Here is a 52,412-nt window from a genome sequence, read left to right as displayed (position 1 = left end):
TTAGGGAGGAAGACGCCATTAGTAAGGAGTGGAAAGGAGAGCAAGGAAAATAAGTGTGAGAATGGTATGGGTTCAGAGTCGACAACAATGAAGCATGGGAAATATTGGACAAGTGAGTGGGTTAAAACGCGAGGAGAAGGGGTTTTAAAACTTGCCATCCAAAAGTTACCCAATCAGCCTAAATAAGTCAAATAGACGTAAGACATTCACTTGATTGTTTTGAGACTTATGTGGATTTAAAGCCTTTGTTTTAAAAGCATAAGAGATCCTGAAAACACAACATGGAGAGTCTCCTTCAAGAGTAAATGTTAGGAGGGAAACATAGTTCAAGTACTCAGCTTGGCTTTGAAAATGGTTAGTTGGCTTCGAAGCCAATTTTCAAACACTTAACTTAGCTTTGAAAACAGGTGGTTGGCTTCGAAGCCAGTTTTATACCTTAAATTCAAACATAGTTGAGATTTGTTCACTTCAGGAATCCTGGAGGTATGCTTTCAAACTTTCCAACAAAGGAAATTTCCTTCGAAGGGATCTTGGTAGTGACCTATGATTAAAATATGGTTCTCGTCTATTCTTTCAGCATAAATAAGTACTATGGAACCAGTTCTTGGTTAAGTAATATAGAAAGACCAAGGGCCAAAGGACTTATCTTGCACTTTTGCTTAAATAAGACCATTCGAAGGCGAAAGTGGTCATTCTAAAGAGAAATTTCATGTTTCGAAACACCTAAGCCAAGCCTCGAAGCAAAATTGGTTAGTTCAAAGCTGTTATTACATAGATTATTAACCATACGATTGGAGTGTGAAAACCCAAGGCAAATATGAACACTCCTTTGAGAAATTCCATGCTTCGAAGTACTTAAAACTAGACATCAAAGCAAGTTGGTTGCTTCGAAGCTGTTATTCATAGATTACATAGACAGAATGAGGAATAAAGCCATATTCACTATGCAATCAATCATATAATTAGAATATAAAACCAGATCATGATAGAGGAGATTTGAAGAACTCAGTTTTATTGATATACAATATGTACATTAGGAAAACCTACTTGGTTACATTCTCAATTTCATAAAAATACGGAATAGACAAAGTCACAAGATCATGAAATTTTGTCCAGCAAAATTCAATAAATACATATTCTTTTTCTAACCTATCTTCTATCCTATCTAAATTTGGTTTATCTAACTGATGAGCCCTTAGTTGGAAGAAGAGATGCTGGGCCTTCATTTCAAATTCTGTTTGTTTCAGAGCCTTCTCTTATTCATCCATTCCTCATTCTTCGTGTGCATCGCCCATAATAGCATCTTCTCCACACTCTGAATCTTGGTTCTTAAAGTCTTCATATTCTTCAAAAAGATTCTCTGCTTCATACTAAATTTGAATACGAGCAGCAAAGGTGTTCTCCAACAACTCACTGGTAATAGAAGCGTTTGTGTGCCAGTTGAGTAGAAGAGGAAGTTGATCCAAGAAAGTACGAAGCTCTGCCTAGGCTATAGGGTTAAGGATGTGGCTTTGAGAGATAATATCACAGGACCACAATAAGTTCTTGTGAGGAATGTCATCTCGAAGGACCTCAAAGTGTAAATGGAGAAAGCGGCAAGCGGAGTCTGGACTCTATACTGTTAGTAAGCAGTAGAAAGAACTGGGGCTTGGTAGGGAGCAAAATGATGGCTCTCGAAGAGGGTGAGTTTCAGTTCTTCAGCCCAGTTAGGATTGGAGGGTAGGGAAGGAGCAGTTGGGTCCTCCCCAAATAAAGATGGGAACTCAGGCTTGTTCACACATTCTAGCCAATTAGAGGAGCAGAGTTTTGTTTTTTTGGTTAGGAGTGCAAGACTGATCCCCAAGGCCTAAACAGGATGTGGAGTCCTTCGCACTATTCTGGACGGCAAGGTGGAAGTATGCCATGCCGAAAGCAAGTTATCTTCAAAGTTGCGAAGACAGTCGAGATGGATGTATGGATATTTTACAGAACTGCACATGGAGGGATAAATTGCAGTGGGATCATCAAATTTAGGAAATCGATGATGAATTTGATCCCTTATTTGAGGTTGAGTGGGTGTGGGCCAAGTGTCCCAGCCAGTATTTCCAAAGACGATGAAGCAGCTTCAACCTATAAAGAGAGTTTTAGAGTAGATGAAGAGCTTCCAAGGTCTATTTGTGCAAGTGCTTGGTGTGGACGCGCCCCGCGTGGGCTTTATGCTTTTCCACAGTTCGGACTCATTTGTCACGATTCTTAATCTGACCTTGCGAAGTGCAATGCAAGACTAATAAATCACCAAAGAGTCCAAATCCGGCAAATCGTTTTGAAAAACTGATTTTAGAAATAAGTGCTAAACATGGACTGCTTTGCCAGATACAGAGTCGCCACCTAAATATTTATTATGGGAGAATTTAGGAAACCCTAACTCGTACCTAAGGCCATGTGTCCGTCATCACCAAAGTTGTCTCGGCTCGAGAACTTGGGTACGATTGAGGAAGGTCAGCTATGAGCACCCCTGCTCGCCCGATTCGAAGATCGGCCTGTACTAAGCATGATATTTTGTTTTGAAAATACATGTGTTCTTATTCTGATTAATTAGCTAGAATTTACTATGTGATGCGCACAACACACAAGTATAGACTAGATCGCCTAATTTGGAACAAAGCATCGCATATCCGTTTGTTTAGAAAATAGTTTGAGGTTTGCTACTCATGAGTAGGCTAAAACGCGAATTTCCATGAATTGTTCCAATTCAAGCAATCCAACCTTCACCTACAGGCATTCAGGCAGTTATATCATATAAGCAATTAGCCTCATGGCAAGCATACTATCATGTTAACACTTACACACGTGCAAGATGCTAAAGCATAAACACTCACAGTGTACTTCGAGCCAAAACAAGAACATGTTAGTAATCAAATGTATGATCCAAGTGCATGTTAAAATGGCTAATGCATCGCAGGCAAAATGCAACTAGAATAGGCTCAGCTAATCTAAGGATGGCATGTGAAATGCAACCACTCGATACATGTATTCAAGTTGGAATTGAAACACTATGCAGTTAGCATGATGCGTCGAGCCCAGTGCATGCAATACAGATGAATGAATGCAAACATGCATAGCATAAGGTATGCTAAATCAAATATGCCCTAAAACTAACCATCATAAGCGGTAAAATGAAAGGGAGAAAGAAGTAGGGGTTGGAAGACATGCATCACACACACGCACGATTATGACACAATTGCGCCCTCTCGAGGGAGGGACCGAATAAATAATACAAATCAACTAACTAATCAACTAACAAGCTAATTAATTAATTACACAAACAAATCGAAATAAATAACCAGTCTAAGTTATTAAAACGTTGAAACGGCCTCGAGACGGGGATGCATGCATGCTTGTACAGCTTCGCTCAGAAATCCATCGCCATACTCATGCTGCCTCTGTTTACACTGATCTGTACTTTTGAAAACTTCACAAATCCCAAAGAAGCTTCAGAATCACTCCCCGAGCACTGTGGGATGTCACTGGCTGAAATTCAAGGCCACCGGCCAAGAGGAACTGGTCACCGACCATTTGTGGGGATATCGGCTAGAAATTAATGGCCGGCCGGCACTGAAGATAGTCGACCGACCATCTCTTCCTGTAGAATCCTGTTTTGCTGCAGTAAAGGACAGACAGAATATGGCAATACATTTTCAAAGCAATGTTTGCACCACCACCCTCCTTATCGTGTTTGAGACTCAAAGGAGTATGGTTCTCGACCCTCGGGCCATCAATCACGCATTTCAATGCATGGTGGCCCAAGGTGCCAAGTGTGCATTTTAATGTCAAATGAAAGGCACACAAAACACATAAAGGACCCTAACCTCTATCATGGTTTATCAAGAGGCAAGGGAATGCACACTCAATGCGATGCAACTAGGGCTGCAAACGAGCCGAGCCGAGCTTTAGTATGGAAAATGGCACAGCACTCCGAGCATAAGACGATTCATTTTGAAAATCGAGAAATGAATTCTCAATCGGGTATTGAGCCTACGACTGAACACAGCAAAAAAAGACTCAACAACGGAAAACAAAAGGTATACAACCTAAAGACAAACACAGACACTTGAAATGACTCAAGACCAGAATCGAGACAAACAAAAACAAAAGACACGACACTCGGACGTGTTACAAAGGCGAGAGGCCTCTCAATTTGCGAGGAGCCAGTTTCTCTGGGTATTGTTTCCCACTCTTTCTCATTTGTGATTCTCACATCACTCTGGCACTCAATCTCTGTTTTTCTTGAAAAAGCCATTTTCTCACTTTTTCTCAACGCACATCTCTCTATTCTTCAGTTTCTCAATTTTTTATCCCTCTCCTGGGTGGTTTGATGGATAAACAAAGAGTTGTGGGTTCATGCCCAACATTATCAGCTCGCGACTATTTCTCTCGGTGACGTCTAGTCGGTGCCACGGATAAGGGAGTGGAGTATCTTGATCCATTCTAATTCGTGCTTCGCGCTGGGCTTGACACCTCGCTGCTCAGAGGATACGAGAGATTTCGCCCCTTCTCTGTTAGCTTCCGTTGTGCCCTTCTCTGGCAGGTAGAGTGCCCTTTCTGGCAAATAGAGTGCCCTTTCTAGCGAGTATGTTGACAACGGGGGAAAGACAGAACACCTGACTTAACTGTGCCCCTAGTTTATCATTCTGACCATTTTTTGTTTTGGTTTTCTATTAAAACAATTTTGACCAATATGAAAGTTAGATTAACCTGCTCGTTCAACTTTCTGATTTAAAATCATGCAAGTTAGATTGTGAGCACTGAAAATTTTCCTTTTTGGGTCCAAGAAAATGGTCCGATTTTGGAAAAATGGAATAATTTTCGAGAGAATTAGTCATCCTTAGTAAAAAATTCTCAAAAACTATTTTTGCAAACGGCCACTGCTTAATGAACACATAACCTACTCTCAAGATGCGCAACCTCGAATCGGAAGCAATGGAAAATTGCCCCCTTGTCTGAAGGACACTGCATGGCAACGGAAAGTTGCCCCTTGTTTGAATATCACCGCAGCACACTGCATGGCAACAGAAAGTTGCCCCTTGTTTGAATATCACCGCAGCACACTACATGGCAACGGAAAGTTGCCCCTTGTTTGGATAGCACCGCAGCGCTTTGTAATCAGCCTTCAGAGTGACGATCACAACCGAACTCTCGGACATAGATGATCAAAACCATTGCATGGACACAGTCGATTCGGAAGTGTTTGTGGCTGGACTTCAAAATGAAGTTGCCTACGTATCCCAAACATGGGAATCAAGCCTTACGTAGTTCCGGGGTAAGGTACACTAGGGTATTAACCTCTCCTTTTACGCTCTAACTTTTGCCAAGGCCGCCCTTCTAGGTTTTCAACCTTGCGAGCTTTGTTCTTCTTTTCTTTTCATTTCTTTTCATTTTCTTTTCTTCAATCTTTTCAAGATTTTTTTATTTCTTTTTCTTCATTCATTTTTTTTTTGCATTTTTTTTTATCTAACTTTTGCCTGGGTCGCCCTTCCAGGTTTCGGCCCAGCGAGCCTCTCAAGGGTAAAAGTGTAGCTTTGTCCATGTCAAATGGTTTTGAGATCTCGAAGCCATCTAAATCCAGGAGAGCAGCTGTTGTTTGCTGATGATGTCGGAGTCCATCCAATGGGGGGCTGAATTTGCCCCTAGTTGTTGTGGATAGGAACTCGTTGTTCTCTGGTAGTATTTTCTTCTTTCCTCTCTTCTGGGATTTGGCATTCTTGCCGATCTTCGTCTTGGACTCTTCGAGTGCATTATCTGATGTCTTTTGCCCCTTGTTCAAGAGGTGCTTCTGATCTGGCCATACAAGCCTCACATTGCGGTTGACCGTTGATCATTCTGAATGCAAGTCCAATTGTTTGAAAGCAAAAGGGGGTCGAGTCTCGAGGCTGAGAGCGATTTTAAGCCGTACGATCTCAAGAGTGATCCCACACAGGTCTTCGCAGGACCGCGCAAAACATTTTTTAAAAAAATTTAAGAAAACGACTAATCGCTCGTGCTGAAGACAGTGTAGAACCAATCTGGATCAAGCCAGGATCCTTCTCAGTACTCACGTTAACAAACATGATCTCATTCATCAAAGGCTTAGCATGCCTCTCTTTCTCTCAAGTTGAACAAATTTTACAAATCCCGAGGAATTCCTTCCTCTTCGTTTTCATCACACTATTCAAAAATTTTAAAAACTTAGGTCAATGCAATGACTTCAAGGTACAGAAGAGCAGGTGAAGTGTACTGCCGTTTCATTCTAAACTTGCTGGCACAACAGGCTCAAAGTAGCAATAGGCACAAAAACATGATAGTCACAGCTGTTTCGTTCAAACTTCCTGATTGTAACTGGCTCCACAGCAGAGACAGACTCAGAAGAAAGCAAAAGGTCAAACATAAAACAAGCAAATGATGTCCGAGGTAACACCCCCGGGATCACCCGACTTCTATATAACAGGACTGACTCGATACAACAAAATAGACCTGACTGACATAGTACAAAAAGACTGACTATATACAAGACAACAAAACTGACTGAATACCCAAGTCAGAAAACACAAAACTAGCATTCGCAAATGTTCAAAAATAGTGCGTGCCATACGCCACATCTGAAGTAAACTGGACGCCACCCGCAGGTGGACCTACCCCTGATCACATACTTGTATTATCCTCGAAATCCACCAATCCAATGCTGACAAACTTTGCTGAGCTCGGCGGGAGGATGATTTCACTGTCAATCAAATCTTGCACTTCGTGACGAAGGCGGAAGCAATTGTCAGTGCTGTGACCGGTTTGCTGGTGGTACGCGCAGTACTGAGTAGCATCATATGAGAGAGGGAGGTTACTTGGGAGAGGTCGAGGTTCAAGGGGTTTAAGATGCCCCTTTTCAGCCAGGATTTGAAGTGCCTTAGACAAAGGTATGTAGAGGGCATGGAAGACTCTACGACCTCGGGCAAATACTTCGAAGTCTGCGGACTTTTACTGGATGCACTAGCAAAGGGATCGGCAGGTGCTGCCTTGGCTCTCTGATCTTTTCCGGGCGTAGGGTTAGGATTGGCAGGAACAGTTCCGGTGCGACGGTCCTTATCCCGATTTTCCCTCTGGCTTGAACTACTCTCGGTCTGAGTGGGGAAGATGTCATCCACAGTCTTAGCCAAAACCGTGAGTACTTGTTGCTTATTCAACCCCTCAGCTTTTAGAGCCTCAACAGCTTGCTGAAGTTGTTCGTGGGGATCAGCGTCCACCTTCATCTTGTTCTTTCCACTAGCCTCAGCTTGGTGGGAGGTTTGGGTTATTGCTTCAGTGCGAAGCCCCATTGTCGTCGATTCGTCATTGTCGGAGTTTGAGACAGCGTCCGGTTGGCTGAGCTCAATTACAATTCGCCCCAGTAACGGGGGCTCCTGCGACATGAAGTTCCCGGCATACGATGTGATTGGTGGTGAAGCCGACATTCCATAGGCGAGATCAGCCACAGATCTTTGAAGATCGCCAATCATTCCCATCAACTCAAACGTGGTGGGCTCATGAGTTTGAAACAACTGGGGCGTCCAGATCGGGTGCGCGACAGGCGACCTAGGCGGATGCAGTATTTCAACATTGGTCTCATCCTGCAAGACGATTCCTTGGTCCAATGCGGCTGCCATAACCATAATTTCCTCTAAATTTTGTGTCATCATAAGTTTGCTGAACTGAACGGAGATGATGTAACCTGGTGACTGACGGAGCAGGTGAATCGGTAAGCCTTGACTGGTCTTGCCTCAACAAAAGAGAACGCTGGCTGCTCCAAACTGAATCTCTGAACTTAAAAAGAAAGTAGGCAACATCTTAGCCCAATTCTACTAGAACAGACATAAGTTTATCTGAATAACGACATTCGACCACTGATCACTGTTCCCCAAAATTACTGCCCCAAATCTGAATCTGATATCCACAGATATAACTGATTCTCAAAATACCGATACTGGTACCCCCAAGCCTGATACCCAAACTTGCAAACTGATATGTGTATTCCCTGTAGAGGTCAACTCTAAAGCACATAACAAATAAGTGAGAGTAAAAACACCCCTATGGAGGGGTAGTGTTTCCCTGTCCTATTTTGTCAGGAGCTAGAGGTTCACTATGCACGCAGCGGTTTTAAACAACCTACAATCGGGTGAGCAACCTGTCTTAGTTTGGAATGGTCACTATAGATTCCGAATATGCACTAGGTCGAATGGTCAAAAAGGGTGCCCTGGTGAAAATCGGGGTTTGTATTCCCATCATGGCAGAGCCCGTAACTGGTCAGCCTTGTGACACGCTTCCCAAAACGAGCCTCCGACAAACCGTTCAGGAATAGCAGATAGCAAACACAGTGTCCTAGGCGCACCAATGCAAATGCAATGCAAAGAAACACATAAGTGTAATCAAAATAAGATATCATGAGTTCGAGTCAAGTTCTCTAACTTTCCCAGCGGAGTTGCCAGAAACTGTGGACGCGCCCCGCGTGGGCTTTATGCTTTTCCACAGTTCAGACTCATTTGTCACTGTTCTTAATCTGACCTTGCAAAGTGCAATGCAAGATTGATAAATCACCAAAGAGTCCAAATCTGGCAAATCATTTTGAAAAACTGATTTAAGAAAGAAGTGCCAAACATGGACTGCTTTGCCAGATATAGAGTCGCCACCTAAATATTTATTTTGGGAGAATTTAGGAAACCCTGACTTGTGCCTAAGGCCATGTGTCTGTCATCACCAAAGTTGCCTTGGCTTGGGAACTTGGGTACGATTGGGGAAGGTTAACTATGAACACTCCCGCTCGCCCGATTTGAAGATCGGCCTGTACTAAGCATGATATTTTGTTTTGAAAACACATGTGTTCTTATTCCGGTTAATTAGTTAGAATTTATTATGTGATGCGCACAACACACAAGTATAGACTAGATCGCCTAATTTGGAACAAAGCATCGCATATCCGTTTGTTTAGAAAATGGTTTGAGGTTTGCTACTCGCGAGTAGGCTAAAACACGGATTTTCATGAATTGTTCCAATTCAAGCAATCCAACCTTCACCCACTGGCATTCATGTAGTTATATCATATAAGCAATTAGCCTCATGGCAAGCATACTGTCATGTTAACACTTACACACATGCAAGATGCTAAAGCATAAACACTCACAGTGTACTCCGAGCCAAAACAAGAACGTGTTAGTAATCAAATGTATGATCCAAGTCCATGTTAAGATGACTAATGCATCGCAGGCAAAATGCAACTAGAATAGGCTCGGCTAATCTAAGGATGGCATGTGAAATGCAACCACTCGATACACGTATTCAAGTTGGAATTGAAACACTATGCAGTTAGCATGATGCGCCGAGCCCGGTGCATGCAATACAGATGAATGAATGCAAACATGCATAGCATAAGGTATGCTAAATCAAATATGTCCTAAAACTAACCATCATTAGCGGTTAAATAAAAGGGAGAAAGAAGTGTGGATTGGAAGACATGCATCACATACACGCACGCTTATTACACAATTGCGCCCTCTCAAGGGAGGGTCCAAATAAATAATACAAATCAACTAACTAATCAACTAACAAGCTAATTAATTAATTACACAAACAAATCGAAATAAATAACCAGTCTAAGTTACTAAAACGCTGAAACAGCCTCGAGAAGAGGGATGCATGCATGCTTGTACGGCTTTGCTCGGAAATCCATCGCCATACTCATGCTGCCTCTATTTACACTGATCTGTACTTCTGAAAACATCACAAATCCCAAAGAAGCTTTAGAATCACTCCCTGAGCACTGTGGGATGTCACTGGTTGAAATTCAAGGCCACCGGCCAAGAGGAACTGGTCACCGACCATTTGTGGGGATATCGGCTAGAAATTAATGGCCGGCCGGCACTGAAGATGGTCAACCGACCATCTCTTCCTGTAGAATCCTGTTTTGCTGCAGTAAAGGACAGACAGAATATGGCAATACATTTTCAAAGCAATGTTTGCACCACCACCCTCCTTATCGTGTTTGAGACTCAAAGGAGTATGGTTCTCGACCCTCGGGCCATCAATCACGCATTTCAATGCATGGTGGCCCAAGGTGCCAAGTGTGCATTTTAATGTCAAATGAAATGCACACAAAACACATAAAGGACCCTAACCTCTATCATGGTTTATCAAGAGGCAAGGGAATGCACACTCAATGCGATGCAACTTAAGCATGCAAGCAAGCACGCAAAGAAACCAAGCATGTAACAACATATGAGGCAAGCATGCAACTAATATGCAATAGGCATACAACCTAAACATGTAAACTAGTATTGCATGCAACAAAATGCAATGGGGTTAGCATGCAACAACGTGTAATATACTAAGTATGCAACAAGCATGTTATGGACCAAGTACACAACAAGGCACAATTGAACTAGCACTCTACAAAATGCGATTCATCAAGTATGTAACAAGTATATGACAACATACAAGGCAAGCATGCAACAACATGCGGGGATGAACTTAAACCAAAATGGACAGCTCTCGAATAGGTCCAAATCAGCGGCCAAAAATGGTGAAAACAAGGCTCCAAAGCTCATGCAAACATGCACAATGCAATGGCCCATCACTTTAAGCACAAAAGGGGAACCTTTAAGCACACTTAAAAGGAATGAAAAGCATGCAAATGTGACAACATTGCATGCTCTGAAATGAAGCTAAGAGTGATGCCAAATCACATAAACAAGTCAAACATGACATGCTCAAGATTGAGGCCTAAAACTAGTCGAGGGACTTGAACCAAAACTACACAAAACAAAGAGCATTTGGCAAGTATGACCCAAAACAGTCCTAAATCATGGCAAAGTAAGCCTAAAACATGCAATGACCAAAGCCGAAGCAAGCTAAAACAAAAGGACAAAATTATGAGGCATGTAAGGCCATCAAAGAGGTGTTACACTACACCTAATACAACCAAACATGGCACGATTTAAGCAAGTCAAAACAGAGTTAGGACATGTCAAAATGAGCCCAAGAACCCACTTAGATGGCATCCCAATGACCTACGCATGATGGCATACACAATGACACTTTCATGAGGCATAAAACACAAACTCTTTAAGACATTAAAGGAGTGATAAGTGTAAGTTTATAAGCATGAAATATGGACTGAAATAACATTCTAGGTGATGCCAAACCACTGAAATGATCCACATAGAGCATGCTAGCAACTTAGACACTCAAAGCTAACAAGCTAGATTGCATGGTGGCTATACAAAACAATACAAGCACGACTAAAATAATGAAAAACAGAGCTTAAGCATGCTACAACAAGGCTAAAAGATTCATAGAGTTGAGCCAAAATCATGCTAGAAACACATGTTACAACATGATGCATGTTAAGGCCAAATCATGGGATTACAAGACAAGTGTATGAAGCATACATGGTATGTCTAAACCAACTTAAAACAGAGGTGTATCATGGCAAAACAAAGCCTAATACATGCTGAAATGAAGCTAAAACAAACTAAACACATATGCTACCACATAAGCCATTTATGTAAGCATTAAAGACAGCAAGGAGAGGGGATGACCCTCTCCTTTTTAGGACCTCAAAACCACCTCTCCACCACTAAAAATCCTCTAGATTTCAGTGGTAGAGAGGTCATGCAAAGACCAAAACAATGGCCAAAAGGTATGGCCTAAAACAAGGCCTAACAAGGCCTTGGAGGGGGGAGACAATCCCAAACCTCAAAGTGACCTTAAACAAAGTTCTAAAACACACAAAATCAGAACTTTTATTAGTTATAGTCAAAGCTTAAAACAATAAGCAAGATAGACTAAAAGCTTGTGCAAAAATGGGGAATAAAGAAGGTAGGTTCTCACCTTTGAAGAACCTCTTCAAGAACACCACTCCAGCACCTTCCTTGGATCAAAACCAGCCCAAGAACCCTAACAACAACTCTTTAGAGCCTTAACAACCCAAGGATGGTGTAACACTAGGTGTTCTAGTGCAAACATAAGACAAAAACTCACTTTTGGGCACAAAATAGGATCAAACAAGAAAGTATAGATACAAAACTATATCTCACTCTCTAACCCTAATTTTTTTGAACCCTGGAGGAGGGAGGAGGGGCTCCCTCTTTATAGAGGCTCAAATCCTCAAGCTTCCAAGAGAAGCTAAACAAGAGGCAAATCCTTCCATACACGTGTATGGAGGGAAATAATTGTACGTGCCAGCTGTGCCAGCTGGCACTAAATATCTGCATAAAGTAGATGAATAGGGGTCGGCCAGCAGAAATGGCTGATTGACCAACAAAAATGGCCGGCCGACCAAAAACATTGCCGACCGACCAAACAAGTTGGTCAGTAGCAATAAAACAGGGCCAGTGGCCTCAAGCCAAGGCCGGTGAGGTGTGGGGATGGCCAACAAGCCATTCTCTGCCCTCAGAAGCAAAAACACAAGTGTTTGGTATACAACCAAGCACAAGACAAATAAGTCAAGAGGTCTTGAGGCAAGGCGCGCGATCGAAACCTCTGAGAACTCAAGACGAACACGAATATGGATGATCACCAAGTGTTCAAACGATAACGTCCAAGTCTTTGAGGACGGTCAAAAATGGGGTGTCTACACTTGGTCTAGAGGTTCATATGGTGCAAAAGATTCCATAACTTGTATAAATGGGGCGGATAAATATGGCCAATAAATGCATGAAGGTTCTTCTGAGGTCGGTCATCATTGTCACATGCCTCCTCGTATGTTCGATCATTGTAAGAGCAGGTTTGATTGGCCATTAGAGATGTATCAGTCTCTTTGTATTTTGCAGACAATGGAGGGAATGTTCAAAGCACAAATGTAACACCCCAAAAATGCAATTAATACAATTCATAAGTAGGCCCGGCCCTGGCCATAGGCCCATAAGGCCATGGCTTAGAGCCCCTCAAAATAGGCCCAAAAAAGGGCCCCCTCCTATTATAATTTAATGTAATATATTAGGTATGTTTTAAGTCCAAAAAAATTAAAAAAGACCCAAACTAACTTAAAATAAATTGACCCATTAAAAAATTGAAAGGCCCAACAATTTGACAGCAGCCTAATAAAGCAGCAGTTTGAAAGGCCCAATAGTTAATCCAATTCCTAATTCCTAACCATTAATAGCCAATAGTTAAGGGCCAACAGATAAGGCCCAACAATTTGAAGGCCACTTCCAATCTAATTTCTAACTTTAACTTCTCTTAATCCAATTTTCCTTACAGTTTATTTGCTTCTAAAAATGCAAGAAGAGCGAGGATCAAGTGATACTTATTAGTTGTTGTAATGTAATGCTAAGTATTTTTTGTGATTTTAATACAAATCTTTTGTCTTTTACCTTAAATTTTTTTTTCCTATTCAATGAAAAAAAAAATGTGAAGGCCCCCAGAAATTTATTAGTTGATTATCGGCTTTGGACCCAAAAAATCTCATGGCTAGGCCTGCTCATAAGAGACGTAAGTATAATAGAATTGGTATACTTTCATTCATCGGAGTTCGTATTACAAAAGATAACACATGCAATATACATTCATAAATGTTCATTCTGAATCTATAGCATATAATACCAGTTAATAATCAACAAAATAAATGCCTTATAGGCTTACACCTTTTCAAGACATTGCTTGGTTAGAGCAAAAGGAAGAGTCTAACTCAACACAACTTAGCCCTTGGCTATACAAAATAAATAAAATAAAAGGAAGCACTCCCTCTAAGTCTCCCCAAACTACTGTCTCAACGGAGGCATGTCTCCAATACCTGAAAATGGTTCCCAAATAGGGTGAGCCAAAACTCAGTAGAAACATACTAACACAATATGTGAGAATTAACAAGATAGAAGTATGATGCACATGTTCATTGTCTTATGACAAAATCTTTATAACTCCTTCCAAAACCATGTTATACTAAACTCGCATCTCAATTTATTCATTTTGGTTCAAGAGATACATCCACTGCATTTAATCCATCACCAGAAGTTACATCTCACAAGTTTCCAACAGATAAAAAAAATCATCATACAAATACATTCACTTCTATTTGCCATTTTACGGAAATTTCGTCCGCGGGAATCAGCATCCATGTATACAAATGGTTTTCGGGACTTTTACCTTGGATACACAGGCCAACTTAGTTCAATGTAGTCCATCCCATTTTTTCTCCTCAAAATATGGAGTGCATCCTCTTTCTCCTCCCAAATATCATACATAGACAATGTATATCATTCATAATCATATTCATAATCATATTTAATGATTATGGAGTGCATCCTCTTTCTCCTCCCAAATATCATACATAGACAATGTATATCATTCATAATCATATTTAATGATTATGGAGTGCATCCTCTTTCTCCTCCCAAATGTCATCCTCTTTCTCCTCCCAAATAATCATATTTAACGGATTAGTTTCAATTCGCCTAATCCACATGCAATGTCTATAGCAATCATGACTATCCTCCACCGATAGCCCAAAGCAGATATTTCTAAATAGATATATAATCTCTATAATACATAAATCATCAAATTTCCATAGGTGAGTAATTAAACAAATCCAACAACACCATTTATGTATACATCCTCACAATTTCACATTTTTCATACCAATTTCATTATTTATACAAAATACTTATTCAAGACATTTTACGACAAAGCTCCCCATTTTTCAAATATTAACCCAAAGGCCAAAATTAACTATTTTAACACAAGATGACCTCATAACCAAATCCCGTAATCATTTATATAACACCCGCACAGAAACTCCTTTTTTCCAACTTGAACCCAAATCCTAGGTTTGCTCAAAACACACCCAAATCTCACCATCTTCATATAACAACCTGTAACCAAGTTAAAGCTCATAATAAAGTGTAAAGAGTCCTTACCTCAAGTGTAGAAGCCCATACGAGAAGTGGAGAAACCTCAAAGATGTCCAAACTCTACTTTATTTGGATCAAATAGAAGCCCCCGGAATGCTCTATCTTTTTATCAAGGAGAGTAGGTTAGAGAGATCCTTAGATCTAGGTGTATTTATAGAGAGAAGTCGAATTTTATAGGGAGAGAGAAAGCTGGTCTAGGGTTTTTGAGTGAAAAGAGATCAAAAAGTGATGTAAAAATATGCTGCTGCTATAACAACCCCGACCCATGAGTAGCGCTAATCCATGCTTAAGTATGCCTAACAAGTAATTAAGAAGAAATCCTGAGTTAATTACATGTGCATTGCATTATTTTGTGTTTATATCTGTTTAACATAGAAAGATCTGTTCATTTTTTTATTCGGTTTGCGAATTGAAGGCTTTATCGCCATCTAATTTAGAAATTGACTTGATATATGTGTTATTTGAAATTTTTAGAAATTTATGGTAAGTTCAATTTGAAATTGATTCGGAATCAAATAATTAGAATAAAATAATTCCAATTGATTAGTCTAAGCTTGAATTAATTAAGCTCCACTAATTAGCCTATATAAGGCCACTACCAAGCCCAAGACTTCCTTTATCTTCATCCATTTTGAGCTCAAACGTGTAGAAGAAGGAGAATAGAGAGATTGAAGCCAAACATTTAAGGAAGAAGAGAATTAAAAATGAATTACGGGAGATTGAAGGAAATTAAAGAAGTTTAGCTCCAAAACTAGCTAACTCAAGACTTGAGATAGGAAATTTAACCCTTTAATTATGAAATTGAATTATTTAGTGCAAGAATTCAAGGGAATTAGAGGTTTGAGCATGAGAATTAAATTAAGAATGAAAAATGAAAAAGTAATTCATGTATGCATGCATAATTCATGCATTTTGAGTTTAAATTCTAAGAATTCCCTCATGCATGTCTTGAATTCACCCTAATTTCGGGAAATCATCAAGTTTCTTGTTGTTTTGTAGCATTTGATCATGTTTTGAGAAGATTAAGCTCAAAGGAATTCATGCATGTCATGTTCATGAAACATTCATAAATTTTAAGTTGAATTTTTGCACAATTGGAAAACTATTGAGCCATGATTTCTTGAAAGGATCCTTAATTCATGGTGTTTTATAAGTTTCTCAATGTTTCCTCAAGTTTTGGCCCAGAAAAATTGAGCTTTGATGCTTTAAGATTGAGTTTTGAAGCTTGGAAGCAATTTTGGAAATTCCAGAATTCTGCTTCCATGCTCGAGTGACAGATTCCACGCTCGAGCGACCACTCTATGTCTCACACTTCCGTTCGAACGACCAAAGGCTGGCTCGAGCGTGAAATGCATGCTCCTAGAAGTTCTTATGTTTTGCAGCACGCTCGAGCGACAAAAGGTGCGCTCGAGCGAGGGTATGTCTCTCACGCTCGAGCAAGTGTTAAGCGGGCGTCGAGCGAGAAAAACAAGCAACCAGACCGCTCAAGTGAAGGAAGTTGCGCTCAAGCGGACCATCACATTTTGCATGTCTGCTCGAGCAAGGAAAGCCACGCTCGAGTGTAGACCCTGTTTCCAGCAAGTTTTGAAAAATGTTTTTAAATACATTTTTGAATCCTCATTCCATCCTAGGCATTCCTAGGCCAAGATTAAAACACTATAATGAGGATAAGGGCTAGAAACACACTAAGGAAAAATGAAATAAGTTACATATAATCCGAGCGTGTGTTTCAATGTATATATCTGTCATGTTATGTAGGTCACGCACCTCAAGTTAAGTAAATTGTCTACTCTACTCATCTATTTGGAGCCGCCGGTTATCTATGAGTAATAACTTAGTAAAGCTATGTTCAAGTTAAATTTATTTCTGTATATGGAATAAGATATGTTCTATGAAATGCTATGTTTTGTACTATGAATGATTGTCTAACTCTGATAAATATTTGTGGTATTTATGCTGTGATTCAAGTGTGCTATCTGTACCCGGACCGGAGGTTCCTTAATGGAATGGCAAGTTATCTGTACTCGACCGGAGGTTCCTTTATAGGACTAACAAGTTACCTGTACCCAATCCGGAGGTTCCTTTATGGAACTAACAAGTTATCTGTACCCGGTTGAAGGTTCCTTAATGGAATTGACAAGTTATCCGTACTAAGTCCGAAGGTTCCTTTATGGAACAGGCAAGTTATCCGTACCCGGCCGGAGGTTCCTCTATGGAACTGACAAGTATGATCTATGATGTTCTGTGTATACTCTGTTAGCGCTAACGGATGAACTATGAATGATAAAGCATGTTTCTTGAATTCTGCATACGCATTGAATGAGAACACGAATATGAATTGGTTCTATGTACGGACTTAATTATGGGGCATCATTCATTTAACCCTTTACTATGTTATTATTCACTGGGCTCCCGCTCATTATTTATATTACGTATGTAGGTGATCAAGCACGTGACCAGGCCCAGAGTTAAGGACCTGGAGTTTCGGTCTTGATAGCCAACCGCCATGCCTTCCAAGGAGGTTCCAGTTTGAGTCAAGCCTCGTGGCTGTGTTTTGGGGATGTATAAATTTTTGTTCCTTTTGATTTACGAACAAGTTTTCTGTTGTGTATACATGAAGTGACTTAATTGCTACATTTTGTTTTGATCACACTTGTGGTTATGAAAGTTCAAAGTTATCAATCTCATGTATGTCTTCACAGCTCGTTGGACTATGTATATTTCATGTATTTGCTTTCGTAGCCCCTATTTATATGCTATTATGTTAAGAGGCCTTCGGTAACCCAAGGATTACTGATCGATTACGAAACTAAACCTATAGGGGCGGGTTTGGGTCGTGACAACTGCGAACTGATATACGCGAGGCTCGCTCAAGTGTAAGAGTTGTTGCTCGAGCGACCAGACACAATAAGTCGCCTCGCTCGAGCGCAAAATACAAACTTCCTGAAGTTTTATAGACAGAAGATCGTTGCCCGAGCGCAAGAGTCCTCGCTCGAGCGAACAATAACACCCTCCCAGTATCTCTGCAGGCCTGCAAAAATACTGGGAGACCACAAAGTTCACTCGAGCGCAAGAAGCTTCACTCGAGCAAAGAAGCCAAAATCTGGGCAACAACAATTTAGACTAACTAGCAACCAATCTGTTCCAAACACGCCCAAGACATCCCAATACTCAAACTCAAAGGGTGAAAGGAGGAAAAAGACATGAATGACAATATTAAACCACGAGACTTGAGTCCGGAATACAACAAAGGTTGGGTCAAAACCAGAATCGCTATAATCTCCCCTCTTAAGGAATTTCGTCCCCAAAATTACAAATCATATTTCAAAACCATGTTTTAACCAACTTCCACAATGATTACAAATCAATTTTCAACACCATGACCCATCTACCAATCATTCAATCCCATCACATGATGAACAAGTTCGCAATATACATCTCAACATATATTTCCAGTATACATCTCCTGTAGCTTTAACCTATTTCAATATATATATAGATATTTCATATTTTCAAAACATATTTAATGTTCTTGATAATTTCACATTTCCAAAACTTAAATAACATATACAATTTTCATATTAAGCCTGCGTTTCCAAAACATATTCAACATATACAATGTTCTCATACTTCAACACATATACAATGCTTTTATATTTCATTAACATAATCAAAATCTCAAGATATGTTTAAACACCAACAAATAAGTCCAAATGTTTCTCTCGGACTTCTAATTCACGCTCCCAAGTTGCTTCATCAACCCCGTGATGTTTTCACAAAATCTTAACTAAGGGAATTGTCTTGCCTTGCAAGACTTGGTCCCGAGTGTCCAAGATTCTCACCGGTCTCTCCTCATACGAGGCATCCTCATCTACCTCTAAGTCAGTCCAATCCAACACATGCGATGGATCCGGCTCATACTTCCAAAGCATACTAATATGAAACACATTATGAACCCTGGAAAGCTATGGCGGCAACGCCAAACGGTAAGAACCTCTCTGACTCGCTCAAGGATCTCAAAAGGCCCAATGAATCAAGGGGACAACTTCTCACTCTTCACAAATCACATCAGACCCGAACTAGGTGATATCTTCAAAAAGACATGATCTCCCACCTTAAAAAACAAAGGTCTCCTCCTATGGTCAGCATAGCTTTTTTGACGACTATGAGCTGTAACTAACCTTTTACAGATAAGTGCCACTTTCTCCGTCGTTTCTCGAACCAACTCTGGGCCTAACAAAGGTGCATCACCCACCTTGACCCAACACACAGGGGACTTACATGGTCAGCCATACAAGGCCTCAAATGGTGTCATGCCAATACTCGATTGGAAACTGTTATTATAGGAAAACTCCACTAAGGGCAAATGCCTCTCCCACGAACCCTTGAAGTCAAAGACACAACCTCGAAACATATCCTTAAGGATCTGAATGGTACACTAGGACTGCCCGTCAGTATGAGGGTAGTACGCAGTGCTGAAGAGAAATCTAGTACCCAAGGCACTCTGCAAGCTCTGCCACAACCGAGCTGTGAAACACGGATCTCTATCCAATATAATTGTCACAGGGACCCCGTGCAACCTCACTATGTCCCTGATATACAGGTCAGCAAGATAGTCTACCGAATCACTCACGCGCATAGGTATGAAGTGCGCAGACTTGGTTAACTGGTCAATTACTACCCAAATAGCATCACTACCCTGTTGAGTCCTCGGAAGGTCCACAACAAAATCCATCGTGGCATGCTCCCACTTCCACTTGACTATAGGCAAGGGTTGCAACAAGTCCGCTAGCCTCTGATGCTTGGCCTTCACGTGTTGACAAGTAAGGCACTTCGACACAAACATGGCCACAGCATTCTTCATACCTTTCCACCAAAACTGGCGACTCAGGTCATGATACATCTTTGTGCCTCCCGGATGCACCGGAAGTGTGAATGGTGAAACTTTGGGAGTACTTCCTCTCGGCAAGGCTCCGATACGAATAAACGGTTACGGTATCTCACACTTAGGTCAAGATACACATTTAAGCCTCTTTCTACCTTCCCATTAGAGATCTTCTTCCATAGGGATTTTGTCTCTAGGCCACCCTTTTGTGCTTCTATCACTAGGCTCACAAGTGTGGGCTGCGCAACCACCGAAAAAAAAGCAGCAGACTCAACAGACTTGCCAAGATGCAAGTTAAACTCCCCAATAGCACCCAACATCTCTCATTCTCAGATGGCAATACAAGCTATGTTGCCAATAGATTTCCTACTCAATGCATCGGCCACAAGATTGGCCTTCCCCGGATAATAATGCAACTCGAAGTCATAATCTTTCATCCACCTCCTCTGTCTCAAATTCAAGTCCTTCTGTGTAAATAGATATTTCAGATTCTTGTGATAAAAAAATACTTCAAATTTCTCACCATACAAATAGTGCCTCCAAATCTTTAAGGCAAAGATCACCGCTGCTAACTCTAGGTCGTGAGTAGGATAGTTCTTCTCATGCATTTTCAGCTGCCACGAGCCATAGGCTACTACATTCTCCTCTTGTATCAAAACACAGCCCAAGCCATCCCGTGAGGGATCACAATACACTAAATAACCCAAACCCCTCACCGGAATAATCAAAACTGGAGCAGTAGTCAGTCTAACTTTAAGTTCTTGGAATGATTTCTCACAAGTCTCACTCCACATGAATTTGATCCCTTTCCTTATCAGTCTAGTCAATGGCGAGGCTAGTCTAGAGAAGTCTTTCATAAATCGACGATAATACCCGGCTAACCCTAAGAAACTACAGATCTCAAATGCATTCTTAGGTTGTGCCCAATCTTGCACCGACTCTATCTTGTATGAATCTACCGTCACCCCTTCCCCAAATACCACATGGGCTAGGAACTTAACTTCTCTCAGCCATAATTCACACTTCCCAAACTTAGTATACAGCTTGTGGGCTCTAAGTAACTCAAGTACTAACCGCAAGTGTTCCTCGTGTTCCTTCTCAGAGGGTGAGTAGATGAGGATGTCATCCACAAAGACGATTACAAAATGGTCTAGGAACTCACAAAAAATCCGATTCATCAAATCCATAAACACGGCCTGTGAATTTGTTAGCTCAAAGGGCATCACTAGAAACTCATAATGGTCATACCGCATACGGAATGCTGTCTTCGGGATGTCCTCCTCCCTCACTCTCAACTGGTGACAACCCGATCTCAAGTCTATCTTAGAGAAGCAACAAAACCCTTCAATTGATCAAACAGATCATCTATACGAAGCATTAGATACTTGTTCTTGACATTTACCTAGTTCAACTTCTCGTAATCTATATAAAATTGCAAAGCACCATTTTTCTTTTTGGCAAAAAGAGCACCACAGGTGCTCTCCACGATGAAGCACTAGGGCGGATAAAATCCTTATCTAACAATTCCTGGAGTTGAATCTTCAACTCGCTCAATTTGGCAAGAGCAAATCTATACGGTGCCATGGATATCGATGCCATACCAGACACTAAGTCAATAGAGAACTCTATCTCTTGGTGGGGTGGTAAACTGGTAAGATCCTCCGAAAAAACATTCGAGTATTCACAAACTATCCTGGGCAACTTAACCCGGACTTCATCACACTCATTGTCCAAAAAGTTGGCGAAAAGGCAACTAAGTTCACTCCGCCCACGTAGGTCATATACTGGTGATAAGACTCTACTAACCCGGTCTCCTAAGAAATGAAAACAATCACCACTCAAGGTACATACAGTAACCCTATGACGGTAGCAATCTATAATAGCCCGATATGAAGACAACCAATCCATACCCAAAATAACATCAAAGCTAGATATATCAATCAACACAAATGAAAAAGGAAGTCGCAACCCCGTCACTCCTGCTTCAAAATAACTTCACCACCAATAGGTGATTCTACAAAAATAAGAGATGCTAACTGCGCCAACTCCAACCCCAAAATCGATGCAAATGCAGATGAAATAAATGAATGGGATGCACTTGTATTAATTAACACATTGGCAATTGAATTGCAAAACAAGAAGGTACCTCTCACTACAGAAGGCGCTGGTACAAGATTTGGCGTTGTAACAACATATACATGCCCAGTAGGCCTCTGATCCACCTACTCACCCCTAGGAGCATAGGACTGATGCACTGATTGAGCCAAAAAGGCTCCTTGATTGGCCCCCGAGGCCTGTGCTGACTGTGTTGGCTAGTGGCTCTGTGTGTATCTCAAATCAGACGCACCAGGTGTGCCACGCAACCGTGGGCAAAATCTTTTCATATGCCCCGCCTGTCCACACTTATAACAAGGGAGCGGCTGGCCTCTCCCTTGACAATGATGTTCGCTACCCTCCTCCTCTCTACGAGCAAGCTGGAGACTTGTGGCCCAACTGACCAGATTTGAAACAAATGATGTCTCCCTAACCACCTCTTCCAAACCCTGAACTCGGTACTGGAAAAGTGGACCTTGACTAAGCTCCCTAGGATGATTGAGGGTTAGAACCCCTCTGTCTCTTACTATCTCCCTGGACATCCTGACTCCTCTTGGAGTCCCTTATCCTCTCCTCCTTCAACTGCATTATGGTCTCAAGATGAGCTGCCGCCTCCACAAGGCATCCAAAATCCCTAATCATCGAACCGGCCACTTTAAACATTAACCCAGTCCTCAACCTCTTCTCAAACTCCAAGCAACGACGTTCCTCAGTCGCCACAAGCTCAGGTGCGAATCTCGACAAACTGGTGAATATGGCCTCAAACTCAGCTACTGGTGTATTCAATTGCACAAACTTAGAGAACCGGTCTCTTAACTTCTCCCTAACAGTAGGAGGCAAAAACTTATCCTGGAAGGCATCGACAAAAGCCTCCCAAGTCCCTCTAATGTGCCCTAGTGCATACTTTCATCATCGATCCGCGTCTCCCTTCAGTTGGAATGATGCCAAGGTCACTCTCAAACCCCTGTCTTTGATGCCGAGCATCTCAAACGTCTTCACCATCTGCTCTAACCACTCATCCGCTTTCCGTGGCTCCTTAGGATCACCCAAAAACTCGTTTGGATTCGATCGGAAAAACTCTCTCTTCAGAAAAGATTGCCCTACTTCAGCTACTTGGGCCTAGACCTGATTCTCAGCCCTGAGAATGTCCATGGAATCCCTCAATGCCCTAGCCATTTTGCGGACTAAGGCACCCATAGCCTGCTGACCAATTGGTTCGGCCACATTGGCCTAACCAACACCCTCTTCCTGTGTCGGAATATCGTCCGATATCGGCATCTTCTGCTGTCTAAGCCTACCACGCCTACCACCGCGTCCATGTCCTGACATCCTAATAAAAGTAACAAAAGAAATTAGCACATTTACACATGTGCCGAAGTTAACTCGCATGCATCCTAATACGATAGATAACAATAATTCACTCAATGTAAGCATGTATTCACATAAACACATACGAATTTCATTTTCGGACAATGACCATCCCGTGGCATTGCCAGAGTTCCGGTTAGAAACAGTAGTGGTCAAGTGCTCTTCTGACAAGACTTCTAGAAACCCGTGGACTCAATCAACATTCTAAAAATTTAATCCCATACTCATATAATCACATAAGCATGTAAACGTCACTCATAATCTCAAGGTAAAACCCAATTGTGGTCAAAACCACTTCCCACGAGCCAAGGTATTCAAACCTAGTTCGCTCTAATACCAAGTTGTAACGCCCCAAAAATGCAATTAATCCAACTCATAAGAGAAGTGAGTATAATAGAATTGGTATGCTTTCATTCATCAGAGTTCGTGTTACAAAAGATAACACATGCAATATACATTCATAAATGTTCATCTTGAATCTATAGCATGTAATGCCAGTTAATAATCAACAAAATAAATGCCCTACGAGCTTACATCTTCCCAAGACATTGCTTGGTTACAGCAAAAAGAAGAGTCTAACTCAACACAACTTAGCCCTTGGCTATACAAAATAAATAAAATAAAAGGAAGCTCTTTCTCCATGTCTCTCCAAACTACTGTCTCGGTGGAGGCATGTCTCCAACACCTGAAAATGGTTCCCAAATAAGGTGAGGCAAAACCCAGTAGAAACATACTAACACAATATGTGAGAATTAACAAGATAGAAGTATGATGCACATGCTCATTGTCTTACAACAAAATCTTTATAACTCTTTCCAAAACCATGTTATACCAAACTCACATCTCAATTTATTCATTTGGTTCAATAGATACATCCACTGCATTTAACCCATCACAAGTTTCCAACAGATAAAAAAAAATCATCATACAAATACATTCACTTCTATTTGCTATTTTACGAAAATTTCGTCCGCGAGAATTGGCACCCATGTATACAAATGGTTTTCAGGACTTTCACTCTGGACACATAGGCCAACTTAATTCAATGTAGTCCATCCCTTTTTTCTCCTCAAAATATGGAGTACATCCCATTTCTCCTCCCAAATATCATACATATACAATGTATATCATTCATAATCATATTCAATGATAATAGTTAAGGGATTAGTTTCAATTCGCCTAATCCATATGTAATGTCTACAACAATCATGACTATCCTCCACTGATAGCTCAAAGCAGATATTTCTAAACAGATATACAATCTCTATAACAGATAAATCATCAAATTTCCATAAGTGAGTGATTAAACAAATCCAACAATACCATTCATGTATACATCCTCCCAATTTCACATTTTTCATACCAATTTCATTATTTATACAAAATACACATTCAAGACATTTTAGGGCAAAGCTCCCCATTTTCCAAATATTAACCCAAAGGCCAAAATTAACTATTTTAACACAAAATGACCTCATAACCAAACCCCATAATCATTTATATAACACCCATATAGAAACCCCTATTTTCCAACTTGAACCCAAATCCTAGGTTTGCTCAAAACACACCCAAATCTCACCATCTTCATACAACAACCTATAACCAAGTTAAAGCTCATGATAAAGTGTAGAGAGTCCCTACCTCAAGTGTAGAAGCCCAAAGGAGAAGTGGAGAAACCTCAAAGATGTCCAAACTTGACTTTATTCGGATCAAATGGAAGCCTCCGGAATGCTCTATCTTTTTATCAAGGAGAGTAGGGTAGAGAGATCCTTAGATCTAGGTGTATTTGTAGAGAGAAGTCAGATTTTAGAGAGAGAGAGAGAGAGAGAGCTGGTCTAGGGTTTTTGAGTGAAAATAGATCAAAAAGTGATGTAAAAAGGTGCTGTTGCGAACTGATATACGCGAGGCTCACTCAAGCGCAAGAGTTGTAGCTCAAGCGACCAGACACAATAATTTGTCTCGCTCGAGCGCAAAATACAAACTTCCAGACGTTTTACAAATAGAAGATCATCACCCGAGCGCAAGAGTCCTCGCTCGAGCGAACAACAACACCCTCTCAATATCTCTGCAAGCCTGCAAAAGTACTGGGAGATCACAAAGCTCACTCAAGTGCAAGAAGTTTCGCTCGAGCAAAGAAGCCAAAATCTGGGCAACAACAATTTAGACCAACTAGCAACCAACCTGTTCCAAACACGCCCTAGACATCCCAATACTCAAACTCAAACGGTGAAAGGAAGAAAAAGACATGAATGACAATATTAAACCACGAGACTTGAGTCCAGAATACAACAAAGGTTGGGTCAAAACCAGAATCGCTATAACAGAGAAGGATTTAATGAAGTTTAGAACTTCATTTCTAAGAATACGGTTATACTTCAGCCAAGTCCATGTATGTCTTAGAACGTGGGCAAAGTGCACTGGTCCACTAATATCACCAAGTATTGTGTACATTAGTGCGGGAGGTAATGTTGGCTATATTTTGTATGAACTAATCACAATTTAACACGTGACATGAAAATGATAATTTGGGGAGTTAATACAAGTCTCTAACCAGCGACAACAGACACGTGACAATTCATATTGGTAATAATAGATCTGCGCAGCACTGGAATAGCTAGAAAACGCAAGATGGCATGGCCTAACGGTTACTTACAAATTCAAATTCAAATTCAGGAGGGAAGCTTAACTGCAAGAATGGCGTAGTGGGATTAACTGTGAAAGAGCATGATCAGTAATCATGAGAGGACATTTTGATGGTTGGAAACCCCCTTCGACGGTTACCATTAGAGAGTATAAATAGAAGAAAAGGCCCCAAAATGAAGAACCCAAATTGAGATCCATAAATCTGTCATTTATATTTCTTTTCAGTTTTACATTTTCAGTTCTTTACATTTCCAGCACTTCAATTCCTGTACTGCACTTCATTTCCTAGGAGTAGTTCCAAGTAGTTGTTGTTGTAAACATTTTCAAGGCTGAGTCATTTCATTGTAAGTTTCTATTTACTTAATAAAATTCAGTTTTTGGACTAATTTGTATCTGTTATTTCTTATAAATTTTTCCTAAAACAAGTCACCAGTAAAAGTCCTCTTCATTAAGATTGAAAGAATTTCAACACAATCGTCTAATAATTGGTTGGTAATTAAAATTCTGTAAGGATTAATTGATCCTTACTAGCACGCTTAAATTTCAACTGTTAACCCTCAAAGCCAAAAAAATGGACAATAACCTTCATTGATTTTATTTTATTATTTTATAACATTTTTTAAAACATGGGTAGAAAGAAAATTTGATTATTTTGGCCCATTCATGATATTGTTTGGGGTATATTTTTTAAGTTGATTTTTTTTTGTTTATTAAAAAATGTCAAAAAATAAAGACGTGATACGATCTAAATAAGTCAATAAAGAAACTATTTAACCAAAAATCTACTATAAATTATTACATTACAATATTTATTTTTTTGTATATTTTTTTATAAGATGTCAAAAAATTATTAAAATAATTAATTCCCAAACAATAATTTATATGATAAAAAACCAACTAGAAAGGCAAAACTGAAAAAAAAAAAAATCAAAAAATCAAGAAGACAGCTGGAATGATCAAGGATCACTGGTGCACGGTAGAAAAATAATGGAAGCTCCTGTTTTCAACCCTTGCTTTGTAAAATAGAGTGTCATATTTATGGACAAAAATATCAAAAAAACAAAAAAGCCATTGAATGGTTAGTTTGGGAAGTGAGTTGGCTTTTTGGCTTTTTTGGTTATTTTAGCCTGGCCTAAAAAGCTTGGTTTGGGAAGGGCTTTTTGGTTTTTTGGCTTTTTTGACTTTTTTTGTCAGAGAAGAATGTAATGATTATAGGTTGGATGTGATGTTTTGTTTGTTACGACCAAAATAATCTATTTTGTTTTTTGTGGCTAAAATAACCAAAAAAGCCTGAAAAAGCACTTGCCAAACACAGGCTAAAATTCATTTTAAGAGTGGGTGTACAAAATTGAATCTACACCATTCAATAAGATTCTGAATAAATTTCTGAACTGTTTTTCTGGTTTCCCAACTTTTCTTAAAAACCTAAGAAGCATCTGGAAAAGACAAATTTGAAAGAAAAAAACCAACACACAATACAAAACACAGAGAGAGAGAGAGAGAGAGTCATATACATGAAATATGTTTTGTTCAATATATAACTTCTATGGTATGGTAATCCTTGTTTTTCCCATAAAAAAGAACAATTGAAGAACACAAGAAGCTATAAAAGAGGTCCATGGACCTAATCATTATTACAACACTGTTGTAAACTATAATCCTTGTATGGATAACTAGCCTTAAAAAGAGTACAGAAACAACATAACTAACCTAAAAACTTCCTTTTAGTGCATGAGAGCAACATCAACTTCCTGTACCAATGGTTGAGTCACATGCACAAAATGCTCGGCCTCCCGCTCCACCTCCTCCAAACACCTCTTCTCACCGCCCTTCCCTTCCCTCATCTTCTTAACAAATCCCACAAACCGTCTCCAATTGTCCGGCTGGAACAAATCCGGGTTCATTCTCAAATACGTGAACGCACACATCTCTGTATCTTCTTCTCCCGAATCACCATCAATATTCAACGAGGATGCTTGTAAAATCTGTTCATGTGCATAATCATCGTATCGTGGCAGCGCATTTTCCCCAGCAAGCGGGACTTGAGCTTTCCGAGTGGCCAAAGCCACTTGCCTAACCAGTTTTTCCGGCAAACATTGGGCGTCCTGTGGCTGTTCCTGATCTCTCATCTCAATACACGTGAAGTTGAATATGGCACCGTGGCGTGCTAACATTTGGGCAATTGGAAGGTACCCATCTCTAAAACGAGTGTTATAGTACCCTGCTGTGAGCTCAGGGGCATGAGATCGAGACCCATAGTGCCAGTGAATGCCTGCTACCTTAACTGAGATTTTGACGCCAGTATTCTCAAAAGTTGATTTGGCTGATAACAATATTCTTTCACCATGGTCTAGAAGCATCTGAGAATACCAGGTGAGGAAGAATTCACCGTAAGGACAATTCCAACCACCGCCTTCTTTTCGGAAAAAGTTTGTATCCTCCGGCCAGTTGTTATATTCACCAGCATCCGTAGGGCCCGTACTTCCCCATTTTGGCTTCCCATTAGCTTCTGCCGCAGCTTTTAAGTGACTGAGCATGTACTGCAGAGTGTAATCAAGATAGTATAAGATCAGGGAGGGAGGGAAAAAATAGGGTTTTAATATGATGAAAGATAAGGAGACAAGAAGGGGGAAAAGAATATAGTGAGTACCTTGTCAAAACACTGAAAGGCTCCAATTCCGGGAAACTTCCATGTTCCATTTTGCTCTGGGTATGATGGGTAACGGAGCTCACCTGCTGGACCCATTCCAACTTGGATTTCCTAAATCAACACAGATTAATGATCAACAAACTTTTGCAGGAGATTTCATGCTTAAATGGGACACCAGCACAGGGGATATTAGCTTTTCGGTTTCCAAGTTTAAATGCACATCAGTTTTAGCATTTGTAATGCATTCATTTAACCCCATGAATTAAAGGGGTTCAAAACCTGAACCACACCCAACAGACTGACTCAAAAATTGAAGAAACGGTCATCTCTGTTTCTCAGGTCGGTTGGCTGCTGGTTAAATGGTGTGCGAAATCAGGCGGTTGTTGGTCGTTGTTGGTGGGTCTGAAAAAGTTTCCGTCTAACCCGAATTGACCGAATATAACCGTTAGAAAGTATTTTCTACACGTGGCAAGATTGTATTAGCTCCCTCCCATATTACAATTTACAACCTATCTTTTCCTATTCTCCCTTCAAACATCACAAAAATCAAGATCTGGTTCCATGACAATCAAATTCATTCTTAATCAAATCACAACCACAAACCTAACCTTAATTAATCCCCCTCTCTACCTCTCTCCACAACACCAAACTGAACAACTAATGCATCTGTCAAAATTGAGCAAGTATTGTATCAATCCGAGTCAGGTAGCAACCGACAGTGAAACCAAACCAACTCGACTTGCGAACACCGTACCATAAACCCTAAACCAACAATCTCCATGTTAACAAAAGATAGGCCAGGTCAACAGAGGCCAGGTCAGGGTTGTGCTAAACTTATGTCATACGAGCCTAAATTCATAAAGCATATATTAAGAAACCATTCAACACCCAAGTACGAGAAGATAAGCATAGAGTAATTACCACAATGGTGTCCCCTAGAAGGTGCTCAAATTTGTCTCTAAAAGAACGCATAAAATCAGCATAACATTGGATAGGAGTACGCCCCTTGAGGACTGGAAGAGTATCACAGCCAAGGGATAGATATTCATAATTTCTCCTACCCCATTGATCTGTGTAGGCAAGGTCAGGGTCTTTGTCAATCTCTTCTACAACCCACTTTGGCAGAGGGATCCTGTACATAAAATCCAGAGTAATCAATGTTAGGAAGAAGTACATAATTGCCACACTACCACGTCCAGGCATCGGAAATTCCATTCCTCATAATTATTGCGTCAATATTGAAAAAAGTATAGAGTTATAAACCAAAACGCTTCACATATTGAACCAATTTTCCCAAGCAAGATACTACAATACCATAAAAATAAATATAAATAAAAAAAAACTAAGCTAATTCCATGAAACACCTCAATTCTAAACTAAACAAGCAACATCTCTGGATCACAATCATCATCTGTTAACCAGCATCTCACAAAAACTTAAATTTTAGTCAGTAGACATCCAAAATTTTCATTTGATTCCCAACCTCTTGGGTTCATGACCTGGCAAGAGTTAGCTTGTAAGTTATTTTGTTTGGTTCAGGCGATAACTTTGGGAGGGATTCTGACCGACTGAACTAGTGAAGTCTCTCTACATTTTATACACCCAAATCTCAATAATTTCTTCCTGGACTGTATTGTAAAGAGTCTATTATCCTTTACAATATTCATGACTGTATATGGCTTCATCAATTCATCTTTTTCTTCCAAAAAAAAAAAAAAAAAGAGGAAGTTCTAATATGAAAAATCAATACATGTCCTATTGTTCTACAAATGGATTCCTAAGTTATGGTTGATTTACTCACTTCAAAGGCCATCCACCAGTAAAATTGATCATAGAAAGAATCTGTCCAGTAAGGATTGACCAGTATCCATTGATCAACTTCAGGCTGTGGGAGGGAATGCATGAGAGGCAGGCATTCAGAGGGGCTTCAATCAAATTATATCCTACCTTGCTCAAATACTCCATCTAACATACATTTAAATTATCTTAGCAAATGCGATGATGTTTATTTCTGTATGCACCCTATCATTTCTGTTAGTATATCACAATTTCGGTTATTACACACTACTTTTTCATAGTTAAATTAGAACTAGTACTACTAATAATAGAACATTTTTAAATTGGAGATCAAAGCGAACAACAGATGGGAATGGGACTGACACTAAGTTGTCAAATTCCAATTATCTACATTGGTATTCACTTACAGTCCACTTGGCAAATTAGGAGAGAAAAAAAATGGCATCTCCTTCCATCATTCCATGTGAGCAAAACTAAAGTTTATAAATAAAGATGAAAAATGAGTTTAAATAAATAAATCAACAAATAAATAAAATTAGTGCTAAATAAATTTTATAGTAAGAGAGACAACAATCCTCTTAAGTGCAAACTGCAAACTAAAAACTCCATTCTCTTTCACTTCAAATCTCTCCAATGTTGGGCATATTTGGAAAGTGTATTTGAAGATTAAAAAATAAAATTCTGCTTACTTCTAATCATTTCCAGACCGTTTGGATTGAGTGATTTGCATAGAAAAGAAAAGAAATGGATTTCTCTTGGTTGTTTAATAGGCAACAAATGAGGAGAAATAGAATGAAATGGAGAGAAACTTAGTTCTTTTACACCCACTTTTTGAATCACTCCACAATGAGAGAGATTTGGACAGAAAGGAATGGGATGATTACTAATGGTATGAATCACTCCCAAAATCTGAGAGTTTTTCACCCCTCAAAACTATTCAAATAGGTGATTTTGGAAGGAAAAAACACTGTTTTATTTTGGGCATCATAGCAGACAGCTCAAAAATTTGGTTGAATACATTTATTGTTTAATTTTTCACTACTTCTAATCCTTTTCAAGTTTGTTCACATACTAACTCCAAAGAATAATAATAATAATCCAGAGTAATCAATGCTAGGAAAAAATACACAAATTGCCACTACTACAGCCATCCATAGGAAATTCCATTCCTCATAATTACTGTGTCAATATTGAAAAACTGTGGAGTTATAAACCAAAAAGCTTCACATATTGATCGAATTTTCTCAAAAATTTTGTTGAATACATTTCTTGTTTAATTTTTCACCACTTCTAGTCCTTTTCAACTTTGTTCACATACTAACTCAAAAAACAAAAAAAAAATAATAATAATAATAAAGGGTTTATTAAGAAAAAAAAATGGGGAAACAACACTCCAGTGTAACAATAATAAAAAAAAAAAAAGATCATTGCTACATCAATGAATTTGGACTCGTCCAAATTGTTTGAATTTGTATATGACCAGACGATCATTCGAGCGCCCGTCTGGCTATTCATCCGGGCAAATGTCGATTGGCACACCGGACAAATGTTGGTTGACACACCGTAGAAAAAGTGCGATCGAAAGGGTAACATTGTTGTTTGGCATATCATCCGACTGGATGTTTGACTTACGTAGCTCAAATTAGGGGTGCAATTAGGGCGGGTTTGGTCGGGTTGGGAGGTTGTCCCAGCCCAATTCAAGTTGTACAGAAACCTGCCCAAGCCCCAATTGTAACCCGAGATTGTTTGTCCAAGCCCGATCCGAGTTAAACCCGAATTACTCGAGTTGCCCGAATTGTAAATGAATTTCAATTTTTTTTTTCTTTTTTTTTTCAGCTACATTATTAAATTATTAAAATTTGACTCTATTTACATTTTTTTTATTTATAGAAAATCATTAATACCATCAAAATAAATCATTTATATAATGTAAAAGGGATGTCGCTATAGTCGTCTTTATAATTTATAGAGAGTGCAAGCACTAACGTGCTTTGCCAAGAGTGGAAAGATTTTCTCCCATAGGTGTTAATCTAACAACTCCCATAAGTGTTAATCTAACAACTAGCAACTAACATTTACTGATCAAAAATATATATATTCAATATAATTTAATAATCTAAATTACTTTAATATCATGTAATGGCTAATAATTTATATGTATATTTAATATTTTTATATATCTATATATGTATAATTCAGGTTTTGAATTACTCGGATTGTTTGACGTCTTTGTCAAAATCCGTCCAAATTTAATTCGAATTTTTAAATTTTTGCCCAAACTCGTACCAAGATTGAAAATATCTTATTTAAGTCCAAAAAAAATTCAGGCTGAATTTGAGTTGCTCGGGTTGAGCCGAGCAAGTTGCACCCCTAACTCAAATACGTAATGATAGAATTTATAAATTTTAATAATTAAAATATTATTTTTTTCATAATTTTGTAATTTTTTTTTTTTCTCATCCCAAAAAAAATAAATCAACTTCTAAACTACCACATCACTAGACCACGTGAAAAGAAACTGGTAGAGAGAAAAGAAACGACAAAGGCGTAAGATAAAGATAAAGTGAGAGAAGGGAAGGTAATGTACGCACGTGCAAGAGTCACCGACGTTTCCACCACATTGATGGAAGGACATAACCGCTTGGACTTTGAGTCCCTGTTTCTTCGCCATTTCCATGAGCTCCACATACCCTCCCCAGTTATACTCCCCCGGCGATTCTTTCTCCACCAAACCCCACCAAACGTCCATCATCACCCCTTCCACCCCCGCGTTCTTCAGTGCCTGCAAGCTCGCATTCATCGCCTTCCTCCTACTCACCGTGTTCCCCATCGTCACGCTGTCCAACGGCATCATCACGTAAACCGGCACCCCCTTCCCCTTCTTAACCTGCGCACCCCCCTCCTTGTACTCCCTCACCACCTCCTCCGGCGGCGACTCCATCAGCGCCTGGCACGCCACCGACAGATCCGGCCGGATTCCTCCCATCCTAGGGCTCAGCGGCGGCGACGGCGATATCCGTTCGATCTCCGCCGCCGCCCCCTGCTTCTGCGCCATGCACTGGAGACTCGCCGCCGGTGACATTCGCACCGGCGTCGCGCTCACCGTAGCCGACGCCGCTTCGCCGGAAACGCTACCTGAATCCGCCGCTATTGGTGTTCCTGACAGAGCTCCGATCTGGTGTGGCAAGCTCATGGCCATGTCCGTACAATCAAACCAATCACAATTCGAATTGCTATATATAGAGAGGGAGGGAAAACAGTCAAGTCGTTGATCTGTGCTGTGAAGACAAGAGCTGTGAGAAGAGCGAGCTATGGCGTATATATAGGATTTTATTTAGAACCGTTACTTTATTGACACGTGTCCAATCTACACGTGTCGAGCTAATAGCGAATGCGGAGGCAACGGATAAGATTGTTGGAATCACGTGAAGATGGTCGGTGAGATTGCCGGTGCGCTTCAAAGTTCCCGTAAGAACGAGCTTTTTGACGTTTTATCGTTGGGAAAATGGGTGGTGACACGTGGTTGTAAAGATTAACAGTCACGTGTCGTCTTAGCTTTTCGGATTAAAAAAATATTATAAATTTTCAAATTTTTATCAAATAAATTATTAAATATTTTATATGAATATAAAATTTATAAAAATATATATTAATATAAAATATTTGATTATTTATTTAATAAAAAAATTTATACTTCTCACGTTATAAGGCAAAAACCGATACGCCGATGCTGCGTTGTCGTTTTGTGTTCTACGGCTGCTTTGATGTCCACGAAAGGAAAAGTAAGAAGTGCCACGACACGACCTGACGGCCGATTTTCAAGATTTTATTTTTCAGATTATATTTTTAAGAAGATAGGTAATTTTTTTTTTATTGATAGCTATTTTTTTATGAATTTTTTATTTTTTTATTTAATTGGGATAACCTTTTTAAGAACTTAATATTATTATTTATTAATATAATATTTTTCACGTTTTTAAAATAAAAATAAAAAAACACAAGTGTCACGTTCTCTCTCAATAATAACGTGCTTATAATTTTGTTCAAAGAATTTAAAAGGTGTTTTTTTAAGTAAAAGAAGGTTAATAAATTAAATTATAATAAAAATATCGTAATCATCTCATTGACTTAAATTCTACATTAGAAAGATCACTATGCCACCTTCCCTTCTCCGAATTTAGGAAAGATTTGGGAAGTGATTTGTTTAGTAGGTTTTTAATTTTTCAATTAAAATATGAGTTAAAAAAAATTAAATGATTTAAATATGACTTTTTATGAAAAAATATTTTTTAAAAAAAATTAAAAAGAAGAGAATAATTTTTTTTTTTAAATCTTTTTAGTGACTTTTTAACATATGATTTAGATTGATTTTAGATATAAATCCTACCATTTAAGCTCTAAAAGTTAGATTATACATAAAATTTGGCCTGCCATTCTAATATTGGGCAAGCAGGAATGCTAAGTACAAATAATTCAGAAAAAAAAAAAAAAAAAGGTAATGAAAGTTGAGATAAATTAAAAATATTACTGGTGGTTGTTTGGAATGATCTAAATAAGTGCACTTTTTGTTTTTTTAAGTAAAAATGTGCAGAAAAATAAAGAGGTAATGTGATAGAAAAAAAATAAAAAAAAATGAATTATTTAAAGGATGCCAAATATTTCCGTACAAATCAGACCATAAGCATACTTTGCAAACGAATGCATAGGTCTCAGTTGAAGAAAAATAACAGACGTTAAAACGAATTAGCCAACATCATGAAATCAAAAATGATAGTAACTTTACCAATTGTTATTACTCATTAATCCTTATTTACTTCATATCATCACCTCTTAATGGTCTCAATACTTACTAACTTCTGTTATTGCTGGAGGATGTTTAATTAATTTTGAAAATAGGGATTGATTAATGTATTAAATCTTGGCCAAACAACGTACGAGAATCCTCCGAACTCATCATCTTATCCTAGCAAGTTTTGTATACATATTTTTTCTCATTTTTATAATTGAATTTGAAATAATAAAGATAAAAACTAGCTCCACAAAAATAACCCAAAAAAATCATTCATTCATCCATGTAAATAGTAACTTATCATTCATCATTTCATCTTAAAAAAAGAAATTTCTTGCTCATGATCATCTCTGGCTTAGCGGGCTTCAACCAAGTCCAACCAAGTGGTTTAAAACCCTCATCCAACAAACTCTCTTATCCTGATAACTGAATCTTTTTTTTTCTCTTTTGGGTTGAGAAATATCAAAGGGATGTATTTAGAAGCTCCCTGCAATTCACTTCATGAATAAACAAATTTCAGTTGTTCAACTAAAAATTCCCAAACCTCCTCTCACAAATTCCAAGCATTCTCAAACATGTCACTACCTACAAATCTATTCACTTGCAATCTAATTAACCATGGGAAATTTGCAGCCCACTGCCCACAAGTATTCTTCTATTTGCATAAGTGATCACAAACAAAAGTTGTAGATTCTAGTCATGTAACCATATTCAGTACTATCAAATTACCAATGGTTAAAGATCTCTATCTTTGCATTGTTAGCACACCAAATAAATAAATAAAAAAAGCTTAAGTAATACTCAGGAAAAGGGCTCGGGAAACAACTGCGATCAAAGCTCTTTGACATTATGAGCAGTATAAACAGTCCTCATTGAGCTAAAATACCAACTCAACATTACAAAGCAAAACAAATGAAAGTTTACAAAGCACTCCCTAAAGATGTAGCATCAAGCGTCTCCAAAGCACAACCAGACAAACAATAAGGTGACAGCGTTTTACAAAGCATAGAGAGCACCCTCTAAAAGCTGCATACACCAGAGAGTCTCTATTACACTACTCCCTACAACACCATCAGGGCAATTTGAATTAAATATCAAATCATATTGTATAAGTCCCTGTAGGCTGTAGTTGCTAATTCTTTTTTCAATATAAAACACACTACCATCAATACATAGTTCAGTAGCATGCAAGCCCTAGAACTGATTGCACAATTCATTTCCAGATATCAGAAGCAAAATTTTCCCAAAAGCCCAACCCCGAGAAAAACAACCCTCATCTTCAGTTGGTAAAAACAGAGCAGTCTTTACTGTTTAATTGTTTTCTTGTTCGTTTATACTTACTAAAACTCAATAAGCCAAGCACGCAATAGAAAATCCACGAATCAGTTAATCAATCATCACAGTCCAACAAATGGGTACACCTTAAAACAAATGGGTACACCTTAAAACAGAAAACACATTAGCAAAATCAAGAACGAAAAGATCTTTTAGCATTAAGTAATATGCGAATATATACCATCCACACATACATACATATATCTATACATACAAACATAAGCATTAATATTTGCATTATGATGTTACCAGTGTTTTAAATGTTCCCCTTAATTTGTCAAGGTATTTCAACCCTACCCAAAGAGTATGACAAAGAGAACCACCAAAAAGGCACCAAGAAATTGAATCCTTCCCAATTATTCAAAAGCAAATCTATACTAAGTATCTAATACTCAAGAAAAATAGGATATACAAAACAACCCCAACTAAACCTCTTCAATGTTATATAGTCACACAAGTGCTCTACATATACAATATATAAATATCATGTATGCAAATACCACCAGTCATTATTAATCTAATGCCTAAACTATCTATCTATCTTGCTATGTATAAATATTCAGCTAATGCCCAAATGTACATCAGCTCTCCAAAGTAAGAATGGATGAGAAATAGGGTGGCTGCTGTTCTACAAAGCTAAAAGAGCACCCATCCTGAGTCACTGAACTTTATTCTCAACATCCACCAGTAATATGCTGCTAAAATTAAATAACACCCACTGCAAGAAGGCTGTTGATTCACTTTTTAATATCAATAGCACTACCATCAACATGTAAACCATGTTCACTTGTAGGTAATCATCCCTAGGGCCATTTGGAGAAGTTATTTCCAAGAAAAAAGAAAGCACAAAATACTATCAAATCATCCTCTTCAAACCTTGAATCTTGATTGGAAAAAATAAATCAAATGTTTTTTTATTGGTTTCTTCTTCATCTATACTAGAAACTTAAACTAAGTGTATACTTATAATAGTTAATTTTAACTTTATTCTCCTAAACTATCATCAAATTTTCTGTTTCATTCCTAAATTATTAATTTCATCTATTTAGACATTAAATTTTTAATTTCAGTTTATGTAATCCAATTGGAAACACAAATCAGTTTCCGTTAAATCTTAATTTGATAGTCAAAAAGATCATTTCAAAATTTAAACAATTTAACACATCAACTGGTTGTGGGGGTGTGTTTTGCTCAAAATAGTAAAAACAAAAAAAAAATATAGTGCTTGGTTGCAGGTTTTAACTTGTTCACATTTGAAAATGATCTTTTTCCCCATCAAGTCAAGCCTCAACGAGTACTTATTTTTACAATCGTCCCTAATTGGATCATATGACCTGAAATCTGAATTTTAAGACCAAGGCTGCTTTTTTATTACAAATTTGGATAAGAATTTCAGAAAAAGGAAAGGAAAAAGGTGGATCCACATCTTCTCTAATTTCATTTATATTTCACCCATTTTTTTCGTTTTCCTTTTTTCTTTTTCAAATCACTACCCAAATTCATGATCCAAACATAATTTTAATACTCCCTCTGTCCCAAAAAAATAGTCCCTTTTGAGGAATTTAACTTTTTTTATAGTACAATTATTACATTTGAAAAAAGTTAATTTTTTAAAATTACCCTTTTGATAGTATATTTTTTAGAAATATCAATGTCATAATTGTACTTTTTATATTGTTTATTAATTTTAAAAAAAAGACAAAATAAGAAATTTATATTATTTTTGTACTTAATTTTTGTAGAGGGACTAATATTTTAGGACAATGAAAAATAAAGTAAGGGACTAATATTTAAGAAAGGAGGGAGTATATGAAATCAATAATTTAGAGATGAAAAGGACAAAATGATAATAGTTATGGAATAAAAGTAAAATTATTAATATACATTTTGTCCTATAATTAGAGACTAAAAACACGGACATTTCAAAGAAGGGGACATATTCGTATCGCGTACGACACTACTAAACACTTTTAAGACACGTGTCCGATACTCTTCAAAACACGTCTTATTTTTTAAATTTTTTTGAAAACTCAGACACTCTTTAAACATTTAGAAAACACACATGTCAATTACTTAAACACACATGTCCATCGATTAAATACATGTGAAACTAATTATAAGTTAATAAAATAACTTAAGATACAATAATAAAACAAAACATATATAAATTTATAAGAATTAATATCATATTATATTTTTTATTATTTTTAAATGATATATTTATATATAATAAATATATAAAATTATATATTTTATGTATCTCCTCATGTCTTGCATTTTTTAAAACAGCAATGCTAAGTAGCTCAAAATTTTGTAGCTCAAATGACTCAAAACGACGTCGTTTTGAGTGTAAATAAGTGTAAAACGACGTCGATTTGACGGATTTGAGCCATTTGAACAACAAAATTTTAAACTACCAAACATTTTCCTTTTTAAAAATTAAGGTATCGCCATATCCGTGCTGGATGCTTCTTAGATTAGAGAGAAACAGATAATTTGGCTATAACTACAATAACATCAATACTAGACAATAAACAACAGATACCCATAAATAAAATAAAATAAAATAAACAATTAAAAAAAGGGAATGCACCAATAAATTTCAAATAGTCCTAAAAGTTTTCTTATAGACTGAAAGGTCCAATTGCAATGTTTCAAACATCAGATTAATGTTTCGAACATTAGATTTCAAACATCAGATTAATGTTTTGAACATTAAATTGATGTGCAAATGGGACTAAATGGAGCATAAGAAAACTTTTAGGACTAAATGGTTCAACTTTTCAAAAATAGGACTTATGGGTAAACTTTCCTTAAAAAAAAACCTAATTTCAGACAATCAATGATATGCAAAGAACAAGACCAGCAGAGAAGAGGAACTCCAAACATTCATTACATTTTATCTATACATACAGATCCAAACATTTTCATTTGTCTCCTTTCAAAACAAGCACACAAAAATCAAATAAGCCAATAAGCCTTACATTGAAAACATTAGAAATAGGAGGTAGGAGGAGTGGTGATGCTGATGGTCATGGTGGTGAGTTCAGTTGATGTCAGTGTCGTCGAAGTCGTCTTCGAAGGAGTTGAAGAAGTCGGCGTCGGCGAGCTTGTTGTCGACGGAGATTTGGCCTTCACCGAAGATCTCGAGGGCTTCGACGTCGTCAACGTCCATCGCCATCGTCGATCCATGGTCATCTAGGTCCGCCAAATAGTCCACCGGCGACGGCTTCATCTCTCTCTCTGTCTGTTCTCTGCTCTGTGTGTTGCCCTAGGCCCAATAGTTGCCAAAATGAAAAATTACGATAAAAAAGTAAAGGGTTTTGTTAGAGCACCTTATTTTAAAAAAATATATATATATTTATTAAATTTAAATAAAAATTTGAGTTAAAAATATTATTTGATAGTTTGTCAATTATATATTGGGTAAATTACACTTACACTCTTTGAGGTTTGGGTATAATATATATCACCTCCTGACATTTGAGAAATTACATTAACTCCCCTATCATTGTAATTATTTAGACAAAATGAAAATATTTAACTCATGCACTCTCTCTTTTTTTATTTTGCTTTACTTTTTCTTTTCTTTTTTCTCATTTACTTTACTTTACTTTTTTTTTAATGTAATTTTTTTTATTTTTCTACTAGAAGTTGTTACTTTTTATATAAGTAGAAGGTTTGTGAAATGAGACTATTAATCACAGGGGTGAAAATATAATTTCTAAAACGTCAAGGAGTGGATAGTAATGAGACCAACCCTCAAGGGATTTTAATGTAATTTACCCTTATATATTTTAGTCAAAAAGTTATTAGAACAGCTACACCAACCACTTCAAATTTTTAGTCAAATTAAAGTTATTTTACTATTTTAGCTAGTCACCTCTAATTAGCACATACTGCATCAAACTCTCTATTCTAAGTTATTCTTATTAAAATATTATTTTCTTATTGTGTTTGTTGGTCTTTCTTTTTTTGTTAAATTGATAAGTTACTAGCCAAACAATTCTTAAAAAATGCCCAAAAAAAAATTTGCCGCTGACCTGCTAAACATCCCAGCAGACTTTCGAGCGGACATCCGATAACATTAATTTAGCGATGAACAGTACCTCGCTTGTTGTAGTGAGATACTGTAGCAAACATAAATTTTGACGAGTTGCAAGTGAGTTTGATGGAGCTGATTTTTTGAAGTTTATTAACTAAAAAATGATTTTGAAGAGCTTGATGAGGATGCTCTTATAAGTTATCACATCACTGTATTTACTTTTTTGTACATCTTTTAGTAAAAAGTCAAAAAGTTATTAAAATAACTTGTTCCCAAACGAGCCTTGAGTGTTTCAATGTTAAATTATTAATTTTTATCAAATAATCGATCGATTGGAAGGATGTTCAGGCGATAGATCGGTTTAGTGTAAATTTTTTTCAAATTTATTTCATTCGATCGGTCACCCAATTGACTAGCGGTCGTCTACTAATGGTCACTTAAGAAATTTGATGAAATGTTAAACACTCTCTTAATTTGATGAAAAAAGTAGGGCTCCCTTCATTTGATATTAATTTGATGAAATAGTTAGAATACCATTTTTACCAAATTTTTATCAAATTTAAATTTGATGAAAGATTTGAATTTGAGTTGGAGATAATCTTAATCATGCATTAAATATAAGAAAGATAATAAATATGTTTTTCGCCGAAGTTGACTATTTGACTTTTTGCCTATTTTGATGGTTGTGTTTGGAAAGATAGTTAGTTTTTTTTAATTGATTTGATGGTTGTAAAAGAAAAAATGAAATAATTATGAATTATATCTGACATTTTATCTTATCGACTATTTTATTATATTTTTAAGCGAAAAAATTAAAAAAAGTAACTTGCCAAAGAGGTTGAATTATCTTTTACTCTAATTCTTTTTATTTTAAAATTATATACTTTTTGTATTAGATTTTTTTTCTTTTAAATATTTTTTTTAATCTTAAAAATAAATGTATTTATTTTTAAATAAATTTTCATGCATTTTTAAAAGAAAATTAAATGTCCTTTATTCTTAGTCATATGATGTAAGAAAAATGAATCTAACAATCTAAAAATAAATAAATAAAAGACATAATTTTTTTATAAAAATAAAGGGCATATAAAAAAGGAAAAAATTAGTCTAAGGTCCCTCTCCCATTTTTAATAATGGAAGAGATCTACAATATTATTTTATAATGTCTAAGGTCCCTCAACCCTCGATACCTATATATTATAGAGAAATTTGATCTCTCGAATCAAACTACCTTTCCCTCTCTTCCTCTCTCTCTCTACTCTTCTCTCTCCGACGAAACTCCACCTCCATCACTAGAGTTCATCGTCATCATCATCTTCTCCAACTCTCTCTCCTCTGTCAAACGAAGCTCAAAGCATCTCGGAAGAGAAAGAGCAATGAAGAAAATACTGGTTTCCAGTGGTGCCACTATTAGTCTATGAATTTCTTCACCAAATTGAAGCGATTTAACTTCGGTTTCTTCAGTTTTCTCTCCGCAACTTGCAGATCTAATTTTAGTACCAAAAATTCGCATGGAAATCCACTGGAGATTGACAAGGATCTTCACAGCTGTCACCATCAGGGTCGATGATGGAAGTGATCTTCACAATAGTGATCATGTTGATTCACCAAAGAAGTGGATATCTAGCAACGCTGCTGTGATCGTTCTGTTAATATGTGTTCTTCTTACAACTCCGGCATTTACTGTTTCTATTAGAGTATGTCTTGTGAGTGTTGGTCGATAATATAGTTTGTATAATCTAATCTAGGAACGTGGAATACACAAATTGCTTCTTGGCATCATTGATTGAACTATTTTTGGGACAAACGTGATCTTAGTTTACTAAATCACTATAAATCTGTAATTTATTGCAAGGTACATTCAAAAGGCTTCATTATTATTCAGAAGCAAAAGAGAAGCAATAATTATAAGCAAACCAGAGAATTTGGAAAAGATGAGGAATGAAATTGGAAGAGAAGAGAGAACTGCAATTTTCTTTGGTTTGATCAATTTTCTCAAGTTGAGTCAAAATACAATTTTCTCTGTCATGTTTAATTTTCTCTGCCTTGAATAATTTTCTCTGTGATGTTCATTTTTCTCTAGATTTCTTTGGTTTGAATCCAGAGAAATTGAATTTCTCTAGAAGAAAAGAGAGAACTGTAATTTTTTCTAGTTTGATCAATTTTCTCTAGATGAGTCAAAAAATAATTTTCTCTAGCATGTTTAATTTTCTCTGTAATGTTCAATTTTCTTTGAATTTCTCTGGTTTAAAATTTCTCTAGAAAATAAAAGAGAATTGCAATTTTCTTTGATTTGATCAATTTTCTCTGCCTTGAATGATTTTCTCTGTGATGTTAGAATCCTGTGACAAAAGGAGACAAAAGAGAAATTTTCAAGTGCATTTTTGTTGAGTGATGGAAGTTAAAATCCTGTTATTGAAGTAGGATCAATATTAGTTGTGAGTCATTTTTAAAAGATTGTGAATTAGATTGTCATAATGTTGGTATTTACATTCACAATTGGTATTAGTTTTCAAGTTGTAGGTTGCAAAAATTTGAAATTAGAGAAATTTCAATTTTCTCTAAGTTTGGGAAGTGTAGAATTTCTCAATTTTCTCTAGTTTGAAACCACCACTCAAACCACCATTGCATTCATCAAAGGTAGTAGTAGAGATATCAAAGATAAATTGTGGGAAAAGAGTACTAAAATCTTGAAGAGATTTGTAAACAAGAGAAAATAGTGAAGAGATCTGAATAATAATGAAGCCTTGTAAATTTTCTCTGGATTTGATAATTTTTTCTGGATTACCCTTAAATTTTTTCTGAATTACCCTTGAATTTTCTCTGGATTTGGCAATTTTCTCTGGATTACCCTTCAATTTTCTCTGGATCGATATTGAGGGACATTATGAAAATATTCGATGTCCTTTATATTATAAAATTTTAATACTAGGGACCTTAAAAAAAATCCTCCTATAAAAAAAGACATTTAATTTTTATATTTGTTACAAAAAATAAAGGGCATATAAAAATTTTAAAAAGGGGCATATAATTTTTTTTTTTTATATTTGTTATAAAAAAATAAAGGACATATAAAAATGTTCAGAACAATTATGAAAAATATATATCATTTATTTTCCTTACATCATATAATTTAATTATGATTAAAAATAAAGGGCATTTAAAATTTAAATAAATAAATGAAATGTTATTTAAAAATAAATGCATTTACTTTAATGATTAAAAAATGTTTGAAAAACACTCTATTACAAAAAATATATATGTGTGGGTGATTTTCCGACCACACTGCCCGCTTAGTAACCAGCTGGAGAACACTGGCAGAATAGATGGCACCTGACGGACCTGCAACAGAAATATAAAAATCCCGCGGTGGTTTCGACCACCCGGAGGCACTCCGACGATCAAGTCAGTATATCTCTCAAAGATAAACCAAGTACTAAACTCACAAGCTTGAGTATCAAAAGCATACCTTAGACCCATGGGGGTGCCTTTCTTTTATAGCCAACATAAACCTAGACCCAATAGGAGCCTGGCCCTAATGGACTTAGGATTACTGCTAATCTGGGACTCTCAGTGGGATTAGGATAAACTCTCTAAGAGTCTCATCTTTACCCAAACTGAAATCTTCTCCCAATCCAGGACTCTTGTCCATATCCAAGTTGAACGTTCATTTCACTTTTGTAGGTTCATAAACTCTTACTTTTTTATTAAGCTCAATCTTTCATAACTCTTCTGATTTACTTTGAATCTGTTTATTTGCCATCTGTGGCCTTCTGTTCTCATCTGTCTTCAAGTTTTTGATTTCTTATTTGCTAAAATGCCTGGAACTGTTCTTTGTCATATCCGCTTTCTGTTGCGAGCATCATGTCTGGTTCATTACTTTCTTGTTCTTCACATACTTACTTAGTGCCTGTGCACTTGGCTTTATTCTTTGAACTTTGTTATCTTCTTGACTTCTGTTTTTCTCTTTTTTCATTTAATCCTCTGGCTTCTTCGCTTTCTAGCTCTTTTGCTTGAATCCGCCATTTGTTCCAAGCTTTCAAGCTTCTGCAACTGTCTTCGTTTCTCTCCTCCGGTGAAGCTTTACGTCATTCTGTCATTGTCGTCAGACTTCGGCAATTCTCATTCCGGCTTCTCTCTTTCTGGTAAGCCACTGTTCCTCCTGGTTTTATTTCTTGTTGCTTTCCAAGAAGCTCTGCTTTATTGTTAATCACCATTGCTTGTTTTACCCGTTATTTCCAAATCATCTTCTTTAAACACACACTGTTCACACATCTGTTGATTTCTACCACTGTTCTTGGCTTGACACACTTGTGCAATCTTTTTGCCTTGATTTCTTGATAGCTTCATCATCATTCTTGATTACGAATTACATTCATGTTTCTGTTTTCTGTGTCTTTTCCAGATTCTTACTTTCAATCTTTGCCTTCAAACTCCGAGGTGCCAATCGCCAAGAAGAGCTTTGATCAAACTCTTCAGGAGGTCGATGCTGAGCTCGTGGCTGAGAAGGCTGCTGAGAAGTTCTTTCCAACTGTCTTCTGGGGGTGAGACACAACCTACCGCTGATACCGAGTAGTTTGCTTCCTTCTTGAAATTGATGCCGAGGTAGCGGTAGAGAAGCTCCTCCAACTGACTGCCGAGGCTGAACCATTGTCGTCCGTCTAAGCAGATTAGTCTGACGTTCTTACTTTCAGTCCCTAGTTCTTTAAGGTCTTCATTTTTGTACTTGCCAACCTTCTCAGCTCTTAACAAGCTAGTTGGTCATCCCGGTTGATCATATCTCGGAAACGTCTTTCAGTGTTTATCTCGGCTATACCAAACTTGTAAATTGCTATAAATTTCAACAAGTGGTAGACTTCATAATCTTTGGTTAACTCATTTTGTAATTTTGCTCAAAAATTTCAACAAGTGTTAACATTCCTTGCTCCTTAATTATCATTCATTCCCCCTGCACCTTCTCCCTGCCCCCTAATGTGAACGTTAGGATCACATTAGGGAAGTGGGCTTCGTGCTGTAGTCACAGACCTGATGTGTTCTTCTTTCGCCAATGTATTAAAACTTCTGGTATTTAATTCACCCCCTTTAGACCATCTTTCTCTTGGCCTTTGCAAACTATCATCGCTGTCTCCTGAAGCATTTATTCCTTTCACAATTCTGGTCACCACTTCTGGCGTGCATTTTAGTGGTTTTAATCAAGACGATGTTTGACTCCGGCGAATCTTTTGCCGACATTTAACTTTGTGCACTCTTTAACTTGTAAATTCGCTCAGAATTTCAACAAGTATTAAACATCATTTCGGTTTAACTTCGGTTAAGTATCATCTCAGTTTAACTTCAGTTAAACATCACCTCAGTTTAACTTCGGTTAAACATCATCTCGGCTTAACTTCGGTTAAGCATCATCTCAGTTTTTGAAGTTTTTTTCCTTTTTTTGGCGCTTGTACTCTTGTACCTTTTTGTTCTTTAGATAATGTAAACTCTGCATATGGCCGATGTGCCTCCTTGTTCTTCAATGTCTAATTCAACTTTCCTTCTCTGAATGAAGCGCTCTTCGTCGCCCTTCTAGACGAGGATTTTCTTTAGTGTCACTTCACTCTTTTTGGCTGGCTCCTTGCCGACATTATCTAGGACCTCCATGTCCTCGTCTTCAATCTCTGCCTTCCCTGGTTCCCGAATGTTGCAGGTATTTTGCATTGCTGCCATGGAGCAATTCTTTGCCTGTAATTGGTCTCCTCTAACTTCTTCAATCTCATGTACTGTGGGGAATCGTAATAGTTGATGCAACGTTGAGAGAACTGCCCCCATTGCATGCAACCATGGCCTTCCCAAGATGATGTTGTAAGGTGAAGGCGTGTCAATCACAATGAATTCTGTCTTGATCTTCTTCTAACTGCTCTTGCATGATTCTATACTTAGAATATTTTGCATGCCTTTTATACTTTGCCTCCTTTGTGCAATCTTCTCAGGGTTACATACCTCGGGTATAATAGCTACAAAACTTTTACTTCGGCAAGATACTGACCTGCAAACTTTTCATAAATTCTAACAAGTGTGGAACATATACTACTCAATGTTAACTTTTGCAAACTTTTTCTCAAGTTTCAACAAGTGTTTAAACGATGATCTCGGTCTAGCCTACTTGTAAATTGCTGCAAATTTCAACAAGTGTTAACATATACTGTAAATTTTTCTCAAGTTATAACAATGATCTACTTGTAAATTGCTACAAATTTCAACAAGTGGTTAAACAATATACTTAGCTTTTACCTCAACCTGTAAATTGCTGCAAATTTCAACAGATGATCACATGTCGGCTCAACATTATCTTGTAAATTGCTACAAATTTCAACAAGTGTTAAGCATCTTCTTTGGTTGGACCAACCTGTAGATTGCTATAAGTGTGCAAACTATAACCTCGGTTTTATTTCGACTTATAAATTGCTACAAATTTCAACAAGTGAAGAGAACCAGTAATCTCGGCTTAACTTCAACTTGTAAATTGCTACAAATTTCAACAAGTGAAGATAAAGAATCAACCTAATTCCAACTTGTAAATTGCTACAAATTTCAACAAGTGAATTAAGAAATCAGCTTAATTCCAACTTGTAAATTGCTACAAATTTCAACAAGTGAATTAAGGAATAATTTCGGCTTAACTTCGACTTGTAAATTGCTACAAATTTCAACAAGTGAAGGTAAGGAACTATCTCAGCTTAACTTCAACTAAGCATCATCTCGGCTTAACTTCGATTAAGCATCGTCTCGGTTTCACTTCGGTTAAACATCATCTGGGCTTAACTTCGGTTAAGCATCATCTGGGCTTAACTTCGGTTAAGCATCGTCTCGGTTTAACTTCGGTTAAACATCATCTGGGCTTAACTTCGGTTAAGCATCATCTCGGCTTAACTTTGGTTAAGCATCATCTTGGTTTAATCAACTTGTAAATTGCTACAAATTTCAACAAGTGGTAAACACATTCTTCTTCTCTATGCCCCCAGTGTGAACTTAAAATCCACTTGGGTTCTCATCATACATGTAGCTTTGACCTTGTCGTCGAGGTTGTCGGCCTTGGTTTCTCTATTGATCTTACTTGGCTCCAACCTGAGTTTGATTTTTGGCCTCGCATCGGCGAGCCGTTTCTCTTTTCTTCTTCCGACGCCTTTGTTCCCGGCATGTCTTCCTCGGCCTTAGCATACTTCTCAATTATGGCCAACTTTAGTCTGATCTTGTGTGTTTCTTTTTTATCTTCTGGGATCTGAGATCTGCTCATTGTGCTCTTCTCTTCTCGGACTCAGGTGCCGAGATCTTATCTTCTAGAATCTTGGATCTGCTCACTCAGGTTGAGCTCTTCTTTTCTCGGACATACTCATCTAGGCTGAGATCATGTCTTCTGGGATCTGAGATCCGGGATTTGCTTACTTAGGTTGAGCTCTTCTATACTTGAATGTTATCTCCTTGGGAGCGCTCATGCCCCCTGTCTTTGCATCCCTTATGGAAGGGTCTTCGTTCCTCCGCAGGTATCTATCCTTCCATACCTGGAGGTCATCTTCGTTGTAGTATCCGCTTTGATCTGTTGTCTTTGGTGCGTCACCTTCCTGGCCGGCGTCTTTCACTCCGTGACTCTGGTCACGAGTTTCTGTGTTGCATTTGTCCCCTTCAACGTCGAGGTTGATAGATCTCTCATTCCCAGTAGGAGCGTTGTCTCCAGTCTAATCCTTCTGTTCGTCATTGGCCATCTATTCTTCTTTCTTTCCCACAGACGGCGCCAAATTGTGTGGGTGATTTTCCGACCACACTGCCCGCTTAGTAACCAGCTGGAGAACACTGGCAGAATAGATGGCACCTGACGGACCTGCAACAGAAATATAAAAATCCCGTGGTGGTTTCGACCACCCGGGGGCACTCCGACGATCAAGTCAGTATATCTCTCAAAGATAAACCAAGTACTAAACTCACAAGCTTGAGTATCAAAAGCATACCTTAGACCCATGGGGGTGCCTTTCTTTTATAGCCAACATAAACCTAGTCCCAATAGGAGCCTGGCCCTAATGGACTTAGGATTACTGCTAATCTGGGACTCTCAGTGGGATTAGGATAAACTCTCTAAGAGTCTCATCTTTACCCAAACTGAAATCTTCTCCCAATCCAGGACTCTTGTCCATATCCAAGTTGAGTTCCCTCTTCATTCTAGGACTCTTGTCCCTTATCCGCTTATCTCGGTTTCCGATATCTTCGGAGATAACCTCGGCCTTGCCGAGATCACCTCGGCATCACGACCAGGACACGTGGCACCTCGGCTGACACATCGGCGCCACCTTGCCACGTCTTGGTATTCAGAAAATATATCCCCACAATATATAATTTTAAAATAGAAGGAATTAGAAAATATGATAGTTTAGTCTCTAACAAAAATGTATTTATTGTCTTTTCTTTTTCTATGATAGTAGAGGTGATTAACCATATTTAATACATACTCTTACCCAAAAGTAAAATGTACTTGGTTTCGTATGGTATGATAAATTCTGTTAATTTTATTAACCATGGTGGATGAACGAAATGATAATATTATAATTTCATTTAAAGTATAAAATGTTAATTGTTATAATTAAAAATAAAATAATGACAAAAAAATAGAAATATTAAAGCATAATTAACTCTTTTATATGTCGTTTTGTTTATACTCCATTCTCCCATGACCAAACACACTAAATATATAGATTATCTCAGGTTTAAAAATAACTTGAGAAATTTATGGAGTCAATTATTTTGTTTTGTTGATTCAAATTGTTTAGTTTCTGTCAAAAAATTAATTTTTTTTTCTTTTCTAGGAAAATCCTCCCTACTCTCCCGTAGGTCCAAGGCAGCGCCCCTTACAGGACTCGCACAGTGGAGGAGCATTGAACCCACACCAAGTGCTGACTAGACAACTTGAGCCCCTTACAGGACTCGCACAGCGGAGGAGTATTGAACCCACACCAAGTGCTGACTAGACAACTTGAGGTCCAACTTCCTAACCAACAGGACTCGCACACTAGACAACTTGAGGTCCAACCTCCTAACCAACAGGACTCGCACAGCGGAGGAGCATTGAACCCACACCAAGTGCTGACTAGACAACTTGAGGTCCAAACCAAGTGATGACTAGACAACTTGAGGTCTAACCTCCTAACCAACAGTGTTTCGCCTAGGAGATTGGCCCAAGGGGAGAATTGAACTTGTGATCTTAGAGCTTAAACCCCAAGGCCTTACCACAATGCTACAACCCCTTGGGTTATCAAAAAATTAAGTTAATCTTATATTCTTCTTCTTTTTTTTTTCTTTTTTTTTTAAATTTTGTCAGGTTTATTTTTAAAAATTAGACAACACGTTTTTCAAAATAGATCACTCAATTAGAAAAGAAAAAAAAATATTGATTATCGAATTTATCTATTTTTTATAAATCAAAATAAAATATTTAAATTATCAAAAATGAATTATATCAATCCTCAAGTTTTCAAAGAAGTCAGCTTTTTAATTTAGTGCTTGTTTGAGAAGTATTATTTAATAATTTTTTTTAGAGAGTTTTTTTTGATAAATTCACTTTTTAAGAGTTTTATTCTATTTAATCCATATTTTTTTTGACTATTCCATTAGGTCCTATTTGAGATAAGAAGACCAAAATACATTTTTCATCTACTTATGTTCCATTTAGTTCATATTATTTTCTTATGTTTCAATAAGTCCTATGGGTGACATAATTACCAAAATACCCATAATGTGAATGTTCACACCGTCAATGTGTAGGGGCCCGGCTCATGTCAATCCTCGTGGGTGCCCGAAAAAATTCGAGTCGGATCGGGGTGGCCCAGGCCGTTGACAATGTGAATATTCATATTGATATGTTAACATTCACATTAATAGGAGTGTAAAATTGGCCCGCGGCCCGGGGCGGGCCCGGTCCGGCTCGTTGACAATGTGAATATTCACATTGACATGTTAACATTCACATTGATAGGAGTGTAAAATTAGCTCGCGACTCGTGGCTGCCCGAAACCCGCCCACGGCCCCTGGGCGGCCCGGGACGGGCCCAGTCCGACCTGTTGACAATGCGAATATTCACATTGACGTGTTAACATTCACATTGATAAGAGTGTAAAATTGGCCCGCAGCCCTTGGGCGGCCTGAAGCCCGAGGCGGGCTTGGCCCGACCCGTGACAATGTAAATATTCACATTGACATGTTAACATTAACATTGATAGGAGTATAAAATTTGCCCGCTGCCCGAAGTTTGCCCGCGGCCCGGTGTAGGCCCGGCCCGGCCCGTTGACAATGTGAATATTCACATTAACATGTTAACATGCACATTGATAGGAATGTAGAATTGGTTCGCGGCTCGTGGACTGCCCAAAGCCAGCCTACGGCCTCGGGCAGGCTGGTTTGGGTTCGGGCCTAAGCACGTCCGAGCCCCTAGGCTAGGGCCTAGGCCATCACTTTGAAGCCTGACCCAGCCCATCAGCTCACTTAAGACCCATTCAAGGCTTGCTCCGAGGCCCAGCCCGCCCGAGGCGCAATGTTTTTTTTTTGTGAAAAATAATAAAATTTTGGTAGAAAAAATTAAAAAAAAATGGCCAAGCCCGACCTAAGCTCGAGGCTAGGCCCAGGCTCACCGGCCCGACCCGAGCCTCGATCCATCGGCCCGTCCAAAGCCCGAATACCCTTGTGCCAGTGCTAGGGCCTGGGCCTAATTTTTTGGCCCGTGGTCCAGGCCGAGCCGGCCCGGATTTTTTCGGACACCCACGAGGCTCGATATGGGCCGGCCCGGGCCTCTACGCATTGATGAGATGAATATTCACATTGACGATATGAACATTTACATTATGGGTATTTTGGTAATTATGTCTCCCATAGGACTTATTGAAACATAAGAAAATAATGTGGACTAAATAGAATATAAGTAGATAAAAATGATATTTTGGTCTTCTTACCTCGAATAGGACTTAATAGAATAGTCAAAAAGAACGTAGGCTGCCCGAAGCCCGCCCGCGGCTCGGGAAAGGCTCGTTTGGGCCCAGGCTCGAGCCTAGTCCGAGACCCTAGGCTAGGGCCTGGGCCATTACTTTGAAGCCCGGCCCGGCCCATCGGCCCCGTTAAGGCCCATTCAAGGCTCGGTCCGAGGCCCGGCCCGCGCCGAGGCCTAGTGTCTTTTTTTGTGAAAAATAATAAAATTTTGGTAGAAAAAATTAAAAAAAATGACCAGGCCCGCCCAAGCCCGACCCAAGCTTAAGGCTAAGCCCAGGCCCATCGGCCCGACTCGAGGCTCGACCCACCAGCTCGAGCCGGGACCCAAACGAGCCTGCCCTGGGCCGTAGGCAGGCTTCGGGCAACGGGCCAATTCTACATTCCTATTAATGTGCATGTGTAACATGTCAATGTGAATATTCACATTGTTAACAGGCCGGGCCGGGTCTACCCCGGGCCGCGGGCAAGCTTCAGACAGCGGACAAATTTTACACTCATATCAATGTTAATGTTAACATGTCAATGTAAATACTCACAATGTCACGGGTCGGGCTGCAGTCGGGCTTCAGGCCGCCCACGGGCTGTGGGCCACGGGCCAATTTTACACTTTTATCAATGTGAATGTTAACATGTCAATGTGAATATTCGCATTGTCAACAGGCCGGGCCCGCCCTAGACCGCTGGTCAATTTTGTACTCTTATCAATGTGAATGTTAACATGTCAATGTGAATATTCACATTGTCAACGGGCCGGGTCGGGCCCGCCCTAGGCCGCTGGCCAATTTTATACTCTTATCAATGTGAATGTTAACATGTCAATGTGAATATTCACATTGTCAACGGGCCGGGTCGGGCCCGCCCCGGGCCACCCACGGGCCGTAGGCAGGTTTCGGGCAGTCACGGGGTGCAGGCTAATTTTACACTCC

The 52,412-nt window shown here is 38.4% G+C and overlaps 1 protein-coding gene across 1 annotated transcript; it reads right to left on the bottom strand.

Moving 5' to 3' along the window:
• Nucleotides 1–27,383: 27,383 nt before the first annotated feature.
• LOC114258555 (beta-amylase 1, chloroplastic) lies at nucleotides 27,384–34,249 on the bottom strand. The gene is made up of 4 exons (XM_028198529.2): nucleotides 32,911–34,249; nucleotides 29,444–29,654; nucleotides 28,523–28,633; nucleotides 27,384–28,412 (listed from the first exon to the last, which is right to left on the bottom strand). The coding sequence occupies exons 1-4, from the start codon at nucleotides 33,516–33,518 to the stop codon at nucleotides 27,597–27,599; spliced, it is 1,746 nt and encodes a 581-aa protein (XP_028054330.2). The 5' UTR covers nucleotides 33,519–34,249; the 3' UTR covers nucleotides 27,384–27,596.
• Nucleotides 34,250–52,412: the final 18,163 nt, after the last annotated feature.

The sequence above is a fragment of the Camellia sinensis genome, chromosome 7 (assembly GCF_055761805.1).
Source record: "Camellia sinensis isolate YWXY chromosome 7, ASM5576180v1, whole genome shotgun sequence".
In the NCBI taxonomy this organism is placed as follows: Eukaryota; Viridiplantae; Streptophyta; class Magnoliopsida; order Ericales; family Theaceae; genus Camellia; species Camellia sinensis.
This window is presented reverse-complemented; position numbering and strand designations above follow the sequence as displayed.

What these genes read in the sequence shown, in the direction of transcription:
- LOC114258555 (XM_028198529.2), bottom strand. Translation starts at nt 33,518, where the DNA reads ATGGCCATGAGCTTGCCACACCAGATCGGAGCTCTGTCAGGAACACCA. An exon ending in TTCTAGGGGACACCATTGTG is followed by an intron (nt 28,634 to 29,443) that starts GTAATTACTCTA and finishes GTGTTGATTTAG; the next exon opens with GAAATCCAAGTTGGAATGGG. An exon ending in CCTTTCAGTGTTTTGACAAG is followed by an intron (nt 28,413 to 28,522) that starts GTACTCACTATA and finishes TACACTCTGCAG; the next exon opens with TACATGCTCAGTCACTTAAA.